We start from the raw sequence: 72,089 nt of genomic DNA on the forward strand, positions 1-72,089 counted from the left end.
TGTGTGCATGTACCTGCCTATCCCTGCCTGTGTGGGCATGTCTATGTCTATTACTGTCTGTGAGTGCATGTCTATGTCTATTACTGTCTGTGAGTGCATGTCTCTGTCTATTACTGACTGTGTGTGCATGTATCTGTCTATTCCTGCCTGTGTTTGCATGTCTCTGTCTATTACTCCCTGTGAGTGTGCATGTCTCTGCCTATTCCTGCATGTGTATGCATGTCTCTGTCTATTACTGCCTGTGTGTGCATGTATCTGCCTATTACTGCCTGTATGTGCATGTATCTGTCTATTACTGCCTGTGAGTGCATGTCGCTATCTAATACTGCCTGTGACTGCATGTCTCTGTTTATTACTGTCTGTGACTGCATGTCTCTGTCTATTACTGACTGTATGTGCATGTCTCTGTCTATTACTGCCTGTGAGTGCATGTCTCTGTTTGTTACTGCCTGTGTGTGCAAGTCTCTGTCTATTACTGCCTATGTGTGAATACCTTTGTCTATTACTGCCTATGTGTGAATACCTCTGTCTATTACTGTCTGTGTGTGAATATATCTGTCTATTATTGTCTGTGAGTACATGTCTCTGTCTATTACTGTCTGTGAGTGCATGTCTCAGTCTATTACTGTCTGTGAGTGCATGTCTCTGTCTATTACTGACCGTGTGTGCATGTATCTGACTATTCCTGCCTGTGTTTGCATGTCTCTGGCTATTACTCCCTGTGAGTGTGCATGTCTCTGTCTATTACTGTCTGTGTGTGTGCATGTCTCTGTCTATTACTGCATGTGTGTGTACATGTATCTGTCTAATACTACCTGTGTGTGTGCATGTATCTGCCTATTATTGCCTGTGTGTGCATGTCTCTGTCTATTACTGCCTATGTGTGAACACCTTTGTCTACTACTGCCTATGTGTGAATACCTCTGTCTATTAATGTCTGTGTGTGAATATCTCTGTCTATTACTGTCTGTGAGTGAATGTCTCTATCTATTGCTATCTGTGAGTGCATGTCTCTGTCAATTACTGACTGTGTGTGCATGTATCTGCCTATTCCTGCCTGTGTGTGCATGTATCTGCCTATTCCTGCCTGTGTGTGCATGTCTCTGTTTATTACTGCCTGTGTGTGCATGTCTCTGTCTATTACTGCCTGTGTGTGTGCATGTCTCTGTTTATTACTGCTTGTGTGTGTGCATGTATCTGTCTTTTATTGCCTGTGTGTGTGCATGCCTCTGTCTATTACCGCCTGTGTGTGTACGTGTCTGTCTAGTATTGCCTGTGTGTGCATGTATCTGTCTATTACTGTCTGTGTGTGCATGTCTCTGTCTAATACTACCTGTGTGTGCATGTATCTGCCTATTATTGCCTGTGTGTGCATGTATCTGTCTATTACTGCCTGTGAGTGCATGTATATGTCTATTACTGCCTGTGATTGCATGTCTCTGTCTGTTATTGCCTGTGTGTGCATGTCTCTGTCTATTACTTCCTATGTTTGAATGTCTCTGTCTATTACTGTCTGTGAGTGCATGTCTCTGTCTATTACTGTCTGTGAGTGCATGTCTCTGTCTATTACTGACTGTACGTGCATGTATCTGCCTATTCCTGCCTGTGTGTGCATGCCTCTGCTTATTACTGTCTGGGTGTGCATGTCTCTGTCTATTCCTGCCTGTGTGTGTGCATGTCTCTGTCTATTACTGCTTGTGTGTGTGCATGAATATATTATTACCTATTATTGCCTGTGTGTGCATGTATCTGTATATTACTGCCTGTGTGTGCATGTATCTGCCTATTCCTGCCTGTGTGTGCATATCTCTGTCTAATACTATCTGTGTGTGCATGTATATGCCTATTATTACCTGTGTGTGCATGTATCTGTCTATTACTGCCTGTGAGTGCATGTCTCTGTCTATTACTGCCTGTGATTGCATGTCTCTGTCTGTTACTACCTGTGTGTGCACGTCTCTGTATATTACTGCCTGTGTGTGCATGTCTCTGTCTATTACTGCTTGTGTGTGCATGTCTCTGCCTATTACTGCCTGTGTGTGCATGTCTCTGCCTATTACTGCCTGTGTGTGCATGTCTTTGTCTATTACTTCATGTGTGTGTGCATGTCTCTGCCTATTCCTGCCTGTGTGTGCATGTCTCTGTCTATTACTGCCTGTGTGTGCATGTATCTGCCTATTCCTGCCTGTGTGTGCATGTCTCTGTCTATTACTGTCTGTGAATGCCTGTCTCTGTCTATTACTGTCTGTGAATGCATGTCTCTGCCTATTATTGCCTGTGTGTGCGTCTCTGTATATTACTGCCTGTAAGTGCATGTCTCTGTCTGTTATTGCCTATGATTGCATGTCTCTGTCTATTACTGTCTGTGAGTGCATGTCTCTGTCTATTACTGTCTGTGAGTGCATGTCTCTGTCTATTACTGCCTGTGTGTAAACGTATCTGTCTATTACTGCCTGTGAGTGTGCATGTCTCTTTCTATTACTGCCTGTGTGTGTGTGCATGTCTCTGTCTATTACTGCCAGTGAGTGTGCATATCTCTGTATATTACTGCCTGTGTGTGTGCATGTCTCTGTCTATTATTGAGTGTGTGTGTGTGCATGTCTCTGTCTATTACAGACGTGTGTGTGTGTGCATGTCTCTGTCTACTACTGCCTGTGAGTGTGCATATCTCTGTCTATTACTGCCTGTGTGTGTGCTTGCCTCTGTCTATTACTGCCTTTGTGTGTGCATGTCTCTGTCTATGATTGCCTGTGTGTGTGCATGTCTCTGTTTATTACTGCCTGTGTGTGCATGTATCTGCCTATTCCTGTCTGAGTGTGCATGTCTCTATCTATAACTGCCTGTGTGGGCATGTATCTTCCTATTCCTGTGTGTGTGTGTGTGTGTGTGCATGTCTCTGTCTTTTACTGTCTGTGAGTGCATATCTCTAATACTACCTGTGTGTGCATGTATCTCCCTATTATTGCTTGTTTGTTGATGTCTCTGTCTATTATTGCCTGTGAGTGCATGTGTCTGTCTATTACTGCCTGTGTGTGTACGTCTCCATCTATTACTGTCTGTTTGTGAATGTCTCTGTCTATTACTGTCTGTGAGTGCATGTCTCTGTCTATTACTGTCTGTGAGTGCATGTCTCTGTCTATTACTGCCTGTGTGTAAATGTATCTGTCTATTACTGCCTGTGAGTGTGCATGTCTCTTTCTATTACTGCCTGTGTGTGTGTGCATGTCTCTGTCTATTACTGCCAGTGAGTGTGCATATCTCTGTATATTACTGCCTGTGTGTGTGCATGTCTCTGTCTATTATTGCCTGTGTGTGTACATGTCTCTGTCTATTACTGCCTGTGTGTAAATGTATCTGTCTATTACTGCCTGTGAGTGTGCATGTCTCTGTCTATTAGAGACGTGTGTGTGTGCATGTCTCTGTCTACTACTGCCTGTGAGTGTGCATATCTCTGTATATTACTGCCTGTGTGTGCATATCTCTGTATATTACTGCCTGTGTGTGTGCATATCTCTATCTATTATTGCCTGTGTGTGTGCATGTCTCTGTCTATTACTGCCTGTGTGTGTGCATGTTTCTCTCTATTATGGCCTGTGTGTGTGCTTGTCTCTGTCTATGATTGCCTGTGTGTGTGCATGTCTCTGTTTATTACTGCCTGTGTGTGCATGTATCTGCCTATTCCTGTCTGAGTGTGCATGTCTCTATCTATAACTGCCTGTGTGTGTGTGCATGTATCTTCCTATTCCTGTGTGTGTGTGCATGTCTCTGTCTTTTACTGTCTGTGAGTGCATGTCTCTATCTAATACTACCTGTGTGTGCATGTATCTCCCTATTATTGCCTTTTTGTTGATGTCTCTGTCTATTATTGCCTGTGAGTGCATGTCTCTGTCTATTACTGCCTGTGAGTGCTTGTCTCTGTCTGTTACTGCCTGTGTGTGTACGTCTCCGTCTATTACTGTCTGTTTGTGAATGTCTCTGTCTATTACTGTCTGTGAGTGCATGTCTCTGTCTATTACTGTCTGTGAGTGCATATCTCTGTCTATTACTGACTGTGTGTGCATGTATCTGCCTATTCCTGCCTGTTTGGACATGTGTCTGTCTATTACTGACTGTGTGTTCATGTATCTGCCTATTCCTGCCTGTGTGGGCATGTCTCTGTCTATTACTGCCTGTGTGTGCATGTCTCTGTCTATTACTGCCTGTGAGTGGGCATGTCTCTGTATATTGCTGCCTGTGTGAGTGCATGTCTCTGTCTATTATTGCCTGTGTCTGTGTATGTCTCTCTCTATTATTGCCTGTGTGTGTGTGTGCTTGTCTCTTTCTATTATTGCCTGTGTGTGTGTGCATGTCTCTGTCTATTACTGCCTGTGTGTGCATGCATCTGACGATTCCTGCCGGTGTGTGCATGTCTCTGTCTATTACTGTCTGTGAGTGCATGTCTTGTCTAATACTACCTGTGTGTGTATGTATCTGCCTAGTATTGCCTGTGTGTGCATGTCTCTGTCTATTACTGCCTGTGAGTGCATGTCTTGTCTAATACTACCTGTGTGTGTATGTATCTGCCTAGTATTGCCTGTGTGTGCATGTCTCTGTCTATTACTGCCTGTGAGTGCATGTCTTATCTAATACTACCTGTGTGTGTGTGTATGTATCTGCCTATTATTGCCTGTGTGTGCATGTCTCTGTCTATTACTGCCTGTGAGTGCATGTCTCTGTCTATTGCTGCCTGTGATTGCACGTCTCTGTCTATTACTGCCTGTGTGTGTGCATATCTCTGTCTATTACTGCCTGTGAGTGTGCATGTCTCTGTCTATTATTGCCTGTGTGTGTGCATATCTCTGTCTATTACTGCCTGTGAGTGTGCATGTCTCTGTCTATTATTGCCTGTGAGTGTACATGTCTCTGTCTATTACTGCCTGTGTGTGTGCATGTCTCTGTCTATTTTTTTCTGTGTGTGTGCATGTCTCTGTCTATTACTGCCTGTGAGTGCATGTCTCTGTCTGTTACTGCCTGTGTTTTCGCGTCTCTGTCTATTACTGCCTGTGTGTGACTGTCTCTGTCTATTATTGTCTGTGAGTGCATGTTTTGTCTTATACTACCTGTGTGTGTACGTATCTGCCTATTATTGCCCGTGTGTGCATGTCTCTGTCTATTACTGTCTGTGAGTGCATATCTCTGTCTAATACTGTATGTGTGTGCATATATCTGTCTATTACTGCCTGTGTGTATAGTACATTTGAAAAATAAACAGCTATCTCATAGACTTTAATAGTGAATATTGTAAAAAAAAATGTTTTTTAACTTTTCTAAATAATTTAATAGACCCCTAAATATGTTACAAATACACCCAGTGACATATTGCAATCCTTTAGAAAATCTTACCTGATGATTTTTCTGCAAAGTTCAACTTTAATGTCTATTGGAAGGTTTGTAGATACATTTTGGATAAGAATTTAAAGGGATTAAAAAGATCTAGCTCCCATAATCTCCTTGTATTATAAATTATAAGTAGCCAGCAGTCACTATATTTGCCTATGAAAAAAACCTTACAATCCAAGGGCTAGGTTAAGATTATCTAGGTTTTAATCATTTTAAGCTAGACTGTAAGGCTAAATAAATCTGTTAGTGCGGGAGGAGAGAAATTTAAACCCCAGTAAGCAACATTAAAAAAGAAGACTGGAGAGACAGAGCTACTCCAGACGACCCCTGACGCGCGTTTCACAAGAACGCTTCCTTAGAGGGGCTCTATTGTCTATTTTGCCTGTGTGTGTGCATGTCTCTGTCTATTACTGCCTGTGTATGTGCTTGTCTCTGTCTAATATTTCCTGTGTGTGTGCATGTCTCTGTCTATTACTGCCTGTGTATGTGTGCATGTATCTGTCTATTACTGCCTGTGTGTATAGTATATTTGAAAAATAAACAGCTATTACAGTTCTTTATCAAATTATTTATGTGCAAAAATCTCATAGACTTTAATAGTGAATTTTGTAAAAAAAAAAAAAAAAGGTTTTTAACTTTTCTAAATAATTGTAATAGACCCCTAAATATGTTACAGATACACCCAGTGACATATTGCAATCCTTTAGAAAATCTTACCTGATGATTTTTCTGCAAAGTTCAACTTTAAAGTCTATTGGAAGTTCTGTAGATACATTTTGGATAAGAATTTAAAGGGATTGATATGCATTAAACAAATAAATATGCATAGCTATAAGAAAAGTATAAATATAATGGCAATTAGTAAATGATATAAAGATATTTTTAGATAATATCAATATATTTGGAAAAAAAAACATTGTAGTAGAAAAAGGACATATTTAATGGGATAGGAAAGTCAAAATTAAACTTTAATAATCCAGGATACTAAACAGAAAGAGGAAAAGAGAAGCATAATATGGCACACTCTAGGGGGAGAGAGTCCACAGGATATTATGAGTGTGGGATGTAATGTTTAAAACAACTTTTATTAAGGTTCACTGTAATAAAAGGAAATGTGGGCTAAACCACCGCTAAAATTAGATGCTTAAAAAGGGTGAAAACCCCAATTGATTACACTGGCTCCTCGCGTAGAAACAATCGGTACAGTGATCAGTTTGTACCAGTTGAAGTCAAACTTGAACCAATTAAGCTGCTCTACTAAGCAAAAGTAAGGGGTATAGTTAACTGGGATGTACCAGTGTGAACCCAGCAAACACCCCCCCAGATTACTAAATCATAATTAGGTTATAACCATAAATAAATTGGGTAAGGTATGCAGGTATTGATAGACAAATATTAGGGGTAACACTATTGTAACTATTGTCCGCTATTGCCACAACAAAGGTTGGTGGATTGTCATGTAAATGTACATGCAGTGTGCTATTACTGTTAGTCCCCCTATTAACAGCACTTAAAACTTAAGAGGAACACAAGGTAAGGGGTCCCAGACTATAGGTGGGTAAGCCTGAGCAAGCCGCTAATTACCTGAATACCCAGTGACTAAATAGGGACTAACCAGTATAGGCGGTAAAGTAGCACAGTTAAAAAACCCATGTGTCTACGTCTGAGGTAAGGCGGAGCCAAAAAGGCCAACAATTAGAGTAAGCAACTATTTACTAGCGATCCTGGTCTAATACCATGGGATTAGACAAAAAGGATTATAAGATTTACACCCATGTTCCCGAATCTATAGGAGAGCAGTGCCTTAAGGGCCAACAATTTAAACTAGTTTGGAGCGAGAGCAGCAGTGCTTACTCTAATTGTTGGCCTTTTTGGCTCCGCCTTAACTCAGACATAGATACATGGGCACTGATGTTTTGAAACAGACTTTTAAATGACAGTGACATGCAAGGCATAGGAGGGGGACTTTAGAATCTGTGAGGGGGGCACATTTTGGAATTTTGCCCTGGGAGCCAGATTCTCTAGTAACGGCCCTGCCTGAGCCCATTATAGAGCCTCCCTGTTGTGGGAAGAGGGGAAGGAGAAGGAAGTAATTTTTTTCCCTTATTTTTGTAAAAAATTACAAATAAAAATTATTATTTATTTGTGATAATGTGGTATGCTTACACCTGTGGAGCATACTCTGCATTCAATAGGCTTCTATGGTACTGGGAACATGCAGGCAGAGTATGTTCTACAACTGTGATTCTGCCACATCATCACATGTTGCCCCTGTTGTTTTATTTTTATTTTTTGGTGATGTGATGTGCAGACTCTTGTTCTCCTAATCTAGTAATAGGGGCATTCAACTTGTACATTAGAATATATTATGTTTAAATAAAATTACATAGGATAAACTCCACTTTAAAATGTATGATTAATACAAATCTTATAGTTGAGTTTAATAGCTTGAATGAAATATGTGCTTTTATTCTATAGAAAAGATCCTACGTGAACAGAACAAGCATTACTTAAAGGGACAGTCTACACCTTGGTCATCTTAAAGTCATACCATAGATTAAGCTGCAAATAGCCTCCTGCACCTTTTCTATATCATGCAGCAGGAATGGTAAAATAGTTATTTTAAAATGAATATTGTACTGGCCACTTTGAAATAGCTGCCAAGCTCAGCCCACTGATGATATCATAATCTGTGCTGTATATAGAGTCCAATCACAAATGGCTCACTAGTTGGATTCAACATACAGTCAATGCTATTCAGCAGAGTGTCTAGAAGACTTTAAGATGACTAAGGTGTAGACTATGCCTTTAACTAATTTGAGCAATGTTGGTAACATTTATTAATGAAAATATAGTCACTTTTGTAAATGAAAATGAAACATTTTTACATTGTATTGTTTAATGAACATGATAATTCTAGTTTATTGTCCCTTTAATGAAATAATATATGCATAAATTTCTTACATACTTTGCATAGTTGTCAAAATGACACTTGACACTTGTACTTCATGACTACATTGTTTAAATTTACAGTTCTGAAGACATTTTTGCATTCTTGAATTTCTAACCAACATTATATTTTTATGTGAAACATACTGTACATGTTCATATATGTTAAAAAAAAATTAGCAATTTATTATAAATTCTTTTTAGGCATATTTAAACAAAAACATGTAAGATGAATTTAAAGGATATATTAGTTTTTGTATGTGAAAAATCATGTTTTGTCCATTATGCTTCAAGTCAAAATTCATTAAAATTAAAAGGACTAACTCATGCTTAAAGGGACACAACCCCATTTTTTTCTTTACCGATTCAGATAGAGCATGCAATTTTAAAGTGAAGGTAAACTTTGGTGAATGAAAGTCCGTTTTTTAAAAATTCTATTAAAAACATGGGCACTTTCATTCATCAAAGTTTGCAAAGCAGCCGTTTTGTTAAGAAAATTACCTTTTTTTCTTTTCACAGCTAGAGCAGCTTCCCCCACCTAGAGATCCTCTATTCACATGTCAGCAAAGACTAATCCTGCTTCCTCCAATCACAGCTTTCCCCCCCAGGGTAGTCATTGCCTGAGGCCATGCTGTGATTGGAGGAAGCAGGATTAGTCATTGCTGACGTGTGAATAGAGGATCTCTTGGTGGGGGAAGCTGCTCTAGCTGTGAAAAGAAAAAAAGGTAATTTTTTTAACAAAATGGCTGCTTTGTAAACTTTGATGAAGTTTAATAGTATTTTTAAAAAACAGGCTTTCATTCACCAAAGTTTACCTTCACTTTAAGCAACTTTCTAATTTATACATTTTATAATTTTTTCTTCGCTCTCTTGCTATCTTTATTTAAAAAGCAGGAATGTAAAGCTTAAGAAAGTTGCTTAAAATGCCATGCTCTATCTGAATCAGGAAAAAAAAATTGGGTTTAGTAACCCTTTAATTTCAGAAATATATTTAGAACCCTGTAATACCACAGTAGCATGTATTTAAGAATTCATATTACTTTATAGTTTATATTCACACAGGATCACATTGCAAATTTTGGAAAATATACAAAAGGTTTTTTTTTACACAAATGTATTTGATTAAAGACTTTTCTTCAGGTCAAATGCACATTTTTTGAAAATCATAATAAAGCTTAACTGACACTTTAATTGTGGATGTATTTTTAGGTGAGTTTTGAAGGAAACTTGTTGTGATTGCATTAATGAGAGATCAGATTTAAAGGTGTACACTATTTATATTTATAAATATAGCAGTGAAAAATGGGCATTTTGTCATTTTACTTTAAGTGCCTTTGAGAATTTAAGATCGAGTGAAAACTAAACAAGGTGTCTGCCATCTTGAAAACATCATCTTTTTGGTAACAGTGATCTCATAATATTGGCATTTCAATCATACATAACATAACTCAGAGACAATAATGATTTGATTTTACTGTGAAACATAGGTTCCATGCTTATCATTTTTAATTACATATTTGGTTTACTGTTTTAAAATACAATAAGGAAACCATATATTTAAAATGTAATAAAATTGAACCGTCATTGTACAATTAGTATCTACTACTTATCAACCATTGATACCACATGAAGGATATACACATTTAAAAATAAACTCTCTTGAATAACCTTGTTTCATTATTAAATAAATGCACACACAAATTATAAATAGAAAAAATAAATAAGCAAATTAGCCTCCTTAGAAAGAATAAAAAAGGAATGTGGCCAGTTTCCACTCAGAAGGTAATAGAGAGTCCAATGTAGAACAAGCACTACCAGAGCACCATTTTTTTTTTTTATCAGAGTACCATTTCAACAGGCAGTGCCAAATAGGGGCCAGTGTCTACTCAGAAGGCCAGAGAAAGAGAGTCAATTGTAGAACAAACACTACCAGATCACCATTTCAATAGGCAGATAGAATCCATTGTAGAACAAACACTACCAGAGCACCATTTCCACAGGTAGTTACAAAAGGGGGCAGTGTCCACTCAGAAGGCCAGACAGAGTCCATTTTAGAACAATCACTACCAGAGCACAATTTAAACAGGAAGGGAGAATCCATTGTAGAACAAACACTACCACAGCACCATTTCCATAGGCAGTGCCAAAAGGGGACCAGTGTCCACTCAGAAGGCCAGTGAGAGTCCATTGTAGAACAAGCACTACCAGAGCACCATATAAACAGGCGGCGAGAGTCCATTGCAGAACAAGCACTATCATAGCACCATTTCCACAGACAGTGCCAAAAGGGGACCAGTGTCCACTCAGAAGGCCAGAGAGGGGGGGCGGAGCCAACTGCAGAGCTGGTAGGACGTTTTCTGGTGCAGCTCCCGGGCCCAAGATCCTAATTTAGGGGTCTTTTCAAACTCTACAGCAACCTTTTTGTAACCAGAACCTATGTGGATAGACCTAAGAACTGGTATTTTATTCTTATGAATTTTTGGGGATCCGGAGAGACTGCACCAGCCCGCCATCACTGCCTTATACTATAGAGCTGGCAGAGAGAGCCGCCATCTTGGGGACACTACATTTTATTTGCAGGCCTCTAGCCATCTATTTAACTTAAAGGCAGCTGAAAACCTACTTCTCCTCAGGGAGCCTGCAATATGAAGACTTTGTCCTACTTTCTGGTGGAGATGAGGCACCTACTTGAAAACTATCATGCTAGTTTGGCTGACAAGCTGTACGCAGCTCCTAGCAGAAATAGCGGCAACCCGACCTCGCTGAGCCTATCTTACGCGAACGGGATGGGGGTGGTGCTGTAGGGCCCTGGCACTTACCCCCTGCCTGCAGTATATATATGGAAGGGCGGGATGCTGGCACAACGAAGAAGAACACCTGCAATAGTATGCCTACTAGCCAAGCCATACAACAAGGCGGAACACACCAGGAAGGAGAGCACTCACTAGACATATCCGTGGACAAGATTGACACCGAGGCAGCAGTAACACAGCAGGATGCAAAGCCAACTCAGCAAAGCCTTGTGCAAAGCTGGAGAGCAGTAACCCGACAGAACCTATACTCATATCCTCCTCCCGAAACATCCTCTGCTTGTGACTTCAGTGGTGGCCCGGGAGTAGATTCAGGATCTAAGCCGCAGACTGACATGCAGGTAATCTATTCAAATACCCGGGTGGAAACATCAGGTGAGCCCAAATATATCAGCAGCAATGTGAAACTCCGCTACTCACTTACACCGTCTCTATGCCCTAAAACTGACTTGATGGCCGACATCACAGCATCACCTGTCCGGCAGTGGAGCTCTCTTATACTTCGCTCTGCTACCAGGCCTGGGATTGGGTGACTGAGCTGATTGTTTTAAACTCATCTCAAAGGTCCCCTTTTGTGTATTCTATATGACCCACTAATGTTAATGATGACACTAACGTTTGATATGTTTTAGTGGGGAATTATAGCTTCTATTAGACTCTATGGACATTGCCTCTTTACAATACCTCCCTTGGGTCTAAGAGTTGGTAACACTACCCAGACATTAAAATTCCTTTGAGTCAGCGAGTACCCACAGCTCCTGGAATAGGTTAATGCTCCAGACTATCAATGAAGCCTTATAAAATGTACCTTTTTATGGAAGCAAGCTATCTGTGCATACCTGAAATTTTTCCATAAAAGGGATACCCGCCTATAATTTAAGATTTAACTGTTGGATACATATGAAGTGCATTCTGTTTCATACATGATGTTTTTCTTTTCTATTTGTGTTTTGATGTGCTAACATAGGTTTCACCATAGTGATCTACATGCACTCATTGGAGGAAACTAATGGCAGAATGCTTATGTTACAGCTGATGGATTTCCATTGTTTATATACTTATTTCTTGGTCCAATAGATGGGTATTGACCTCTATATACATATACTTGGAGTCTTGGTATAATTACTAGATATGACGCACTGCTGCCTGCGGCCGGGGCGGTGTGACGCTTATATATTTTACAAATGTATGGCTCAGTGGAAATGTATTGGCTGTAGCTTTACACAGTAATGCAAAACGGCTTGCGCAGGCAATATTTTTATTATATTCTATGGTAAAGCTTTAGGCGTACTACCAATATCATATTTATAACTGTTCCCGCATTTATAGAATCTTACAAATTTAAATCTGAGATTTCCCATCAAATTCTAGCTACAACCCTTCTATATATGTAGTTCCCTTTATCCTACCTTATCCTAATATGTATACTCACCCTACAGTTCACCCTTAACTGTATTACTCGCTCTTTTCAGTATCACTACAGGTAAAAATGTCTCTTTATTAATATTGGTTATTTATAAATGTTTTTATATGTGAAAAGTTATGTCGGGTGATTGCATGCTCATTACCCTGGTTCTGGATCGGAGATGTTGGGGCAACATATAATGAATATTTTGAGGCCAATGCACAGAATATTAGTAATATGGCTCCCTTAATATATTTAAATTACCACCTCCCCCCCCATGATAATGCACCCTCTATTTTAGAGGGACTCAATAGGCGGTTTGTCTTGTGTATACCACACTTTAACTACCATGTTCAACTACTTCCTACGTTTTAATTCCTACATAACATCAAAGAAATGGATCTGTAGGCCCATCCAGATCAGCAGGGCTGATCACTATTGCCTTTCATCTAAATATACACTCCTAACACAGCTTTTGGTTGCCTCTATTGAGGTGCTTGATTCAATATTCCATCTCAGATTCTATCTATCAAGGAAGTGAATATCATATTATATATTACATAGCATTTTATATATTTGTTATACTCTAAATACCTTATTTGTTTCAAGAAAGTTGCTATATGTTTGCCCATAGGTGTACGTTAAAAAGTATTTACTCAAGCAGGTCTCATAGTTTCCAATATATACATCTCACCATACTACCTATATAAAATTAAACTTGTCTCACTACAACACTCAACAAATATATAGAAACATAAAAGTTCTACACAGTTACCAGTTATATAATATCTCAGTTCTGAAGAAAAACACAAAATAGAGGTTCTTCAGTTAGGGTCCATGAGTGGCCCTTTCACATTAATGTTTACCCACGTCCAGTTTGGTTTATAGCAAATTTGTGGTCCTGGTGGGGCCGCTTAATTGTCATGGTGGGTAAACTATTTGAGCAATACTTACCACATGCAATGAGTGGATAACTTGTATATTATTTTTTTATCTACTACCTGCTCTGTAATAACTTATTTTATTTTGTATTACACGTTGACATTTATTGATTGTTTGTTTTGAAAAGAACCTCAATAAAAATATAAAAAAAAAAAAAAGAAGGCCAGAGAGAGTCCATTGTAGAACAAGCACTACAAGAGCACCATTTCAACAGGCAGTGCCAAAAGGGGGCCAGTGTTCACTCAGAATTCCAGAGAGCGTCCATTGTAGAACAAGCACTACAAGAGCACCATTTTCCCAGGCAGTACCAAAAGGGGGGCAGAGTCCACTCAGAAGGCCAGAGAGAGTCCGTTGTAGAACAATCACTACCACAGCACAATTTAAACAGACAGGGAGAGTCCATTGTAGAATAAGCACTACCAGAGCATCATTTAAACAGGCAGGGAGAGTCCATTGTAGAACAAACACTACCAGAGCACCATTTTCACAGGCAGTGCCAAAAGGGGGGCAGTGTCCACTTAGAACAGTCCAGAGAGAGTCCATTGTAGAACAAGCACTACCAGAGCACAATTTAAACAGGCAGGGAGAGTCCATTGTAGAACAAACACTACCAGAGCACCATTTCAACAGGCAGTGCCAAAAGGGGGCCAGTGTTCACTCAGAATTCCAGAGAGCGTCCATTGTAGAACAAGCACTACAAGAGCACCATTTTCCCAGGCACTACCAAAAGGGGGGCAGAGTCCACTCAGAAGGCCAGAGAGAGTCCGTTGTAGAACAATCACTACCACAGCACAATTTAAACAGACAGGGAGAGTCCATTGTAGAACAAACACTACCAGAGCACCATTTTCACAGGCAGTGCCAAAAGGGGGGCAGTGTCCACTTAGAACAGTCCAGAGAGAGTCCATTGTAGAACAAGCACTACCAGAGAACCAGTTAAACAGGCAGGGAGAGTCCATTGTAAAACAAACACTACCAGAACACCATTTATACAGGCAGTGCCAAAAGGGGCCAGTGTTCACTCAGAAGTCCAGAGAGCGTCCATTGTAGAACAAGCATATTGAATTGTAAAGCTATAACACTTCTGCAGTGTGTGTATGTGTATTTGTGTATATATATATATATATATATATATATATATATGACTAAACAGAAGAACAATTACAGCGCTAAGTCTAATAGATTGATCGTTATAGATCTCTATAATAATAAAGGATGTTGCGTGGTGCTGCTCAACAAAACCTGCAAAATCACCAATAGGGTCCCCACCGCTAAAGGTAATAAGTCAAAAAAGTGTATGGATAAAAAGATTGGTTTAAAGGCGCACAACTAGACTGGCCTTAGTTCTCAGTATATTTAGATAAAAGTTATCAACAGATTTCTTAACGATATCTAACCCTTTTTTTGCTATTATCATAGAGCTGATGGTAAGAGGGGAAGATAATATTAGTTTCATATACAAAAAGAATTTAAAAAAACACATATGTTTCTAATTCATAGTTACAACAGGCATATATAGATACATATATTATTATTATTTTTATCTTCTCATCAATGTAATAAGTCCATAAATAAATAGTGTTCCTTATCCAGAGAAAAAAGCAGTCCCAATAAGTGAATATAATTATTCTCAGAAAATTGGAGTGTAGATAGTGTAGATAGTTCAAATTCAAATGCCCAGGTAAAATTCCTATCAGACCGCTGATAATCCTTCGTTCCTTGTTCCCCCTCACACTTGTAATGGTCTCATCAAGTGTTAGTAATGTATAAGACAGAAAAAAGCAAAATAGTGCAATATTGTTTTCTTTTTTATGACACGATGAGTCCACGGATCATCTTAATTACTAATGGGATATTCACCTCCTGGTCAGCAGGAGGAGGCAAAGAGCACCACAGCAGAGCTGCTATATATAGCTCCTCCCTTCCCTTCCACTCCAGTCATTCTCTTTGCCTACGTTAGTGATAGGAAGAGGTAAAGTGAGGTATTAGTTTAGATTCTTCAATCAAGAGTTTATTATTTTTAAAGTAGTGCCAGAGAGTGCTGCTTTGTTCTAGGGTGTAGCCATAGTCCATATCAGTCTCTTCAGTAGAGCTTTTAGTGGCTTTAGAGCAATGGGAACTTGTGGGACATAATTCTCACTGCGCCTCTCATGTTCTGCTGCCCTTACCAAGAAAACCTGAGGGATTTTATTCAGGATTTTCGTTTATTTACAGGGCCATGGGAGGGAGAGGACCTCCTAAACCTGGGAACTGCCGTGCTGCCAGGCAGAAGATGAGGTAAGTGCTAACTTTTTTTCTGGGGAGAGTAAAGGATCTCAGAAAAAGTTTGGGCACTTCTTTATTTAGATCTCATTGAATTTGGGCTCAGTTTCTCCTTCGTCTATCAGGAGACTTTATGGCAGCTGGAACGCAAGCACTGTGTGACGTGGGTCTCATCTCCTGCAGTCTTATTTAATATTAGAGCTGACCGTGAGATTAAATTAAGTGTGTCAATATATGTGTTCTAGAGGATATAGACGGACTGAACAGCTGTTGAAGCTGAAGCTGTTCAGTCTGTTCTCTTGCTCCCGGTAAGGCTATTCTTAGAGATAGCAGACTGAGCAGTTTTATTTGCAGCTTAAAGATTTTATATTGTTACTCCCGGTGCCTTTACATAAACAATGGCGACCGGGAGATAGCTGGTGAAACGCCCACGAGGGGCGGAGTTTACAAAGGGCGCCAAAGACACTACTTCCTCCTTACACTTCTAAGACAATAGCGAGGAGCGGAGAATTTTAACTTTAGAGTTTGCGCCTTGCAGTGGGCACTTCTTTCATCTCACTTCCGGTTATCGGAAGAAACGGTGCAAATGTTTGTCGCAGTTCTTGCGCTTAAGATAGCGCTATGACAGGGGCAAGATTGGCTAGAAGGGCTGTCTGATGCCTCAGCTGGGAATGAGGGTCTCACCTACAGACTGTGGTGTAGAGAGAGTTAGACAATCACTAAATTCCTCTCATATTTATTCAATATTTTCTGCATAAAAATAAAGAACTGACTCTTGAAAATTTAAAGAGATAGTAACGCTTGCTATCTGTTGCCTTTTTTATTAAACAACAGGTTAAGCCTATCAATTATTCTGCCATATGTGGGTCAGATTTATTATGTAAGGGTAAATTACATTTGATAATACACATGCAGTGCTCTGCGGTTCCCCGCAAATTCCATCTGGAGTTGCGGCGCAAGATATTGTTTTATATTTGATTATTCTGCCATAGGTGAGGCAGATTGATTAAGGAAGTGTACATTAACCTTTCTTTCACACATACAGTGCCCTGCGGGTCCTTGCAATTTCCATCTGGGTTTGCTGCGCAAGATATCACTTTTTATATTAATTATTCTGTCATAGATAGAGGCAGATTGATTATGGAAGTGTACATTAAATTTTTCTATCTCACATGCAGTACCCTGTGGTTCCTTGCAATTTACATCTGGAATTGCTGCACAAGACATCACTTCTTTAATGTCATGGCGTTACATGTGAACAGAGAATTAATGTTTCTGATAAATTTTGCAATGTTTGCATGCTATTTTAGCTTACCTCTGCACACGGAAATAAAAAGTTGCTTTTAAAAAAAAATTAAAGACACAGTAAAGTTTTTTTATGTGCTAATTCTTTTAAAAAATTCAGCTGTTTATTTGTGTAATCCATCCTTTGAGATCAAGGTGGTCCAAGAGGCCTTGCTAGAGGTCTCTTGTTTTAGACTTGGATTCCAATGTGGTTCTACCAATCCGATTCTATTTCTCATTTATTGAGAAATAGTTAGTCGATGAGGATAGACTTGTCCCAAACCTTTTTTCCTCTGGGCACATTCTGCTTAAAAGCATAGTGACAATGATCAAAGGTTCGACAAATTTCTCATAAGGTGTTACAAAAGAAAAATTTATAGCCCAGGTGGAGTTGTCCTGCTTTAATACATTGTCGCTGTGAAAAAAGGGTGCAAGAGGTCTTCTTCACTCAGGATAGTCTGATTGATTCAGTGGGGGTTGTTTCGAATGTTCTTCCCTTCAGCTAAGGAGGAAGATATTTCGGTAATACCGGATAAGGATGAGGTAAATTCCTTTATTTGATCAAGAGCTTCTTGAGGAAGTTTTAGCTACTCTGGGTGGTTCCGACACCAGTAGGTTTTTCTAATATTACAATGGACCCGTCATGGTGGAAGTATTCCTGTACCAGATTGGGTTATATGTTTTTTTCTTCTCTTACAAAGTAACAAGAAGATAATAGAATCCCCTCGTTTGTTTAGAGGTTTTTAATTCGATGGATAGTAGTTCCTTCGGGGCTTTATACAGATGACGGACCCTATGATTATTAGGTAGAGGGTCTTCATTGTCAACCTGCGGTTGCTGTGACTACTGTTTCCAGTGCAGCGGCATACTGACCTGTTGTATTGTCTGTCTTCTATGGACAGACACCCCTCTCATAGGAATAGGAGAAGGGCCTTTCTGAGTAGGATCCTTCAATGTAATATAGTGAAATGGGAAATTATTTTATTCCTCTTTCCAAGCACGGAGACCCTATTGAATTTAGAATAGGGGAAATCAGTGTAAGCGGCTGCTGACACCACATGAGGAGCATGTATCCGACCCCTAAGGGGGCAGGTTCTTCTCAATCAAGTTGGGTTTTGTAGAACATTATCGGTTCGTGGTTCCCAAAGAGGAGGGAACCTTCAGAACAATTTTAGACCTCAAGAGTCTAAACCAAACTTCTCAGGGTTCCGTCTTTCAAGATGGAATATATTTGTACCATCCTTCCATTGATCCAGGAGGGTCTATTTATGATAACAGTGGATTTAAAGGACACATATCTACAGGTTCTTATCAACAGGCATCATCACAAGTTCTTGGGGTTTGCCCTTTTAGACAAACACTTCCAGTTTGTGGATCTTCCTTTTGGTCTAACCACGGCTCCCAGTATCTTCACAAAGGTTCTGGGGTCTCTTCTGGCTTTACTAAGGCCACGGGGCATTGAGGTGCCACCTTATTTGGATGATATTCTAGTCCAGGTGCCTTTTTTTCAACAAGCAGCATCCCTTACCGACATGGTGTTATCCTTCCTGAGAACTCATGTGTGGAAGGTAAATTTGGGATAGAGTTCCTTAGTCCCAGATTCAAGAGTGATTTTATTGGGAACCATAATATAATCCACATATATGTAGGATTTTTCTGACAGGAGTCAGGAAATCAAAGATGTCAATCCCTTCAGTCCACTCCTCGGCCATCAGTGGCCAGTGCATGGAGATAATCGGGCTGATGGTGGCAGCAATGGACATCATCCTGTTTGCTCGGTTCCACCTCAGGACTCTGCAGCTAAGCATGCTCGGGTGATGGAACGGAGATTATGCAGACTTGTTTCCTCGACTGGAGCAGGAGACGAGGGTCTTGTTTCAATGGTGGCTGTTTTTGGATCATCTCTCCCAGGGAACCTACTTCTGCAGACCGTTGTGATTGTGACAACATACGCCAGCCTTCTAGAGTGGGGAGCTGTCTGGGGTTCACTAAAGGCTCAGGGAGTTGGGTCTCAGTCGGAGTCTATTCTCTTATCAACATCCTGGAACTGAGAGCAATCTTCAATGCTCTTCTGGCCTGGCCTCAGTTAGCCTCGGCCCAGTTTATCAGGTTCCAGTCGAACAACATAACTTCAGTGGCTTTTATCAATCATCAGGGATGAACAAGGAGTTCCTTAGTGATGAATGAGGTAGCTCAGATAATTCAGTGGGCAAAAGCCCATTCTTGCTATCTGTCGGTGATCCACTTCACAGGGATGGACTACTGGGAGGTTGATTTTCTGAGCAGGCAGATCTTCATCCGGGGGAGTGGGTACTCCATCAGGAAGTGTTCTCCAGCCTGCCTATCAAATAGGGTCAGCCAGAGTTAGATCTCATGGTATCTCGACATTATGGCAAGCTCCCAAGATACGGGTTTATGTTCAGGGATTCCCAGGTGGAACTGAAGATGCTCTGGCGGTTCCATGGATCTTCAGTCTAGCATATCTATTTCCTCCGTTTGTGTTTCATCTTTGGGTCATTGCTGGAATTACACAGAAGAGGGCGTTGGTGATTCTTATTTCTCTGACTTGGCCTTGCAGGACTTGGCCTCACAGGACTTGGCCTCACAGGACTTGGTATGCAGATCTGGTGGACATGTCATCTCCGCTACCTTGGAGACTTCCGTTGAGGAAGGACCTTCTAATTCAAGGGCCCTTCCTTCACCCAAATCAAGTTTCTCTGAAACTGACTGCTTGGGGATTAAACACTTAATTCTGTCCAAGTGTTTTTTTTTTCTGTCTCGGTCATAGAGACCATGATTCAGGCTCATGAGCCTGTAACTTAAGGACTTTACCATGAAATATGGCGTAAATATCTTTATTGGTGTGAATCCAAGGGCTACTCATGGAGTAGAGTTAGGATTCTTAAAATTTTGTCTTTTCTCCAAGAGGTTTGGAGAAGGTTTATTGATGAGTTTCCTAATGGTCAACTCTCAGCCTTATCTATTTTGTCACACAAACGTCTGGTGGATGTCCCAGATGTACAATTCTTTTGTCAGGCCTTGTTCAGTATCAGGCCTGTGCTTAAACCAGTTACTTCTTCATGGAGTCTTAATTTAGCTCTTGAAATTTCTTCAAGGGGCTCCGTTTGAGCCTATGCTTTCCTTATTATCTTGGAAATTTTTGTTTCTTGGTGCGCTTTCTTCCACTCGGAGAGTGTAAGAGCTCTCGACATTTCAGTTTGAGTCTCCTTACCTTATGTTTTATCAGATAAGGTAGTTTTTCGTACTAACTTTGGATTTCTTCCTAAGAGTAGTTTCTGATTGGAACATTAATCAGGAGATGGTTGTTCCTTCTTTGTGTCCTAATTAGTGATGTCCCGAACTGTTCGCCCGCGAGCGGTTCACAGCGAACATAGCTTGTTCGCGTTCGCGTTTGCGGGCGAACACATGGCGATGTTCGATCTGCCCCTATGTGTCATCATTCAGGAAACTTTGACCCTGTATGTCACAGCCGTCTGACACATTAGAGCCAATCAACATCAGACACTCCCTCACAGACCCTCCCAGCTACTCGGAATCCGCTATTTTAGACTCATAACGACCTTGCTTTCTTAATGAGAGGACGTGTTGTGTTTTTGCTCCTGACATTAATAGGAAAAAACATAGCTAGGCTAGTGTATTTAGTGTCCACTACAGTCCAGAAGGACTCCACTCATCTCTGCTGCAAGCACAGCACCCCAAAAAGCCCTTTTTAGGGCTATATTTCGTGCTGTTTTTTTTGTATTTTTTTTATTAGCATTTGCCTGGCTTTCAGCCTGTGTGTTTAAGGCTCACAGCATATGCTGTGATTACTGCCACCACTGATATCTCCCTAACAACATTAGTTTAAATTTAACTAACCAAAAATTTTAATTATTTTGCTAGTGTAATTTTTTTTCATTTTCTATCAGGCCTGTGTCACACAGCATATACTCTGGTTCATTGCTCTGTGCCAGCCACCAGTGTTAATATCCGTTTATAACATTATTTAAAATTATTTTTTTTTTATTTAAATCATTTTTCTAGTGTAATCTAATTACATTTTCTATCAGGCCTGTGTCTGTCAGGCTCACTCAGCATTAATATACCTCATTTTTTTTTCAGTCTTTTGGTTAATTGGTCTGTGCCAGGCAGCCACCACTCATATATCTTATTCACCTTAATTTAAATATATAAAAAAAAAAGTTTAAATTTGTTTGATAGTGTAATCTAATATAATTTTCTATCAGGCCTGTGTGTTTTGCTGACATACAGAGCCTACTGTGTTTACTTGCTGCCCTCCCTAGTCTATGAGCCACGACTCATATGTGTTTAACCTTTTTTTAATGTTTCCCCCCAAAAAATAATTTAAATCATTTTTCTAGTGTAATCTAATAGTATTTTCTATCAGGCGTGTGTGTATCTGACTTACAGAGCCTACTGTTTTTAATAGCTGCCCTTCCAAGGCTATCAGCCACGACTCATATGTATGTGCTTAACCTTTTTCTTTAAATTCCCCCAAAAAAGTCTTTAAATCATTATGCTAGTGTAATCTAATTTTATTTTCTATCAGGCCTGTGTCTAACTGTCTATCTGACTTACACAGCATACTGTTGTTAATTGCTGCCCTACGTAGCAGCCAGCCAGTGCGACCACTCATATGTGCATTGCACTTCTTAACATAATTTTAATATTAAAATCTAAAATTTTAAAATATTTTGCTAGTGTAATGTAACTTAATTTTCTATCAGTCCTGTGTTTTTGTCACTTACACAGCATACTGTGTTAAATTGCTGCCCTACCTAGCATCCACGACTCATATCTGCCAGCCTGTGTGCCAGGCCCAACTAGCCAATTAGTGGCACCAATCATAATTCTTGTAACAGTATCAAAAAAATTAAAATTCATAATTTTTTGGACTGCAAATATTCAGTCTACTAGTGCCATTGAATTGCAGTTTCCTCCTGCCTGGCAGCCTGTGTGCCAGGCACAAACTAGCCAATTAGTGCCACCAATCCTAGTTGTTGTAAAAGTATTGTTAATCTTTAAAATTCCAAATTGATCGCTTGTGATTCCTTAGTTTGCTCGTGCCATTGAATTGCACTTTCCTCCTGCCTGCCAGCATGCTTTCCAGGCCCAACTAGCCAATTAGTGGAACCAATCATAATTCTTGTAACAGTATATAAAAAAATAAAAATCATAATTTTTTGGACTGCAAATATTCAGTCTCCATGTCAATGCCATTGAATTTCATTTACCTCCTGCCTGCCAGCCTGTGTGCCAGGCCGTCTTGCCAACTATTTACACCAATCATAATTGTTGTCACAGTATTGTTACTAATTAAAATTAAAAAAATTTTGATTGTTGATCTTAATCCTCAGTTTGCTCGTGCCATTGAATTGCACTTTTCTACTGCCTTCCAAGCCTGTGTGCCAGGCCTACTTTCAAAATATTTACACCAATCATATTTGTTGTCACAGTATTCTTAATAATTAAAAATAAAAATTTTTGGTAATAGTTGTTCTGAATCCTCAGTTTGCTCATGCCATTGAATTGCACTTTCCTCCTGCCTTGCAGCCTGCTGTGTGCCAGGCCCACCTAGCCAATTATTCCCAGCAATCATATTTCTTTTAACAGTATTGCAAAAATTGTCAATCATCACTGTAACCGTAACCCTTACACTACCTGATAGATACGACATCATAACTGATGTTTTAAAGCACGTTATTGCAAACAATTTGGGAATGTTAGTTGATTTAGGCCCTTTATGGGTTAAAAGCAGACTCTGCATAAACTATGTAATTTTCCATGGGAGTTTTGCCATGGATCCCCCTCCAGCATGCCACAGTCCAGGTGTTAGTACCCTTGAAACAACTTTTCCATCACTATTGTGGCCAGAAAGAGTCCTTGTAGGTTTTAAAGTTCGCCTGCCTATTGAAGTCAATGGCGGTTCGCGAACAATACCTGAAGTTCGAGTCCGCCGTTCGCGAACCAAAATTTTTAGGTTCTCGACATCACTAGTCCTAATCCTTTTTCTGTTCAATTTGGATGTGGTCTGTGTGTTTAACACTTTATCCTACTGGCGACTTAAGGCTTTTGTCAGTCTTCTTCTTTGTTTGTGGTTTTCTTGGGAAAACGTAAGGGACAGAAAGCTAAGGCTACTTCTCTTTCTTTTTGACTAAAGAGTATCATACATTTTACATATGAGACTACTTGAAACAGTCTCCGGAAAGAGTAACGACTCATTCTACGAGAGATATTGCTTCCTCATGGACATTCAAAGATGAGGATTCTGTGGCACAGATTTGCAAGGCTGCAAAATTGGTCTTCTCTTCACTCTTTTTCAAAGTTCTTCTAATTTGATAATTTTATTTCGGCTGAGGCCGCTTTTGGGAGAAAGGTTCTTCAAGCAGTGGTGCCTTCCGCTTAGGTTACCTGTCTTTTCCCTCCCATATCATCTGTGTAATCTAGCTTGGGTATTGAATCCCATTAGTAATTAAGATGATCCGTGGACTCATCGTGTCATAAAAAGAAAAGAAAATTTATGCTTACCTGATAAATGTATTTATTTTTTGACATGATGAGTCCACGGCCCGCCATGTTCTTATAAAACAGATTGTGGGTTATTGTAAACTTCAGACACCTCTGCACCTTGGCTTTTCCTTTCTCTTCCTAACTTCGGTTGAATGACTGGAGTGGGATGGAAGGGAGGAGCTATATATAGCAGCTCTGCTATGGTGCTCTTTGCCTCCTCCTGCTGACCAGGAGGTGAATATCCCATTAGTATTTAAGATGATCCGTGGACTCATCGTGTCAAAAAACAAATAAATTTATCAGGTAAGCATGAATTTTCTTTTTCGTAAAACACATTTACAGCTAGATTATGAGTTATTGTCGGTAATGGTGTGCGGTGCTAACGAGCCTTTTTTTCTCACTGCTCACTTAAGACAACGCTGGTATTACGAGTTTTCTGCAAGCCGGCGTTAGCCTCAGAAAAGTGAGCGTTGAGCAAAATTTAGCTCCACATCTCACCTCAATACCAGCATTGCTTAAGTCAGCAGTAAGCTGGCTGAACGTGCTCGTGCACGATTTCCCCATAGGAAACAATGGGGCTGAGCTGGCTGAAAAAAAAACTAACACCTGCAAAAAAGCAGCGTTCAGCTCCTAACGCAGCCCCATTGTTTCCTATGGGGAAATAAATGTAACACCCTAACATGAACCCGAGTCTAAACACAAAATATAAAAAAAATAACTCATCACTATATTTTGTGCGTAGTGGAGGATTTTAAACTCGCCTTTTATCTCCCCCTAATTTAAAATGTTGTTGTATTCTGCCCGGAATCAACTTCACCCAGCAGTGATTCTAACCTTCTCCCAGCTGATGAGTGGCAAAAACCACGAAACAGTCTGTCCTGGGATGGTTATGAATCACTGCACTAACCCTTGCTAAGTTTATAAGCTGTGTGAACAGCGATACTTTGGCGTAAAGGGAACCTGCTGAAAAGCAGACTGAAGTAAAAAGGTGTGTCATTGTGTACTTAATTTGCATATCTTACCCAGAATCCTTTGCTGCATTGGAAACAATGTAATTCAGAGGTTTTCTGTGGGAAAACAAGCCTCTGGGCCTGTCTAGATTTGTTAATGAACTACACAATGAGTTATTTTTTCTATATTTTGTGCGTAGTGGAGGATTTTAAACTCGCCTTTTATCTCCCCCTAATTTAAAATGTTGTTGTATTCTGCCCGGAATCAACTTCACCCAGCAGTGATTCTAACCTTCTCCCAGCTGATGAGTGGCAAAAACCATGAAACAGTCTGTCCTGGGATGGTTATGAATCACTGCACTAACCCTTGCTAAGTTTATAAGCTGTGTGAACAGCGATACTTTGGGGTAAAGGGAACCTGCTGAAAAGCAGACTGAACTAAAAAGGTGTGTCATTGTGTACTTAATTTGCATATCTTACCCAGAATCCTTTGCTGCATTTGAAACAATGTAATTCAGAGGTTTTCTGTGGGAAAACAAGCCTCTGGGCCTGTCTACATTTGTTAATGAACTACACAATGAGTTATTTTTTCTATATTTTGTGCATAGTGGAGGATTTTAAACTCGCCTTTTATCTCCCCCTAATTTAAAATGTTATTATACCTGTATGTATATATATATATATATATATATATATATATATATATATATATATATATATATATATATATATATATATATATATATATATATATATATATAGTGTATGTATATATATATATATATATATATATATATATATATAAATAAAATATTGCAAGTTGTCATGTTACATAAACATTTAAGGCTACTTTCTTATAAGCTTCCATATACAGGAATAAATCCTTGTATGCTTTTATAATATATGAGCATATTTAAGTTGTCTTGAATATATGCAAGTTGTGCTCTTACAAGTTATAAAACTATATGAGCACATGCAAACTGTCTTTTTGTAAGTTATCAGCAGATTCAAACCGTGTCTTTGCATATTTTTTATCCAATCTATACCAGTGGAAAGTTATTTTGCTGGATAAGCTTATAATTTTAAAGTTATATTATATAGCTTTGCTCTGAAACATTAAATACATAAACATATATTTTGGTTATTTTCTATTTGATAGTTTTTGTTCTTAAAGCCTCTGCAAATGGTAACTTTGTTCCTCTATGTCTGAGCACTAATTAAGATTGTGCAGGTACTGTAATTACCTGCTTTCAGTTGCAGGGTCACTTCCTAATAATTTTCGCCTATATTACAAGTTTTGCTCTATAGAGGATGCAAAACGAACGCAACAAAAGTTGCGTTATTTCACCCCCCCATAGCGCTGCCATTACGAGTTTTGAAAAAGCCGCCTTGTGCGTGCGATATGGTTGCGTTGAGCTCCATACCGCACAAAATACAAGCACAGCTTTGACGTGCTCGTGCAAGCTTTCCCCATAGACATCAATGGAGAGAGAGTGTTAGAGAAAAAACTCACACCTGCAATCGCGGAATGAAAAGTTCTGTAACGCAGCCCCATTGATGTCTATGGGAAAAAAAAGTTACGTTTAAACCTAACACCCTAACATAAACCCCACGTCTAAACACCCCTAATCTGCTGCCCCTGACATCGCCGACACCTACATAAACTTATTAACCCCTAATCTGCCGCCCTCAACATTGCCGCCATCGAAATAAATCTGTTAACCCTTAATCTGCCACTCCCAATATCATTGTCACTATAATAAAGTTATTAACCCCTATTCCCCCGCACCCCAACATCACCTACACTATAATAAAGATATTAACTCCTATTCCGCCGCTCCCCGAAATCGCCGCCACTAAATAAAGTTATTAACCCCTAAATAAAGTTATCAACCCCTAAACCTCTGGTCTCCCACATTGCTGCCACTAAATAAACCTATTAACCCCTAAACCACCAGCCCCCAACATCGCAACAACCTAAATTAAACTATATTAACCCCTAAAATAGACCTAAATTAAAGTTACAATTATTAACTAAATAATACCTATTTAAAATTAAATACAAACTTACCTGTAAAATAAAAATAAAACCTAAGCTAGCTACAATATAACTAATAGTTATATTGTAGCTAGCATACGGCTAGATTACTAGTTTTGCGTTATGAGCGGTGTGGTGCTAACTTGCAAGTTATTGTTACCGCTCACCTCCATTTAGCGCTGCTATTACAGGTTTACAAAAACACGGCGTAAGCAGGCAATATTGCAGCGTAAAGCAAAATTGAGCTCCCCACTGCACTCAAATAACAGCGCTGCTTTGAGCTGGTTTTACGTGCTTGTGCACGATTTCCCCATAGACATCAATGGGGAGAGCCGGCTGAAAAAAAGCCTAACACCTGCAATAAAGGAGCATAAAACTCTGTAATGCAGCCCCTTTGATTCCTATGGGGAGTTAAAAAGGTATGTTTACACCTAACACCCTAAAATAAACCCAGAGTCTAAGCCCCCTAATCTGCCGCCCCTGACATCGCCAACACCTACATTACACTTATTAACCCCTAATCTGCCACCCCCGACACCGCCAACACCTACATTACAGTTATTAACCCCTAATATGCCGCCCCCAATGTTGCCACCACCTACCTACACTTATTAACCCCTAATCTGCCACCCCCAACATCGCCGCCACTATACTAAAGTTATTAACCCCTAAACCTAACCCTAAGTCTAACCCTAACACCCACTAACTTTAATGTAATTAAAATAAATCTAAATAAAACTTACTATCATTAACTAAATTATTCCTATTTAAAACTAAATACTTACCTATAAAATAAACCCTAAGATAGCTACAATGTAACTAATAGTTACATTGTAGCTATCTTAGGTTTTATTTTTATTTTACAGGTAAGTTTGTATTTATTTTAACTAGGTAGATTAGTTAATAAATAGTTATTAACTATTTACTAGCTACTTAGTTAAAATAAATACAAATTTACCTGTAAAATAAAACCTAACCTGCTTTACACTAACACCTAACCTTACACTAAAATTAAATAAATTAGATTAATTAAATACAATTACAAAAAAAACCCACTAAATTACACAAACTAAAAAAGAAATGATCAAATATTTAAACTAATTACACCTAATCTAATAGCCCTATCAAAATAAAAAATCCCCCCCAAATAAAATAAAAACCTAGCCTAAACTAAACTGCCTTAAGGGCCTTTTGCTGGGCATTGCCCCAAAGAAATCAGCTCTTTTACCTGTAAAAGAAAATACAAACAACCCCCAACAGTAAAACCCACCACCCACACAACCAACCCCCCCAAATAACAACCTATCTAAAAAACCTAAGCTCCCCATTGCCCTGAAAAGGGCATTTGGATGGGTATTGCCCTTAAAAGGGCATTTAGCTCTTTTTCCGCCCAAGCCCTAATCTAAAAATAAAACTCACCCAATAAACCCTTAATAAAACCTAACACTAATCCCCGAAGATCAATTTACAGTTTTTGAAGACCCGACATCCATCCTCAACGAAGCGGCAGAAGTCTTCATCCAAGCTGCAAGAAGTCCTCAACAAAGTTGGGAGAAGTCTTCATCCAAGCGGGCCAAAGTCTTTATCCAAGCCGTCAGAAGTCTTCATCCAGACGGCATCTTCTATCTTCATCCATCCGGCACACAGTGGCTTCATCTTCAAGACATCTGGCGCAGAGCATCCTCTTCTTTCCACAGCAACTGAAGAATGAAGGTTCCTTTAATGGACGTTATCCAAGATTGCGTCCCTTGAATTCCGATTGGCTGAATTCTATCATCCAATCGGAATTAAAGGTGAGAAAATCCTATTGGCTGATGCAATCAGCCAATAAGATTGAGCTTCAATCCTATTGGCTGATCCAATCAGCCAATAGGATTGAGCTTGCATTCTATTGGCTGATTGGAACAGCTAATAGAATGCAAGCTCAATCCTATTGGCTGATTGGATCAGCCAATCGGAATTCAAGGGACGCCATCTTGTATGACGTCCCTTAAAAGAACCTTCATTCTTCAGTCGCCGTGGAAAGAAGAGGATGCTCCGTGCTGGATGTCTTGAAGATGGAGCTGCTCCGCGCCGGATAGATGAAGATAGAAGATGCCGTCTGGATGAAGACTTCTGCTGGCTTGGATGAAGACTTCGGCCCGCTTGGATGAAGACTTCTCACAGCTTTGTTGAGCACTTCTTGCCGCTTGGATGAAGACTTCTGCCGCTTCATTGAGAATGGATGTTGGGTCTTCAAAAACTGTAAGTGGATCTTCGGGGGTAAGTGTTAGGTTTTATTAAGGGTTTATTGGGTGGCTTTTATTTTTAGATTAGGGTTTGGGCAGAAAAAGAGCTAAATGCCCTTTTAAGGACAATGCCCATACAAATGCCCTCTTTACGGCAATGGGGAGCTTAGGTTTTTTAGATAGGTTTTTATTTGGGGGGTTTGGTTATGTGGGTGGTGGGTTTTACTGTTGGGGGTTGTTTGTATTTTTTTTTTACAGGTAAAAGAGCTGATTTCTTTGGGGCAATGCCCTGCAAAAGACCCTTCTAAGAGCTATTGGCAGTTTAGTTTAGGCTAGGTTTTTTTTTAATTTGGGGGGGCTTTTTTATTTTGATAGGGCTATTAGATTACCTATGTGAAGTTGGCACCCCATGTTTGTAAAAACTGAATTAAAATATACCATTCGTTTGTGCTACGTTTGTGCTGATTTGTGCCGCAAAAACCAACGTTTGTGCCGGTTTGGTTTCGGAGATATAGCGCATTATATTTGCTGAAACTCCGCCCACTTTGCACCCCATGTTATGCAATTTTAAAAACAAATATACCATTTGTTTGTGCTGCGTTTGTGCTGATTTGTGCTGCAAAAACGAACGTTTGTTCTGTTTTGGTTTCGGAGATATAGCGCATTATTTTTATGAAACCCCGCCCACTTTGCACCCCATGTTATGCAATTTTAAAAACAAATATACCATTCGTTTGTGCTGCGTTTGTGCTGATTTGTGCCGCAAAAACAAATGTTTGTGCCGGTTTGGTTTCGAAGATATAGCGCATTATATTTGCTGAAACTCCGCCCACTTTGCACCCCATGTTATGCAATTTTAAAAACAAATATACCATTTGTTTGTGCTGCGTTTGTGCTGATTTGTGCCGCAAAAACAAATGTTTGTGCCGGTTTGGTTTCCGAGATATAGCGCATTATATTTGCTGAAACTCCACCCACTTTGCACCCCATGTTATGCAATTTTAAAAACAAATATACCTATTGTTTGTGCTGCGTTTGTGCTGATTTGTGCTGCAAAAACAAATGTTTGTGCTGTTTTGGTTTCGGAGATATAGCACATTATTTTTATGAAACCCCGCCCACTTTGCACCCCATGTTATTCAATTTTAAAAACAAATATACCATTTGTTTGTGCTGTGTTTGTGCTGATTTGTGCCGCAAAAACAAATGTTTGTGCCGGTTTGGTTTCGGAGATATAGCGCATTATATTTGCTGAAACTCCGCCCACTTTGCACCCCATGTTATGCAATTTTAAAAACAAATATACCATTTGTTTGTGCTGCGTTTGTGCTGGTTTGTGCCGCAAAAACGAACATTTGTGCCGGTTTGGTTTCGGAGATATAGCGCATTATATTTGCTGAAACTCCGCCCACTTTGCACCCCATGTTATGCAATTTTAAAAACAAATATACCGATTGTGCTGTGTTTGTGCTGATTTGTGCCGCAAAAACGAATATAGAACACCAGTGATTAAAGGGACATTATACACTCATTTTTTCTTTGCATAAATGTTTTGTAGATGATCTATTTATATAGCCCATAAAGTTGTTGTTTTTTTTTAAAAAAAAAAAACTGATAGTTTTTGCTTATTCTTAAATAACATTGCTCTGATTTTGACACTCCTAACCAAGCCCCAAAGTTTTAGGGGAATACCGAAGTATACCTACTCCACCTTGCTTCTGTTTGTGTAAAGGGTCTTTTCATATGCAAAGGAAGGGGGAGGGGAGTGTCGGATATTTCCCACTTGCAATGGGTGCTCCAGTAACCTTTTAAACAGAGCTAAACTGGAAGCTTCTAAGTAAGTTTTTAAATGGTTTTATACCGGATTTTTATATCAGTATCTGTGCATATTATTCTTTATAATAGTGTCTATTACATGCAGTTATATGAAAATTGGTGTATACTGTCCCTTTAACACTGCACCAGAAAGTAAAATGTAAGAGGGTTAATATTGTGGCATGTGACAGACCCTTCTGTCAGGACTGAAAGAGTTAACTGTGTTTAGCTTTAAGAATCTAATTTCTAAAGACAGGTTTTCTGGCCTCCGCTATTGTGTGCTATAATTACATTTAAGTAATAAACAGGCCATTGTTTAATCACCCTCAGAGAACAGACACTAGGTGATAAGACAAGCCAAATGTGTTTAAGTTGTTATCTGCCTAAGTAAAGTATTTAAGTAATATAATTCTATTGTATCATGTCAAGGGCGCTTCTCCCTTTTATCTAATGTACAACATTCTTTCAACCCCCATCTGAGGGGGGGTCAAAAACCTGTATAAATCTGTGTGCTGCCTTCAAATAAAGTTGTCATTCTGTTTTAAACCTGAAACTGGCTGGGTTGTGAATTGCTGATTGTCTATGCAGGACATTGTTCATCTGGGGTTAACCCTTGGTACACAGTTGGTACCGTAACATTGGTGGCAAGCGACGGAATGAACCTTATCGCCCAGAAGAGCAACTACACAAGCCAGTAACCTCAGGAAGAGGGGGATTATTACAATACTGACTAAGATGGAAAGAGTACCAGGGACAGAAGGAACCAATGGGCCCAGCATATCAGACAGAACCCCTGAAGAAGCAAGCTTTGATCGGGCGGTTAAAATAAGACTGGCATATTATGGCCCCAACCCATCTGCCGAAATTATCGACCGGGTCATAGCAGCTGTGGAGGCCAACCTACTTCGCCAAAGCGGCGCTGCAGCAGCCCAAGTCACAGCAACCCCAGTGGAAAAGGGAAAAGTAAATTTTGCAGCTTTTAAAAACTTCCTGGAAACAGAAGGAGAGATTGATGGGTACCTTGCAGATTTTGAGAGGCAATGTGCACTACACAAGGTACCCGCAGAGGACTGGGTCACGATATTATCCGGAAAATTATCCGGCCGGGCCAGTGAGGCTTTTCGGGCCATTCCAGATGAGGAAGTCGGGGATTATAATACTGTAAAAGAGGCTCTGCTCTCCAGGTATGCGGTTACACCGGAGGCATACCGGAGGCGGTTCAGAGACACTGTTAAATTGGCTGGTGATTCCTACCTTGAGTGGGCATGTAAGGTGCACCGCACAGCAGCTCACTGGATAGCGGGGTGCCAAGCCGTATCTGGGGAAGAGGTGCTGCAGCTATTCCTGTTGGAACATTGCTTCGACAAGTTACCCGCAGGAGTTCGAGAGTGGGTTCGGGACCGTAAACCCTCCACCCTGCATGAAGCGGCTCGCTTGGCAGATGAGTATACGGATGCCCGCAAACTGGACACTGCTACCACTAAGCCCCCTGCCAGAGTGGAGTACAGACCCCCAGTCACCCCAGCACCTGCCAGTTACCAACCCCCAGCACACCGCTATACCACACGGTCTCGGGCCACGAACTACCCTCAGAGAGCCTGGTTCAATTCGCGGGGCTACTCACAACCTATTCGGTGCTTTGGATGTAAGCAACTAGGGCACAAAAGACCAGAGTGTCCCCTAAACGCAGCGAACCAAGCACAGTCCTGGAGAAGACCCGCTAGCGAAATCCCACGTAATCCTCAGCCTGCGGCCCGCTACGTAGAGGCGCAAGAATGCTGGGGCATCCTACATGAGGCAGACCTTGTGCAAGCTGCCCACCGGAATAACCGGCAACTGGTTAAAGTGAATGGGAAGGAGGTCAGTGGTCTACGGGATACTGGTGCTACCATGACCTTGCTTCGAAAGAACTTGGTGTCTGAGAAACAGCACACAGGAGACACTGTGGCTGTGAGGGTAGCAGGGGGCACTGTGTTCCGCCTGCCTGTTGCCAGGGTGCATTTGGATTGGGGAGGGGGCGCTAGACCTGTGAATGTGGGGGTCATGAAGGATTTACCAGCTGATGTTCTCCTTGGAAATACCTTGGTCCCCCTTGTTTCTGCCTATGCTCCCATGGGTCCCGCTGATGTTAACCCTGTGACTACCCGTGCTCAGATCCGTGCAGCAGAGACTGACCCCCCTGCTGCTAAGCCCCAGGACGCTGAGCTCAGTAAATCTCTATCCGCTATTGATATGTGGGAGTCACGTTACAATGCGCTGATGAAGGAGAAGAGTCACGTAGAGGATGAAATGGTCACGTTAAATAATCATGTAACAGTGCTAGCGGGAGAGAAGAGGAGTGCAGAGGAAAAAGCACGTTTAGAACAGGAATCTCTGCTAGACAAGCTGCACCGACAGACTGCAGAAAACACCAGCTTGAGAGTGAAACATGAAACATTAAAGACAAACTTAGTGACACTGGAGGAGAAGCTGACGCTGGCTCATAGGGAGGTGCAGCAACTCAAGGGCACCCTATGTCAGTATGAAGGGATTGTGGATACCTATAAAGAGCAGGTACAGAAAACTCGTAAAGAAGCTGATGAGATTTTGAAGGACTGTTTAGCCCTAGTCTGGGCACTGAGGAAGTTGAACCCTTGTTTGTATGGACAGGAATTCTCTCTCATAACGGGAATACAAATGGATTGTCCCAGCAAACTGACATGCCTACCACCCCTTAGTCCGGTCATCCCCAGGTTGACCCGCAAAAGGGTCAAGCCGGGTCTGCCGGAGTGTTCCACAAGGGGGGAGCTATGTGACAGACCCTTCTGTCAGGACTGAAAGAGTTAACTGTGTTTAGCTTTAAGAATCTAATTTCTAAAGACAGGTTTTCTGGCCTCCGCTATTGTGTGCTATAATTACATTTAAGTAATAAACAGGCCATTGTTTAATCACCCTCAGAGAACAGACACTAGGTGATAAGACAAGCCAAATGTGTTTAAGTTGTTATCTGCCTAAGTAAAGTATTTAAGTAATATAATTCTATTGTATCATGTCAAGGGCGCTTCTCCCTTTTATCTAATGTACAACATTCTTTCAACCCCCATCTGAGGGGGGGTCAAAAACCTGTATAAATCTGTGTGCTGCCTTCAAATAAAGTTGTCATTCTGTTTTAAACCTGAAACTGGCTGGGTTGTGAATTGCTGATTGTCTATGCAGGACATTGTTCATCTGGGGTTAACCCTTGGTACACAGTTGGTACCGTAACATGGCATTTACAGGGCCAGATTTGTAATGAGGCCGAGTAGGCATGTGCCCACAGGCGCCCTCCATAGAGGGGAGCCGTACCTAATTGCTGGTGTTCTGTCAATTAATTTGACAGAACAGCGGCAACAACAAGGAGGGTGTGCTCTATAAAGAACACTATTCAGAGCGCACCTCCTTCTTTTCCATGACCGGCGGCTTCCGTGGGGGCAGAGAGGAACCTCAGTGTAGGCTGCCTATTAAAAAGTCTGTCCAGCACAGGCAGGCGTTTCACTGTCACCACGGAAGCCGCCGGTAACAGAAAACAAGGGGGATGTTCTCTGTTTAGTGCACTCTGTGCCTATGGGCACCCGAAATGTAAATCCGGCCCTGGGCATTAAAGGATTAACATGCTAACATACTGGTTTATACGGCATACATGGGGTTATTGAAGAGTAATGGATTGGAAGAAGCCCAAACCAAAGCTTAAAGGGACACTGAACCCAATTTTTTTCTTTCGTGATTCAGATAGCGCATGCAATTTTAAGCAACTTTCTAATTTACTCCTATTATCAATTTTTATTTATTCTCTTGCTATTTTTATTTGAAAAAGAAAAGCACTCAAGCAAGTTTTCTTATATAAGTCAATTCTTTTATAGTCGCTTTTTTTTTTTTTTTTTTAAAAACATTTAGGGGGGCATTACATTCCTGGCGATGGGGAAAAAATTGTCTCACTAGTTTTCTATGCAGCATAACTAGACTGTTGCGCTGAGCAGCTACACTGTTGCGCTGCATAGAAAACTGAAACAGGTTTTTTTTCCAGTTGCCAGGGATGTAATCTCACCCATATATTCTTAAATATTTTTTTCTGGTGTGGAAGTCACATCTGTTCTTTTGTATACCCCAAAGTTTTATAATTCTATTTGTACTTACAAACATTGTAGTTGTGATAATACTTTTGAATCAAACAGTATATGTACACATAATGCACAATATCTCCGAAATCAAACCGGAACAAACATTCATTTTTGCGGCACAAATCAGCACAAACGCAGCACAAACAAATGGTATATTTGTTTTTAAAATTGCATAACATGGGGTGCAAAGTGGGCGGAGTTTCAGCAAATATAATGTGCTATATCTCGGAAACCAAACCGGAACAAACGTTCATTTTTGCGGCACAAATCAGCACAAACGCAGCACAAACAAATGGTATATTTGTTTTTAAAATTGCATAACATGGGGTGCAAAGTGGGCGGAGTTTCAGCAAATATAATGTGCTATATCTCGGAAACCAAACCGGCACAAACGTTCGTTTTTGCGGCACAAACCAGCACAAACGCAGCACAAACAAATGGTATATTTGTTTTTAAAATTGCATAACATGGGGTGCAAAGTGGGCGGAGTTTCAGCAAATATAATGTGCTATATCTCCGAAACCAAACCGGCACAAACGTTCGTTTTTGCGGCACAAACCAGCACAAACACAGCACAAACAAATGGTATATTTGTTTTTAAAATTGCATAACATTGGGTGCAAAGTGGGCGGGGTTTCATTAAAAAATAATGCACAATATCTCCTAAACCAGCACAAACGTTAGTTTTTGCGGCACAAATCAGCACAAACGCAGCACAAACGAATGGTATATTTGTTTTTAAAATTGCATAACATGGGGTGCAAAGTGGGCGGAGTTTCAGCAAATATAATGTGCTATATCTCCGAAACCAAACCGGCACAAACGTTCGTTTTTGCGGCACAAACCAGCACAAACGCAGCACAAACAAATGGTATATTTGTTTTTAAAATTGCATAACATGGGGTGCAAAGTGGGCGGAGTTTCAGCAAATATAATGCGCTATATCTCCGAAACCAAACCGGCACAAATGTTAATTTTTGCGGCACAAACCAGCACAAACGCAGCACAAACAAATGGTATATTTGTTTTTAAAATTGCATAACATGGGGTGCAAAGTGGGCAGAGTTTCAGCAAATATAATGTGCTATATCTTGGACACCAAACCGGCACAAACGTTCGTTTTTGCGGCACAAACCAGCACAAACGCAGCACAAACAAATGGTATATTTGTTTTTAAAATTGCATAACATGGGGTGCAAAGTGGGCGGAGTTTCAGCAAATATAATGCGCTATATCTCCGAAACCAAACCGGCACAAACGTTCGTTTTTGCGGCACAAACCAGCACAAACACAGCACAAACAAATGGTATATTTGTTTTTAAAATTGCATAACATGGGGTGCAAAGTGGGCGGGGTTTCATAAAAAAATAATGTGCAATATCTCCTAAACCAAACCGGCACAAACGTTGGTTTTTGCGGCACAAATCAGCACAAACGTAGCACAAACGAATGGTATATTTTAATTCAGTTTTTACAAACATGGGGTGCCAACTTCACATAGGTTATTAGATTAGGTGTAAGTAGTTTAAACATTTGAAAATTTCTTTTTTATTTTGTGTAATTTAGTGTTTTTTTTTTTGTTTTGTTATTTAGTTAATTGTATTTAATTAAAATAATTTATTTAATTGTAGTGTAAGGTTAGGTTTTAGTGTAAGACAGGTTAGGTTTAATTTTACAGGTAAATTTGTATTTATTTTAACTAGGTAGCTAGTAAATAGTTAATAACTATTTACTAACTATTCTACCTAGTTAAAATAAATACAAACTTACCTGTGAAATAAAAATAAAACCTAAGATAGATACAATGTAACTATTAGTTATATTGTAGCTAGCTTAGGGTTTATTTTACAGGTAAGTATTTAGTTTTAAATAGGAATTATTTAGTTAATGATAGTAATTTTTATTTAGATTTATTTTAATTATATTAAAGTTAGTGGGTGTTAGGGATAGGTTAATTACTTTAGTATAGTGGCGGCGATTTTGGGGGCAGCAGATTAGGTGTTAATAATATTTAAATAGTGTTTGCGATGCGGGAGTACGGCGGTTTAGGGGTTAATATGTTTATTATAGTGGCGGCGATGTCCGGAGCTGCAGATTAGGGGTTAATACATTTATTTTAGTGTTTGTAATGTGGGAGAGCCTCAGTTTAGGGGTTAATAGGTAGTTTATGGGTGTTAGTGTACTTTTTAGCACTTTAGTTATTAGTTTTATGTTACGGCTTTGTAGAGTCAAACTCATAACTACTGACTTTCAGGTGGTGGTACGAATCTTGTAGTTATGGGCTGTACCACTCACTTTTTGGCCTACCAGGCAAACTCATAATACCGGTGCTATGGAAGTCCCATTGAAAAAGGACTTTTTGAAAGCTGTGGTAGTTACGTTGTGTTACGGCTAAAAAAGTATGCGATACAGAAATACCTGCAAGACTCGTAATACCAGCGGTAGTGAAAAAGAGCCATAACGCTGCTTTTTCACCCATAACGCAAAACCCGTAATATAGCCGTATGGCTTTTATTTGACAGGTAAGTTTGTATTTATTTTAACTAGGTAGACTAGTTAGTAAATAGTTATTAACTATTTACTAACTACCTAGTTAAAATAAATACAACTTACCTGTGAAATAAACGTAAAACCTAAGCTGCCTTACACTAAAACCTAACATTACAAAAAAAAACCAACAACTAACATTACAAAAAAATAACAAAACAAAAAAAAACTACCATTACAAAAAATAACAAAATAATACCCTTTTAAAAAAAAAACAACAGAAAAACAAAATAAAAAACCTTAATCTATAAAAAAAACTACCAAGGGCCCTTTAAAGGGCCTTTTGTAGGGAATTGCCCTAAATAAATCAGCTTTTTTGCTACAAAAATAAAACAAACTCCCCCTAACAGTATGCAAACCCCCACACCCCAAACCCACAAAATAAAGATAAAGTTAAACCTAATCTACCCATTTGTATGGGCATTCAGCTCTTTTGCTGCCATAAAAACACCCCAAAAAGAAGAAAAAAAATTACACAAAATAACAAACAAATTATCAAAAATAATAAAAATGGTTCCTTTTCTAATACCCCGTTTTTATAAAAACACCCCAAAAAAAAGATCCCTAATCTATAATAAACTACCAATAGTACTTAAAAGGGCCTTTTGTAGGGCATTGCCCTAAATAAATCAGCTCTTTTTCTAAATAATAAAAACAAACCCCCCCTAACATTACAAACCCCCACCCCCCCAAAACCACAAAATAAAAAAACCTAACTAAAAAACCTAATCTACCCATTGCCTTGAAAAGGGCATTTGTATGGGCATTCAGCTCTTTTACTGCCCTTAAAAGGGCATTCAGGTCTTTTAGAATTGCCCAATAGCCCTAATCTAAAAAAAAAAACCATCCAAAAAATCCTTAAAAAACCTAACACTAACCTCTCTTTAGGTACTCACAGTTGCTGAAGTCCAGCTTGAATGATCTTCATCCCAGTGGCTCCATCTTCATCCAGGCAGATCCATCTTCATTCCTTGAGGGACCGGCATCTTCTTTATCCCTGCGGAGGCAGAGCGGAGAAGGAGGTCCAAGTGAAGGTCCAAGGCGGAGGTCCAAGGCGGAGATCCAGGTGGAGGTCCATCGATCCGACTGATCTGTTCAAATCAGCCAATAGGATTTAAGCAGCTCTCGATCCTATTGGCTGATTCGAATCACGCATCGACCGCTCCGCCTCCACAGGGATGAAGAAGATTTAGTCTAATACTTTTGTTTTTTTAGTGTTAGTGATGTGGGAGGCCAGAGGTTTAGGGGTTAATAACTTTTTTTTGTGGCGGCGATGTCGGAGAGCGGCGGAATAGGGGTTAATAGCTTTATTATAGTGTGGGCAATGTTGGGGTGCGGGGGAATAGGGGTTAATAACTTTATTATAGTGACAACGATATTGGGAGTGGCAGATTAGGGGTTAATAGATTTATTTTGATGGTGGCAATGTTGAGGGCAGATTAGGGGTTAATAAGTTTATGTAGGTGTCGACGATGTCGGGGGCAGCAGATTAGGGGTGTTTAGACGTGGGGTTATGTTAGGGTGTTAAGTTTAAACATAACTTTTTTTTCCCCATAGACATCAATGGGGCTGCGTTACAGACCTTTTCATTCCGCGATTGCAGGTGTGAGTTTTTTCTCTAACACTCTCTCCCCATTGATGTCTATGGGGAAAGCGTGCACGAGCACGTCAAAGCAGCGCTTGTATTTTGTGCAGTATGGAGCTCAACGCAACCATATCGCATGCACAAGGTGGCTTTTTCAAAACTTGTGGCGACGATGTTGGGGAGCGGCGAAATAGGGTTAATACATTTTATTAGTGGTAGCGATGTCGGGGGTGGCAGATTAGGGGTTAATAACTTTAATATCTTGTTTGCAATGCAGGAGGGCCTCGGTTTAGGGGTTAATAGGTAGTTTATGGGTGTTTTTGTACTTTGTAACACTTTAGTTATGAGTTTTGTGTAACAATTTTGTTGCGTAAAACTCATAACTACTGCTCTCAGATGGCGGTATGGATTGTGTAGGTATAGGGTGTAATGCAAGTTTTTTAGCCTCACCGCAAAACTCATAATGGCAGCGCTATGGGAATCCCATGAAAAAAAGTAATTTTTTTGAGTGCGGGACTGATGTTGTGTTACAGGCTAAAAGGCTTGCGGTAAAGCTTTACCGACAAGACTCGTGATGGCTGCGTTGCTGTTTTAATGCTGAAAAGGCCATTTTTTCGGAGTTAAAACGCGAATGAAAAACTCGTAATCTAGGGGATTGTTTCTTTTTCATTACTATTTGGTAAGTCTAAAGTTTTAAATAGCTGTTCAGAAAGATTTTTGTAACCTATTAACAAACACAAAGTCAATTATTCCTATTTATTTAACTTAATTATTTGTATAATCTTTAAAAAGCCATGGGCAAGATTACATATGCGGTGCAAGGTTCAGCGCAACTGCTGAAACCCGTGCCGCCCGTAATTTCACTTTGCACATCGGGGTATCACATAAACCCTGCCGGCAGTTCATAAAGTGACGTAAGTCGGATAAACTAGCGATGTCCAGAAATGAGCGTAAATACAAATTTCTGGAGTCGTCAGTGACTTACGGCACTTTAGAAACTGCCGGCGCCTAAGAAAATAAAAAAAATATATAACATTTCCTGTAAAAGTCTAACTCGCCTCCCAAAAATAAACGCGACATGTAAAACCCCTATATCTGGCATCAAACCCACATTGTAACTAATAATAAAAGTATTAACCTCTAAATATGTCTAATTAAACTGTTGACCCCTAATCCGCCATTCACCCACATTGCGATCTACCTAATAAAAATATTAATCCCTAAATCCGCCAACCCCAACATCGCAAACTACCTAATAAATGTATTAACCCCTAATGTGCCATTCACCCACATTGCAAAGTCCCTATTAAAACTATTAACCCCTTATCTGCCATTAACCCACATCGCAAAGTACCTATTAAAACTATTAACCCCTAATCCATCATTAACCCATATCACAACTATTAACCCCTAAACCACCAAACCCAAACAACGCAATAATCCTAATAAAACTATTAACCCCTAAATCGCCAAACCCCCACAATGCAAATAACTCATTAAATTACTAAGCCCCCTAACCTAACACCCCCTAAAGTAACCCCAATTATCTAAATTAAAAAACATTAAATTACAAATTATTAAAATAAAAAAGCTAACATTACTTAAAAATAAAAAAACTAACGCCTAGATTTAGAGTTCTGCATTAGCCGTCAAAAGCAGCGTTAAGGGGTCCTAACGCTGCTTTTTACCACCCGCTGGTATTTAGAGTCAGTAAGGAAAGGGTCTAACGCTCACTTTCCAGCCGCGACTTTTTCATACCGCAGATCCCCTTACGCCAATTGCGTATCCTATCTTTTCAATGGGATCTTCCTAATGCCGGTATTTACAGTCTTGGCTGAAGTGAGCGGTAGAGCCTCTACCGACAAGACTCCAGCCGCAAAAAAAAGTCAGGAGTTAAGAGCTTTATGGGCTAACGCCGGTTCATAAAGCTCTTAACTACTGTGCTCTAAAGTACACTAACACCCATAAACTACCTATGTACCCCTAAACCGAGGCCCCCCACATCGCCGCCACTCTAATAAAAAATTTTAACCCCTAATCTGCCGACCGCACACTGCCGCCACCTACATTATCCCTATGTACCCCTAATCTGCTGCCCCTAACATCGCCGACACCTACATAATATTTATTAACCCCTAATCTGCCCCCCCCAACATCGCCGCTACCTTACCTACACTTATTAACCCCTAATCTTCTGACTGGACCTCGCTGCCACTATAATAAATGTATTAACCCCTAAACCGCCACACTCCCGCCTAAAAAACCATATAATAAATAGTATTAACCCCTAGTCTGCCCTCCCTAACATCGCCGACACCTAACTTCAAGTATTAACCCCTAATCTGCCGACCGGACCTCGCCGCTACTCTAATAAATGTATTAACCCCTAAAGCTAAGTCTAACCCTAACACCCCCCTAAGTTAAATATAATTTTTATCTAACAAAATAAATTAAACATTATTAACTAAAGTCTTCCTATTTAAAGCTAAATACTTACCTGTAAAAAAAACCCTAATATAGCTACAATATAATGAATAATTATATTGTAGCTATTTTAGGATTTATATTTATTTTACAGGCAACTTTGTATTTATTTTAACTAGGTGCAATAGCTATTAAATAGTTATTAACTATTTAATAGCTGCCTAGTTAAAATAATTACAAAATTACCTGTAAAATAAATCCTAACCTAAGTTACAATTAAACCTAACACTACACTATCAATAAATAAATTAAATCAATTAACTACAAGTACCTACAATTAAATAAACTAAACTAAATTACAAAAAACCCCCACTAAATTACAAAAAATAAAAAAAGATTACAAGAATTTTAAGCTAATTACACCTACTCTAAGCTCCCTAATAAAATAACAAAGCCCCCCAAAATAAAAAAAATTCCCTACCCAAATCTAAATTAAAATAGTTAACAGCTCTATTACCTTACCAGCCCTTAAAAGGGCTTTTTGCGGGGCATGCCCCAAAGAAATCAGCTCTTTTGCCTGTAAAAAAAACACAATACCACCCCCCAACATTACAACCCACCACCCACATACCCCTACTCTAACCCAAACCCCCCTTAAATAAACCTAACACTACCCCCCCTGAAGATCTCCCTACCTTGAGTTGTCTTCACTCAGCCGAGCAGCGATGGACCAAAAGAAGACATCTGGAGCGGCAGAAGTCTTCATCCTATCCGGGCAGAAGAGGACATCCGGACCGGCAAACATCTTCATCCAAGCGGCATCTTCTATCTTCATCCATCCGACGAGGAGCGGCTCCATCTTCAAGACCTCCGGCGCGGAACATCCTCTTCTCCCGACGACTAGACGACGAATGAAGGTTCCTTTAAGTGACGTCATCCAATTAAGGTAGGACAAATCTGATTGGCTGATTGAATCAGCCAATCAGATTCAAGTTCAATCCGATTGGCTGATCCAATCAGCCAATCAGATTGAGCTTGCATCCTATCAGCCAATCGGAATTCGAGGGACGCCATCTTGAATGTAATTTTGTAATTTAGTTTAGTTTATTTAATTGTAGGTACTTGTAGTTAATTGATTTAATTTATTTATTGATAGTGTAGGGTTAGGTTTAATTGTAACTTAGGTTAGGATTTATTTTACAGGTAATTTTGTAATTATTTTAACTAGGTAGCTATTAAATAGTAAATAACTATTTAATAGCTATTGTACCTAGTTAAAATAAATACAAAGTTGCCTGTAAAATAAATATAAATCCTAAAATAGCTACAATATAATTATTCGTTATATTGTAGCTATATTAGGGTTTATTTTACAGGTAAGTATTTAGCTTTAAATAGGAATACTTTATTTAATAAGAGTTAATTTATTTCGTAAGAATAAAATTATATTTAACTTAGGGGGGTGTTAGGGTTAGGATTAGACTTAGCTTTAGGGGTTAATCCATTTATCAGAGTAGCGGCGAGGTCCGGTCGGCAGATTAGGGGTTAATACTTGAATTTAGGTGTCGGCGATGTTAGGGGGGCAGATTAGGGGTTAATACTATTTATTATAGGGTTTGCGAGGCGGGAGTGCGGCGGTTTAGGGGTTAATACATTTATTATAGTGGCTGCGAGGTCCGGTCGGCAGATTAGGGGTTAATAAGTGTAGGTAAAGTAGCGGCGACGTTTGGGGGGGCAGATTAGGAGTTAATAAATATAATATAGGGGTCGGCGGTGTTAGGGGCAGCAGATTAGGGGTTCATAGGGATAATGTAGGTTGCGGCGGTGTCCGGAGCGGCAGATTAGGGGTTAATAATAAAATGCAGGTGTCAGTGATAGTGGGGGCAGCAGATTAGGGGTTAATAAGTTTAAGGTTAGGGGTGTTTAGACTCGGGGTTCATGTTAGGGTGTTAGGTGCAGACTTAGAAAGTGTTTCCCCATAGGAAACAATGGGGCTGCGTTGGGAGCTTAACGCTGCTTTTTTGCAAGTGTTAGGTTTTTTTTCAGCCCAAACTGCCCCATTGTTTCCTATGGGGGAATCGTGCACGAGCACGTTTTTCCAGCTAGCCGCTACCGTAAGCAACGCTGGTATTGAGAGTTGAAGTGGCGGTAAATATGCCTGTACGCTCCCTTTTTGGAGCCTAACGCAGCCCTTCAGAGAACTCTCAATACCAGCGTTATTTAAAAGGTGCAGGGAAAAAAAAACACGCGTAGCTAACGCACCCCTTTGGCCGCAAAACTCTAAATCTAGGCGTTAGATTAAATTAATCTAAGAATACAAAAAATAAAAAATTATAACATTATATAAAATAATAAACCAAATTATCAAAAATAAAAAAATTAAACCTAATCCCTATCGGCTAGATTTAGAGTTTTGTCGGTAAGGACCCGCGTAGCTAACGCTGGCTTTTTTCTGGCTGCACCATAAACATAACTCTGGTATTGAGAGTCCACATAAAGGCTGCGTTAGGCTCCAAAAAAGGAGCGTAGAGCATATTTAACGCAGCTTCAACCCTCGATACCAGCGTTGCTTACGGACGCGGCCAGCCTCAAAAACGTGCTCGTGCACGATTCCCCCATAGGAAACAATGGGGCTGTTTGAGCTGAAAAAAAAAACCTAACACCTGCAAAAAAGCCGCGTTCAGCTCCTAACGCAGCCCCATTGTTTGCTATGGGGAAACACTTCCTACGTCTGCACCTAACACCCTAACATGTACCCCGAGTCTAAACACCCTTAGCCTTACAATTATTAACCCCTAATCTGCCGCCCCCGCTATCGCTGACCCCTGCATATTATTTTTAACCCCTAATCTGCTGCTCCGTAAACCGCCGCTACTTACATTATCCTTATGTACCCCTAATCTGCTGCCCCTAACACCGCCGACCCCTATATTATATTTATTAATCCCTAAGCTGCCCCCCCCAACGTTGCCTCCACCTGCCTACACTTATTAACCCCTAATCTGCTGAGCGGACCGCACCGCTATCATAATAAAGTTATTAACCCCTAATCCGCCTCACTAACCCTATAATAAATAGTATTAACCCCTAATCTGCCCTCCCTAACATCGCCGACACCTAACTTCAATTATTAACCCCTAATCTGCCGACCGGAGCTCACCGCTATTCTAATAAATGTATTAACCCCTAAAGCTAAGTCTAACCCTAACACTAACACCCCCCTAACTTAAATATAATTTAAATCTAACGAAATTAATTAACTCTTATTAAATAAATTATTCCTATTTAAAGCTAAATATTTACCTGTAAAATAAATCCTAATATAGCTACAATATAAATTATAATTATACTATAGCTATTTTAGGATTAATATTTATTTTACAGGTAACTTTGTATTTATTTTAACCAGGTACAATAGCTATTAAATAGTTAAGAACTATTTAATAGCTAAAATAGTTAAAATAATTACAAAATTACCTGTAAAATAAATCCTAACCTAAGTTACAATTAAACCTAACACTATACTATCATTAAATTAATTAAATAAAATACCTACAATTACCAACAATTAAACCTAACACTACAATATCAATACATTGATTAAATGCAATACCTACAAATAACTACAATGAAATAAACTAACTAAAGTACAAAAAATAAAAAAGAACTAAGTTACAAAAAATAAAAAAATATTTACAAACATAAGAAAAATATTACAACAATTTTAAACTAATTACACCTACTCTAAGACCCCTAATAAAATAACAAAGACCCCCAAAATAAAAAATGCCCTACCCTATTCTAAATTACTAAAGTTCAAAGCTCTTTTACCTTACCAGCCCTGAACAGGGCCCTTTGCGGGGCATGCCCCAAGAAGTTCAGCTCTTTTGCCTGTAAAAAAAAACATACAATACCCCCCCCCCAACATTACAACCCACCACCCACATACCCCTAATCTAACCCAAACCCCACTTAAATAAACCTAACACTAAGCCCCTGAAGATCTTCCTACCTTATCTTCACCTCACCGGGTATCACCGATCGGTCCTGGCTCCAAAGTCTTCATCCAAGCCCAAGCGGGGGCTGGCGATCTATCATCCGGTGGCTGAAGAGGTCCAGAAGAGGCTCCAAAGTCTTCATCCTATCTGGGAAGAAGAGTAGACCCGGACCGGCAACCATCATCTTCCAAGCGGCATCTTCTATCTTCATCCGATGAGGACCGGCTCCATCCTGAAGACCTCCACCGCGGACCCATCTTCATCCGGCGACGTCCAACTGAAGAATGACGGTTCCTTTAAGGGACGTCATCCAAGATGACGTCCCTCGAATTCCGATTGACTGATAGGATTCTATCAGCCAATCGGAATTAAGGTAGGAATATTCTGATTGGCTGATGGAATCAGCCAATCAGAATCAAGATCAATCCGATTGGCTGATCCAATCAGCCAATCAGATTGAGCTTGCATTCTATTGGCTGATCGTAACAGCCAATAGAATGCAAGCTCAATCTGATTGGCTGATTGGATCAGCCAATCGGATTGAACTTGATTCTGATTTGCTGATTCCATCAGCCAATCAGAATATTCCTACCTTAATTCCGATTGGCTGATAGAATCCTATCAGCCAATCGGAATTCGAGGGACGCCATCTTGGATGACGTCCCTTAAAGGAACCGTCATTCTTCAGTTGGACGTCGCCGGATGAAGATGGGTCCGCGGTGGAGGTCTTCAGGATGGAGCCGGTCCTCATCGGATGAAGATAGAAGATGCCGCTTGGAAGATGATGGTTGCCGGTCCGGATCTACTCTTCTTCCCGGATAGGATGAAGACTTTGGAGCCTCTTCTGGACCTCTTCAGCCACCGGATGATGGATCGCCAGCCCCAGCTTGGGTTGGATGAAGATTTTGGAGCCAGGACCGATCGGTGATACCCGGTGAGGTGAAGATAAGGTAGGAAGATCTTCAGGGGCTTAGTGTTAGGTTTATTTAAGGGGGGTTTGGGTTAGATTAGGGGTATGTGGGTGGTGGGTTGTAATGTTGGGGGGGGGGTATTGTATGTTTTTTTTTTACAGGCAAAAGAGCTGAACTTCTTGGGGCATGCCCCGCAAAGGGCCCTGTTCAGGGCTGGTAAGGTAAAAGAGCTTTGAACTTTAGTAATTTAGAATAGGGTAGGGCATTTTTTATTTTGGGGGTCTTTGTTATTTTATTAGGGGGCTTAGAGTAGGTGTAATTAGTTTAAAATTGTAATATTTTTCTTATGTTTGTAAATATTTTTTTATTTTTTGTAACTTAGTTCTTTTTTATTTTTTGTACTTTAGTTAGTTTATTTCATTGTAGTTATTTGTAGATATTGTATTTAATTAATGTATTGATAGTGTAGTGTTAGGTTTAATTGTAGGTAATTGTACGTATTTTATTTAATTAATTTAATGATAGTATAGTGTTAGGTTTAATTGTAACTTAGGTTAGGATTTATTTTACAGGTAATTTTGTAATTATTTTAACTATTTTAGCTATTAAATAGTTCTTAACTATTTAATAGCTATTGTATCTTGTTAAAATAAATACAAAGTTACCTGTAAAATAAATATTAATCCTAAAATAGCTATAATATAATTATAATTTATATTGTAGCTATATTAGGATTTATTTTACAGGTATGTATTTAGCTTTAAATAGGAATAATTTATTTAATAAGAGTTAATTAATTTCGTTAGATTTAAATTATATTTAAGTTAGGGGGGTGTTAGTGTTAGGGTTAGACTTAGCTTTTGGGGTTAATACATTTATTAGAATAGCGGTGAGCTCCGGTCGGCAGATTAGGGGTTAATAATTGAAGTTAGGTGTCGGCGATGTTAGGGAGGGCAGATTAGGGGTCAATACTATTTATTATAGGGTTAGTGAGGCGGATTAGGGGTTAATAACTTTATTATAGTAGCGGTGCGGTCCGCTCGGCAGATTAGGGGTTAATAAGTGTAGGCAGGTGGAGGCGACGTTGAGGGGGGCAGATTAGGGGTTAATAAATATAATATAGGGGTCGGCGGTGTTAGGGGCAGCAGATTAGGGGTACATAAGGATAACTTAAGTAGCGGCGCTTTGCGGTCCGCAGATTAGGGGTTAATTATTGTAGGTAGCTGGCTGCGATGTTGTGGGGGGCAGGTTAGGGGTTAATAAATATAATATAGGGGTCGGCGGTGTTAGGGGCAGCAGATTAGGGGTACATAAGGATAACGTAGGTGGCGGTCGGCAGATTAGGGGTTAAAAAAATTTAATCGAGTGGCGACGATGTGGGGGGCCTCGGTTTAGGGGTACATAGGTAGTTTATGGGTGTTAGTGTACTTTAGAGTACAGTAGTTAAGAGCTTTATTAACCGGCATTAGCCCCGAAAGCTCTTAACTACTGACTTTTTTCTGCGGCTGGAGTTTTGTCGTTAGAATTCTAACGCTCACTTCAGACACGACTCTAAATACCGGAGTTAGAAAAATCCCATTGAAAAGATAGGATACGCAATTGACGTAAGGGGATCTGCGGTATGGATAAGTCGCGGCTGAAAAGTGAGCGTTAGACCCTTTTTTGAGTGACTCCAAATACCGGAGGTAGCCTAAAACCAGCGTTAGGAGCCTCTAACGCTGGTTTAAACGGCTACCGCCAAACTCCAAATCTAGGCCTTAGAAAATAAAGACACCCCCTATTCTAATGCTAAACTACCAATAGGCCTTAAAAGGGCCTTTTTTAGGGCATTGCCCTAAGTTAAACATCTCTTTTACCTTAAAAAATAAGGTACCCCATATTTAAACACGTACCTTGAATTTAATCCTCAGTGTGCGGCGGTGATCATGCGAAGAGGATCTCCAAACTCCATGGCTCCACGGTTGCTGGTCTCCAGGTCCGCGGTTGCCGGTCTTCCATCCAGTGGTCACCGGTCTTCAGTCCCGCACTCCCCTCCACGCCTGGCTTGTTCCTGCTGCTTAGAAGAAGACTTTTCCGCCGGACTTCAGGAACCTATCTGGGGGTTAGGCTTAGGCTTTTTTTTATTTTTTGGGGTTTTGTTTTTTTTAGATTAGGGATTTAATGGGCCTTTGAAAATGCGCTAAATGCTCTTTTAAGGGCAGTAAAAGAGGTGAATGCCTGTTTAAGGGAAATGCCCATACAAATGCCCGTTTATGGGCAATGGATAGTTTAGGATTTCTTAGTGTTAGTTTTTTTTTTATTTTGGTGGGTTTGGTGGGTGGGGGGGTTACTGTTAGAGGGGGGACTTAGTATTTTTTAAGGTAAAATTGCTGTTTAACTTAGGGCAATGCCCTACAAAAGGCCCTTTTTAAGGGCTATTGGGAGTTTAGATTAGAGGGTGTTTTTATTTTGTGGGGGCTATTTTATTTTCATAGGGATTAGGTTTAATTTTTTTTATTTTTGATAATTTGGTTTATTATTTTATGTAATGTTATAATTTTTTATTTTTGTCATCTTGGATTAATTTAGCCACAACCAAAAACAAGCTGCGCTAACTGACAATTACTCTGATAGGCTTAAAATGTGTACAATGTCTAAGACACCCTTTTAATTACAGTGCACTGTATTAAAAACACAAATTATATCAAAACTATAGTCTTAATACAGAGATTGAAAATGTAACCGCCTTGAGTATAAAATATAACTTGTTATATAAAAGTAAATGTTTCACACCTCTATCTGGTCAATATGGATACTATTAGAGGGGATTTATCCCTGCTTTATACTGACCGTAATTCGCCTTTGTGACTCAGGGAGTATGATAGATCTTTTTCAAGAAACCCTTTGTTTCTGCTGGATACGAAAGCTCTCCCGTTGTATTATGTTCGTGGTGCAGCTTCCCAATTCACTGAACACTAAGGAGTGTTCAGCGAACAAGACACTGGAAACAGAAGAACAGAAAGAGCGCAACCACGAATCAAGGTGAAAGGTATAATATTTTACTGTGAGCATATAATAAGTTGCACTTACAAAAAAGTATGAATAAAAACAACACACAATCAGTTTGTTCTGGTCTCTGGATAGCTGCTCCTGCTTCCACCTCTGTAAACCTTTATCTCTGTGTGTGAAGTCTGTCGGCAGCAATATCGAAGTAAGTCTCCTTTTCCTGAAGTAGCAGTAATTTCTGTAGACTTGTCCTTGTCTACGCATTTCGTCTGACTTCTGCGGACTTTGTCAAGACTCTGGACGCAGAAGTCGGACGAAACGCATAGACAAGGACAAGTCTACAGACATTACTGCTACTTTTTTATTTGGGGGGGGGGGTAAATGTTTGGTTTTTCTCCCGGCTTGTTATTCTGCTACTTTCAAATGCTTTTCTTTATGGTCTAAAAAAATATGGGTTGTTTTCTCTGTCACACTAGACGTGACAAAATATAGTGTAGTTTTCTTTTTATTTCAGTTATTTTACTTTGCTTAGTACTAGAACTGGTTAAGTGCAAGGTATAGTCTGTTATTTAAAAAAATAATAATTAATATATATATATATATATATATATATTCATTAAAATTATGGTGGAGATAAAAAACTGAGATTAAAATCCTCCATGTCTCAAAATTAAATCAATACAAATATTTGCATAGGAAATTAGCACATCTAGGCAAGATTCCCTTGTTTGCTTTTCCCCATAAATACTCCATCAACAATGTTACCAAAGCACAAGAAAATTCTGGGTAAGATATGCAGTTTTTTTGCTTCAAATACTGTTTTAACACAGCGATCTTATTGCTGCAATAATCCTGTTAAAAGGATTGCTGTGTTAAAACAGTATTTGAAGCAAAAAAACTGTGAATTTGCATATCTGGGGTGTGATCCGATAAAGATCGTAGTTTGCTGCGCAAGCGAGGGAACCCCCGCCGCCCGCAGTTTCAGCTCGCAACTCAAGCTATCCTATATACGGTGCCGTCAGAGACTAAAGTGCCATAAGTCTCACAAACCAGCGATTTCTGGAGTCGCCAGTGACTTACGGCACTTTAGAAACTGTCGGCGCCTACAAAACCTGACTAAAGTTATTAAATCTCCCGTACTGTCTAACACGCCTCCCAAACATAGCCCGACACGTCTAACCCTCTATCCGCTATCCCCCCTCACTATCCTAACAATAAAAAATGTATTAACCCCTAAACCACCGCTCCCGGACCCTGCCGCCACCTAATAAAGTTATTAACCCCTAAACCGCCGCTCCCGGACCCCGCCGCCAGCTATATTAAATCTATAACCCCCTAATGTGAGCCCCTACCCTGCCGCCATCTACCTTACCTACCCCCTAAAGTGAGCTCCTACCCCGCCGCCATCTACCTTACCTACCCCCTAAAGTGAGCCCCTACCCCGCCGCCATCCATTTAAAAAATATTAACCCCTAATTTAATCCCCCTACACTGCCGCCACCTATATTAAACACATTAACCCCTAATCTAATCCCCCTACACCACCGCCAGCTATATTAACTATATTAACCCTAATTATATTAGGGTTAATATAGCTAATATAGTTATTATATTATATATATTAACTATATTAACCCTAATTATATTAGGGTTAATATAGTTAATATCATTATTATATTATATATATATATTAAGTATAATAACCCTATCTAACTCTAACATCCCTAACTAAATTCTTATTAAAATAGATCTAATTAATATTAATATTATTAATTAAAATATTCCTATTTAAATCTAAATACTTACCTATAAAATAAACCCTAAGATAGCTACAATGTAATTAATAATTACATTGTAGCTATTTTAGGGTTTATATTTATTTTACAGGTAACTTGGCATTTATTTTAACTAGGTACAATAACTATTAAATAGTTAATAACTATTTAATAGCTACCTAGTTAAAATAATTACCAATTTACCTGTAAAATAAATCCTAACCTAAGTTACAAATACACCTACACTATCAATAAATTAAATAAACTACAAATATCTAAACTAAAATACAATAAAATAAATTAAACTAAATTACAAAAAAAACCCCACTAAATTACAAAAAATAATAAAAAATTACAAGATTTTTAAGCTAATTACACCTATTCTAAGCCCCCTAATAAAATAATAAAGCCCCCCAAAATAAAAAAAATGTCCCTACCCTATTCTAAATTTAAAAAGTTCACAGCTCTTTTACCTTACCAGCCCTTAAAAGGGCCTTTTGTGGGGCATGCCCCAAAGAATTCAGCTCTTTTGCATTTAAATAAACATACAATACCCCCCTGACATTACAACCCATCACCCACATACCCCTATTCTAAACCCACCCAAACCCCCCTTAAAAAAAACTAACACTACACCCCTGAAGATCTCCCTACCTTGTATTCACCCAGCCGGGCAGAACTCTTCATCCGATCCGGGCGATGTCCAATCAAGCGGCAGAGAAGTCTTCTTCCATCCGGGCGATGTCTTCAATCAAGCGGCAGTGAAGTCTTCTTCCATCCGGCGATGTCTTCAATCAAGCGGCAGTGAAGTCTTCTTCCATCCGGCGATGTCTTCAAGCAAAGCGGCATCTTCAATCTTCTTTCTTCGCTCCTCCGCCACGGAGCATCCATCCTGCACGAAGACTGAACGAGGAATGAGGTACCTTTAAATGACGTCATCCAAGATGGCGTCCATCGAATTCCGATTGGCTGATAGGATTCTATCAGCCAATCGGAATTAAGGTAGAAAAATCTGATTGGCTGATTGAATCAGCCAATCAGATTCAAGTTCAATCCGATTGTTTTTTTACAATGTTTTGACTTTTTTGACCTTTTCTGCAAATTGTAAAAAACTCACCCTGTTCAGTTGTTTATTAAGATAGACTGTGTCCACATTCTACACCAATTTAAAGTTTTTTTGTGATCACACTGTTCTTCTATTATCGTTTTTTATCATTGTTTTTTCACCATTGTTTTTTATTATTTTTTTCACAATTGTAACACCAGGTTTGCAGGTTTGTTTTGATTGTTCACTGCATCGAAAGTATTTGTGATTTTATTAGTACACTTTTAGAGTCCTGTACGGTCAACTCAGATTGCAAAAATATTGTTGATTATCCGTCTATTCACTTTAATGGTCTATCTCACATAGGGACCTCCAGGCTACTTATTTTGTACATCTCACACCATTTATACATAAGGCTAATTTCACGTTAACTTTTTTATCACACAGTAGAGGGACTAATCCTACCGTGAAATCCAACTTTAGGAAAATTCACCTACTAGTAATCCAATTTTAGGATTATTCACATACCAGACATCAACCAGACACCTAATATTTTTAATATTTTAGATACTTGATATCTGACACGTTGTGAACTACCCAATTAGTTTTTGGGTTTTTATTCATTGTAAAATCGTGGATCCATAATTATCTGTTTTTATTTGTAATATTGATTTGCAATATAAATTTGTTTGTGGAGAATTTACCCATTGTTTGCATTTGAACGAATAAACTGTTTTTAATATATGGTTTCATTTTGACCCTGCCATCATTAGTTGGCGCTCTGATATTCATATTTCTGATTTTCCACTTGTGTGTGACCGCTAGGGGTCATTTTATTAGAGCTAAGGGTCCCCCAAGCAGTAGGCGCTAAGTGTATTTTAGATTTAGACCAGCAATCAGAAATATATCTGCTAGTGAAGAGTTCTAAAAAGAACAAAACAGGCTGTCTATCAGTGATTTCTGTATTTGCTGCAACCACCATATTAAGGGATTGCTGTATTAAAACAGTATTTGAGGCAACAAGTCTGAGATTTTGCATATCTAATTTGCTTATGTTACCCAGAATTCTCTTGTGCATTGTTCACAATGCATATGGAGTTTTAATGGGGAAAAGCAAGTGGGGATACTTGCCTAGAAGATGTGCTAATTTCCTATGCAATGTATTTTATTGATTTAGTTTTGAGACATGGAGGATTTTAATCTCAAACTTTTTTGTGTAAATGATTTTTATTAACAAAAGGTGCATTGAAATATACACGGTAAAGGCACATTTCTTACATCATCGTTAAAGTGACAATTCGTTAGAACAGCAACTTTCAATAATCAATGACCAAATTTTTTTTATAAGAAAAAGTTTTGGGGATTAGATAAGGGAAGAGGTGAATCACACCAGGGAAGACCTGGGTGAGGGTTTTCATGAAGAGGAGTATGATGAGGTGGGGGATGGGGAGTGGGGTAGGGTTTAGGGAGAAAGGTTTAAAAGAGAAGGATACAGAATTTTATCCCATCTGGTTTAATGCAAAATTTGAGTTTGAAGATTATAATTATGTCATGAAGGTTTCACATACGGGGTGATATATGATTGTTACCGCTAGGTAAAAGTTGTGGAAGAAGCCTAATAATTATGATCTTGGGGGCCCTGCTCCCATATAAACTGAATGTTAGTTATCGTGTCTTGCTTGCCTAGATAACAATGATGCATCTTTTCTAATGTGAGAATATGGCTGACTTCACATTGCCATTGAGCAACCGTAGGTATCTCTTGTGTTTTCCACAATCGAGGAATTAATCTTTTAGCACACGATAGCATTAATAAAAGTAGCTTTCTGCGATAAATACATGTGAGTTTAGGGATGTGGCTGAGGAGAATGATTTGTGGAGATAGCTTAATGTTAGTGCCCAGGATATTAGATATGTGTCTCTCTATTTGATTCCAGAAGTTATTTAGGAGGGGGCAGGACCACCAAATATGGATGATGTTACCCTCTTCTCCACATCTCCTCCAGCAACTGGAGGAGGCGGTAGGGTATATAACTTTCAAACGTTGTGGGGTTAAATACCAACGAGCTAAAATTTTGTAATTGAGTTCAGAAATGGTCAAGGACATGGAAGAGGAATGTGTATAGCGGAAGCATCGCCTCCAAGTTTCAGCGTCTAGGTCAATGAGGAGCTCGTCTGTCCATCTCTTTAAGTATGTTGGTTTTTTCTCAGGGAATGAGCCTCTGAGGATTTTGTACATCAAGGATAGATGCGCCTTACTTATTTTTGGGTTGACACATAGCTGTTCGAAAGCAGTTAAGGGTCTCAGAATCATATCTTTATGTGGACTATGTGTGATGGCGTGTCTAATCTGTAAGTAAGAGTACCAACAATGAAAGGGTGATCCTAGCTCTTCATTAAGTGTGATTCTGTCTTTCACATCTGAAGGGGTGGTTATTAAGTAGATAGGTAAAGCCGTAAGGATTTTGTTAGCAGGGGTATGTGTAAAGCGGCTATGTTTGAGAAATAAGTGGTATTGAAGTAGAGGGGTTAAGGGGGATATAATTGTGGATACACCTTTTGTATGTGTGAGTATATCGTCCCATATAGCCAAAGTGGTTTTAATGTAATCATTGAGTTGTATGATATGCGGTCTGGAGTCTTTGGGTATCCAAGGCAAGTCTCTCATATGGTCAACTCGTGATAAATAGCTTTCTATTTGTATCCAGATCTTTGAGGGGTTGGCATGATGCCATGCCACAACTCTGGCCAGATGTGCAGCTTTGTAATAGTTAAGTAAATTAGGTACACCCAACCCTCCATCTTCCTTGCTCAGATATATAGTGTGTTGGGCTATTCTAGGTCGTTTGTATGACCAAATAAAGGAATTAATCAATTGTTGCTGTTTACGGAGAAAGGGTTTCGGTATGGCCATGGGCAGGGTTTGAAAAAGATACAAATATTTAGGTAGTATCATCATTTTCACTGTGTTTATCCGTCCAAGCCAAGATAGATGTCCTTGTCTATGCCAGTTTTCTAGTAAGGTTTTAATGTTGTTCTGAAGGTTTATGAAATTGTCAGGAAATAGATTATTTATATCTTTGGGAATCGTTAAGCCTAGGTATTTGAGTTTGTCGACTAATAGAAATTTTGTGTGTTGTGTTATACTGAGGATATCTTGAGGCGTCAGATTAAGTAGCATTATGCCCGACTTCTCCATATTAATGGTGAAGTTGGAAATTTGTTTGTAGTCGTCTAGTATTCGTATGAGGGCCGGTAAAGAAGTAGTTGGGGACGTCAATGTAAAGATCACGTCATCCGCAAACAAGAGGCATTTTTGGGTTATGTCTCCGAACTTGAGGCCCTGAATTTGATGGCAATTTCTGATTTGTAGTGCTAATACTTCGACTGTGAGGGCAAATAATAGGGGTGAAAGTGGGCAGCCCTGACGGGTTCCGTTGGAAATGGGGAAAGATTGAGAGATAGTGCTATTTACTTTAACTTTTGCACTCGGATTGCGGTAGAGTGCCTGTATTCTATTGACGAACAACTCGGAGAAGCCGAATTTTGACAGTGTGGACCACATAAATTGCCAGTCCACCCTGTCAAATGCTTTCTCAGCATCTGTGGATAGTAGGGTAAGTGGTGAACGATCATTATGTGCGCATTGCAGTGAGTGGAGCAGTCTGGTTGTATTGTCCCTGGCTTCCCTTCCTTTAATGAAGCCCACCTGGTCAGGGTGGATAATATCAGGTAATATCAGATTCAAGCGATTGGCTAAAATTTTAGCGTATATTTTCATGTCTATATTTATAAGTGAGATAGGTCTATAATTGCTAACCGAATCTGTCGGTTTGCCTGGCTTAGGAATAACTGTGATCATAGCTTCTAAAAGGGAGCCAGGGAAAATGACACCCTGATCAATATCAGTATAGAGCGATAAAAGATGTGGGTTAAGCTGTTGTTGTAAAAGTTGGTAAAATTTCGTCGTGAAACCGTCAGGGCCTGGGGCTTTTCCGCTCGGTAATGATTTTATGACCGTACTAATGTCCTGAAGGGTGATAGGGGAATCTAGAAATTGCCTGTTTTCTTCTGTGATAGTAGGTGTATCGATAGTAGCTAGGTACGAATTTAAAAGTTCTTTCTTATTGTGGGATGGGTTATCTGCAATATTGTATAGCTTCCTATAATAAGAAACAAATGAGTTAACAATGCCTTCATTAGCATGAATGGTTTCACCGGTAGGTCGTCGAATTGTTCTAATGAAATTGGAGAGTCTCTGTTTTTTAAGAGATCTAGCAAGTAGACGTCCAGCTTTGTTGCTTTCTACAAAAAATTTAGATTTTGTGGTCAGTGCTCTCATATGGGCTTTTTGAACTAGAAATCTATTAAGGGCCTCTCTTGCTGCAGTCAAATTATCGAGTTTAGAAGAAGAAGATGGGTCTAGTTTAAGTGCGGCTTCACAGGTCGTCAGATCATTAGTTAAGGAGGTGAATTGAGCAGTATGTAATTTGCGCTGAGTTGCGTTATGTTTTATTATGACCCCCCTTATGTAACATTTGTAGGCTTCCCAATTATTTGCGGATGACGTGTCTTCTGGTCTATTAAGGGCAAAGAATTCATCTGAGAATTTTTTAAGGTCGTCAACTATAGCTTGGTCAGTTAGAAGTTGGTCATTGAGTTTCCAGTTGTATGTAGTGTTAGGTTTACTAGCCCACTTAAAGCAAGTAGAAACCATACTGTGGTCGGACCAAGAGGTATGGGTTATTTTTGAGCTAACTAGGCCTGAGAGGAGAGTTTGATCACATAAAATGTAATCAAGCCTGGAGTATGTGTGCTGTGGGTGTGAAAAGAAAGTGTAATCCTGCATATCAGTGTGTACTATTCTCCAAGTATCGAACAAATTAATAGCTCGTAGGGCCATGCAGTTGGATTTGAGGGTATTATTACGTAAGTATGATTTCCCACTTGATGTGTCTAGAGCTGGATTCATAGGGAAATTAAAATCTCCACCAACTATAATCGGGCCTTTGGCTGTATCTAGTATTAAGTTGGTTAGATGTTTAAAGAAGTGGGGGGTGGGTCTATTTGGGGCATAAATATTTACCAGGGTAATAGGAGCGCCATAACACAATCCAATCAGAATTAAGATTCTACCCTCATTGTCTGAATGTTTTTGTATTAACTCGAAGGGGAGGTTGCGTCTAAATGAAATACTAACTCCATTTTTTCTATGTGTACCCGAGCTACAGAAATGTTGGTCGAAATATCTCTTGGATAGGATTGGCTCGTGATTTTTCTTAAAATGTGTCTCTTGGGTCATTATGATGTCAATTTTACGTGTATGAAAATCGTGGAACGCAATAGAGCGTTTTTCTGCTGATAAGAAACCTTTAACATTTTGTGTGGCTATGCGTAGAGACTCTGCTCTATGGCTTGGACGAAGAGTTGTCATAGTAACTGGTGTATGTGGTTTTGGAACAAATCTAAAAAGAGAAACCAGATGGGATGTTGGGGGAAGGGGTTAGTTGAGGGAACCTGTTGAGGTGGGACGAGAGGGTTGGTATTGGTGGAGTGAGTAATCAGGAGGGAACAAATATAGCAGGAAGGGATGAAAAGGGGGTAATGGTAATAAAAACAATGTGACAGCAAATAACAGTGATCAGAATAACAATAATTCTGTTAGCAATAAAATAGAATATTATTCCTGAGAGATCGTAGATATGAATGTAAAGTGGAGTTGTGATTTAAAATTTCGTTTTGGGAGCTATTGTTACAGGCCGGGTGTCAGTGCAATCAAAGGTAACATAATTATTATTTAGCGAGATGTAGTACTTCTTCAGCTATGAGGAATATCTGGGTTGTGGAGATTGTCTGATTCGAGATCTGCTATTAGTTTTTAGGGTGTTATACCTAATGTTGATAAGGTGGCACTAGGAGTGTCGTATGGTAATGACTAAGCGGCTGTATAATATGTGATTATGTTTTGTAATATAGTTTGGAGATTCGGGTCTTATTGGGCAATCATTAAAGGCCATAACTACAAAGTGGATAGTGTGATAAAGATCTTAACTACATCAGGTTGTGCCGCCTCTTTTGTCTATAGGTCTGTATTTATAGCTATAGGGAATTTGTATATGGTATGTGCAATCTGTATGTTGTGCAATATTGTCAAAGCAAAATCAACTATAAACAACAGCAATGAGTGAAACTCAATATAGAATCTAACAAAACATTAAATAAAAGGAATATAACGTCCTCATAACATGTCTGGGATATAGACTCCATCATATATAGCCCAGTGCCTTTTTCCATCCCCCTTGAGCATATATAAAAGGTGGATAGATGTCCTGGGTTCAGGCACAGGTATTTCTTGTATACTTGGGAGAATGTGGGGAACATTTCAACAGTGAGAAAATAACATATACATAAAACCTGTGAAAAGAACATATGGTTATCTACAGATCTATAACTGAAGAACATCACAAAAAGGATATTGAGAGGTTCATCTTCAACATTCAGGATCAGCTATAAAGGACAAGCAAGGGAAATAAGCAAGTATTGTTAGAACAATATGATAAGGTTACTCATCTGACAGAGTCCGTGTCCATGATATCAGTAATGTCCATGTTAGTGGAGGAGATTTGCCTTCTTTTATTCTGACTGGGGATGGAATCTGGACCTGGTCTTCTTTGAGACAAAGAATTGGGAAGTCTGTTCTGTAGCTTGTGAGGGGAGTGAGGAATGTTCTCATCCGGTGTGGAGATATTCAGGATGTTGCAGAATCTACCGATATCAGAAGGCGAAGAGCACTCTGTTTTTTTCCCATTTTTCATGACGATAACAGATGTAGGAAAGCCCCATCTATAAGGGATGTGAAGTGAACGAAGATGTGATGTCAAGGGCTGGAAATCTCGTCTCTTTTGTAGTGTCCTGAGGGATAAATCTTGGTAAATTTGTACTTTATGGTCCTGAAAGTGAATAACTTGTCTTTTCCTGGCAGCATTATATATCTCCTCTTTTTGTCTATAGTTCTGAAAATGTACTATAATGTCTCTTGGAGGAGAGTCTTCAGGGGGTTTTGGTCGGAGTGCCCTGTGAGCTCTATCCAGAGGGATTTCTGAATGCTCCAGAAGGTTATCTCCTAATATGACAGTAAATAGAGCCTGAAGGTATTCTCGGATATTGTTGGTTGAGACTGATTCTGGTATCCCCCTAAAACGGAGATTCCCTCTCCTGGTACGATTTTCCAAATCGTCAATTTTGTCTTCTAATTCTGTGATGTGTTGGATTTGTCGTATCTGGTTAGTTGAGAGATTTGCCAATTTTTGTGCTACCACATACTCATGCTCTTCTAGGGTGTCAACCCTGTGGTTAAGATCGTTAATTTCTTTTTTCAAGTCAGCAAATTCGTTTTTGATACATGTTTTGACCTGTTCGATTAGGGCAGCTATGGCTTTGTAGGTTATTGGTGTGTCGTCATCTTGAGTCAGATTTGTGGTTGTAGTGTCATTAGTTATAGATGATCCATTATCTTGATCTTCTTCAATGGGAGCCATCTGGGGTTCCAATGATTTAGCTGTGGGTACTTGGTCTGTTTGTTTAAAAAAAGCGTGTACTGCGCCCTGATTAGTTTGTGATGATTTTTGTGGTTTATCTTGGCGGGTGTTCTTTCTTTGTGACATGGTATTGGAGGTTGGTGGTAGACTTTTACAATCTTCCTTAAAAAAAGAAAAAGAAAAAGAAAAATCCCAATGCACAGTATCTCCCAGGGAATGTACCCACACAGGGTGTTAGCGATAAAAAGGGAGCTGGTTATGACCTGTCACAATTGCGTTTGGTGGGAAACGGAGCAGGGGTATGTGCTGCAACTTGCTGTTAGAGATGTAATAATCCTGGTATTTGGTGACAGCAGTGATTTTTTATGTAGCCTCTGTGAGAGGATGTGTATACTCAGCTTTTAAAGCGCTCTGCGTAATCCTTTTTATTTTCTATGATCTGGGTAGAGAGTCCGTGTAGGCCGGGGTAAAGCAGCTAGTAAATTTCAAGTAAATTGCAAAATCATGCAAGCGGTTTCACAATTAAAGATTCCCTTGCTTGGATGTGCCTGTTACAGGGATAATAGTAGCATGGATTAAGTTGAGCTGATGAGCGGACAGGGTTTGGTAGTGGGTCTGTACTTCAGCAGTTGGTACAATATTGCCCTCTGTAGCTTGAGCACGCAGAAAAGAAATTTACATATATATTAAAAGTGCGTCATTGAATTTTGTCTTGTAATCCAGATATAGATCTAACTCTTTTTGGTCCTATATATATATAGGGAGGCCATTAATAAAGGGTAACCACAGCTTTCAAGGGTCCTTTCAACTTAATAAAATTAGTAATATCCCAAAGTACAGAGGTAATGAGTGCTTGATATAGAAGTGCGTTGTATGAGCGGTTCCTAGTTTATCTGCGGTGGCATGTGAGCAGATGGATTAGGCCCTATTCAGCAGTGGTGTGGGTCTGGCGGTGGGATAAACCGCTGAGTTGTCTGTGCATACATTTGTAATAATGAGTGCCCGTCTGGGGCGGTAATAGGCCCGGGTCAGTGTGTATAGCGATAACGCCTTACCGGCTAATGTTAAGCTGGATCCGGTCTTGACAGATTGCGTAGGCAGTGATGTTGATATAGCCGGTGTCTTTAGGCATCTTTGTCTTAAGCGCCTTCTTTATCAGCTGCGTGTAGGGCTCCTGCACTTGCAGAGTTCCGCATTAAAACCCCATGAGTAGTAGTGCCGCGGTGTTTGCTGCAGTGATGGCCGTAGGCCATTCGAGATTCTCCGGCCTCGTGCTAGATTGAGAGCTGATTTTTCAAGGATGGCTTCTTGGTTACTTATCACATCTGTATATCATTAAAGGATCACCATAAGTGCGGATATGATCGCTTTTTTAGTGAAAACACCCGGCCCGTGCACAGAGCTTCACTGAAGTGCGGCCATCATGGTCGGCTGCTCGCTCCGCCCCCCTTTAATCTCAAACTTTTATCTCCCCCATAATTTTAATGGAGTTTTGCATGTAAATGTGTCAGAATTGGCTTTTTTTTCTCCACTTTTTTTTGTCATACCAATACAAACAAAAGAAATAAACATTAGAATGCCTAAACATTTGTAATTACAAAAATTGGCAAAGTGTATTCAGGCAGGTAGGGGTTAACCAATAGAGTAGTCAAGCAAGCAAGGTCTGGCAACGTGTATTCAGGCAGGATTGATACAAACAATAATGTAGCAGATGATAGGTAACAAGTATCAGGCAGAAAGTATAACACTTATCTTCAGGCTTGGAAAGATTGAGCAGAGAGGTTGTCAGACAGGCAAAAGTTTGATAACAGGTAATCCAGAAAGAATGTACTCACAACAGCCACAGCAGGAAAAACAAACGGGCACCAGAGGAGTAGAGACGCCGGAAGAAGAACCCGGCCTGACGTCAGCAGAGTGGGACGGCTTCAGTGAGGTAAGATGTCGCTAGGCAACGCAGCATAGCGCAAAAGCGCAGAAGACGGCAGAGAATAGCTGAGTGGAGTGTGATCAGCTGAGTGGAGCGTGACAAATACATTAATGTGGTTGCAATATCTGAAGTCCAAATCTTTGCATGAGTCTGGCTTTGCTCACGCATTAACTTTTTACTTTTAGATTGAAATATGCTCGCTAATCCGTCTGTGTTAAAAGTTTACTTTGAGCGTAGCTAGGATGTGGGGAAAAAAAAAACATAGCAAGCCACTTGTGATCTGGCCCTTTGTAGGTATCCTTTGTTAACAGAGCAGCAATGCTCTGCTTAGAGCTAGCTGTACACACCAGGTGAGCAATGACAAGAATCAAACAGTGTTCCCTCTATGGCCAGATTTGTGAACAGCCCAGTAGTGAAACAGTTAATCAAATCAATTAGCAAACACTACACAATGCAGACTGCAAGGTGTGGTTCCCTTATTAACTGTTTCACTGCTGGGTTGCTCACAAAACTGGCCTTAGATGGAACCCTGGAGAAAATGTATGTACAGCCACCAATCATCAACTAGCTCCCAGCAGTGCAGTGCTGCTCCTGAGCCTACCTAGGTAAAGAATAAATTGGGTTTCATATCCCTTTAACTTTTTGTTTCAGAACAAGTTAACTTGTCATATATGACATAAGAATCATATCCCCTATTTCAGGGATATGCCTATATTAAGTTGTTTTTTGTATACTCCATTACTGATAGTACTCCACATATATGTAATACAAGTCACAAAACAAGCCAATCAATTTTTTGCATGTGTTATAAAATAATAATTTTACTTTCACACATGAACAGAACATATGTAAGATTTAATTTAAAAAAAATTTTAGGCTGCCTACAGATAATTTTTTATGAAGCTTTATATGGTACCTTGCTTTGTATGTGTATCAGAAATACTCACTGATAACATAAGTTTCAGGTGCATTCAAGTCTGAAAGCCAATCAGGATCCAAGAGGGACTTTAAAAGAAGGGGGATGGTTATGTATTGTATCCTTGACAAAGCCGAAAGGCAAAAAAAAATGTCAGACTTTCTATGCCATTACATCACTAGAAGGGGGGGACTCTTTTGCAAAAGGATACTACTGTTTAGCTGAGCTGATACATTGCTAAGGAACATTTGCTTAATGCATGTTTAGCTGTAAACGGTATACAATGCCTGTCTCAAGAGTAAACCTGACCCCGGAGTGATTGTGATTGAAACACATTTGTGGCAATAAAGTGAAAACATTTTATTATACCTGGGCTTTCATCGGTATTGAGCACAATGCTCAGAGCTAACGTACCATTCGCTGGTTATTTGTGTATTTAATTGCTACACTATGGAAGCTTCTTTCTCTCTCTATTTGAGGATTTTGGAAACGAGAAGATTCTCTGTATTAGTGACTGCTTATCCTTAGTGGGATTTTCCATCAGGTTTTATACTTGTCATTAATTTGATTTTGGTGCACAGTGTTACTTTTTCTTTATTAGTATTTATTGTTATTTTTGACACAGTGCACATAGGTTTTATAATACGTGTGTGTGTGTGTGTGTGTGTGTGTGGGGGGGGGGGGGGGTTACTGTTAGCAAGTAAAGTTACTTACTAAAACAACAACAAAAAAAGTTCAGAATGCAAAAATTAAACTCTAAGAAAATACCACTACTCAAACGTACTAAAACTAAACTGAAACTTAAACTAAATGTTAAAAAAAACTAACAAAAGAAAAATGAATTGAAAAATATAAAACTATTATAAACCTGTACCAATCTTACCTGATATAGGGACCAAATTGTATTCATTAGAATATCTGATAAGATCATATAAAGTCATTCAAAGTGATTTGTATGGGTCTTCACTGTGTTGTCACTCAACAGACTAATTTTGTTAATTAGAACTTACATTTTGAGCAGATTTTTAAACAATTTATAGATTTTCTGCTTTCTTGATTCACATGCTTATGAGCAAAAGTGGTTCCTTGTTTAAAAGTATAGGGCCCAATTTGTCAAGCTGTAAAATCAGCTTTGGGGCCCCAGCATTTCAGGCTTGCAGGGATGAGACTTAGACATCAGTTAAAGATCAGTGGTCTTAAGACCGCTGCTGTCTAACTTTTCGTCCAACTAAAATGTGGCGGAGTGAAATCATCCTGATCGAAATTGGGATGATTGACAGTCCCTGCTCTCACATGATTGGCTGCATGCTAACAGGGGAGCAACACTGTACAAACATTTGCTTGTGCAATATTAAATGCTGCCTGCTCAGAGAAAGGCCTGATAGACAGGTTAAAGATTGTCTATTCAGCCATTAATTAATGGAGCACATAGCTCAAATTGCACATTTGAACTAGCCACTAATAAAATAAGTTCAATTATTTCATACTTTAATGAATTGCAATGGGGGCCTTAGTATTTTATTTTGGAATATTGAAAGTTATCTGTTAGGTTAATGCAGTAAGTTAACACAGATTTGAGAAGAAAAGTCACTGTGTTTTTTTAGATAGAATATGATTGTGAAGGAAACCCTGGTGCTTCCACATACTATTTAAATGTGAGGGCAATGATGACTATAATTTAATATGCAGGAATAGATCTAAAGGAAACTATAAGTCTTTTACAAGGCTTTGCTAAAGCAAGATAAACAAAAAACTAAGAATGAATCAATATCAAGTGTAAAACAAGAGCAGAGTCCAGAAACAGGCCAAATGTCAGGTATCAATGCCATCAGTCCAGCAACTAGGTACCAAGGGGCAAACAAAAGCAGAGTCTAGGAACAGGCAAAAGGTAAGGTATCGTGAGATCAGTCTAGCAACTTGGTACCAAGGGGCAAACAAGTGCAAAGTCCAGAAAGTATAGATAGACAGGCTGGCAAGGAATACCAGATAGATACAGAAGTAAAAACAGAATTCAGGTAAACTTCCACTTGTATAGAAAGCACAGGAGACTCAGCAGGCACAGGATACCCAGCGGGTACTGTTGGTTGGTAAGGCTATCACAGGATACCAGGTACAGAAGGATAGAGGAGACTAAGCAGGCACAGGATACCCAGCGGGTGCTTTTGATGAAGCTGTCACAGAATACAGGTAAGTGAATCAGGTACAGCGGGATACAGGTAAGCTACCACTGGTTCAGTAGGGTATAGGAGACTCAACTGGCATAGGATACCCAGCGGGTACTGTTGGTGAGGCTGCCATGGGATACCAGCTAGATACAGCAGGTAATGTGATATTCAGGTATGCTGCCACAGATACAGAAGGATATAGAAGACTCTGCAGGTTGTCACAGGATGCCAGTTGAGTGCAGCAGGTACAGTTAAGCTGCAACTGGTACAGCAGGATATAGGAGACTCAGCAGGCACAGGATATCCAGCTAGTACTGTTGGTGAAGCTGTTGCAGGATACCAGATGAGTGCGGTGGGTACAGCGCACTCAGTTGAAATCTATGGGGAGAAAAAGTTAGTGTGGTTACAATATATGAAGTCCTGAAGTTAGCGCGTGTCAGGTTTCTCTCTCATGCAAAACTTTTACTTTCAACTTGTAATATGCGCGGTAAGCCACACATGCATAAAGATTGCTTCTAGCGGTGTTTCTACTCAATCGGATCGCTAAATACCACTCCGCTAGTAATCTAGTCCTGTGTGCTCTAAAATGTAAATTGTAGTCTATAATACCTCTCTGATTACATTACTGTACTATATTTCTGAATGTACTATGAATATAAAAGAATTACAACTTATATAAAACCATCTTTAGGTTGCATGTATAATCTGTATTATGAGATGTGAATATTGCCTAAATCAGTGTTTTTCAACCAGTGTGCCGTGGCACACTAGTGTGCCGTGAGAGATCCTCAGGTGTGCCGCGGCAGACTGACCACAATGTGACATATTTTTTAAACTTTGCTTGTTTTTTACTCCCAGTGCAGGGGTAGTTTGTAGGAGGCATGGCATAACAGCACAATACATACAGTATGTGTGTGTTTGTGTGTATGGATGTGTGTATATATATATATATATATTAGGCTACAATGTGTGATTTTTTTAAAATTTTGGGATGGTGGTGTGCCACAGGATTTTGTAATGTAAAAAAGTGTGCCACGGCAAAAAAAAAGGTTAAAAATCACTGGCCTAAATGACATAATTACTGTTATTTACAATTAGTTTATTTATTATATTATACATGTGTTTTGTTATGTATATATTCCAGCCCAAATATTTACTTCAGGTCTCCATACGTACTACATTTTTCAATGCTATTATATGTTTTGCTTGAGAGCAACACATAACTCACCACTTGCAATATGAGTAATGCTAGTGTGCCATGTACTATCCATTGAAAGTATAGGACATGCTAAAAGAATTTCAGCCACTCTATGATCCTCTGGAAAAACTATTTTACCAGTAACTTGTAATACAAGATTTGTGCCCTTATCAGTGTAGGCCATGATGTGGATAGCGCACCCTGCTCTATCAATATCAGTCCACTTGCACTCTAGGCCATAATGTTCACAAATACATTAGGTTATAGTATTTGATCTAGAAGCACCCACATTATTATTTATGTATTCATGGGCAACCTACAGTTTTTCATTAACTCTGTTGTGTCAGTCAAATTATATTGTACTTGATTATGGGCGTCTATACTTTTTCAACCTGTTGGACTACTCCCCGCATCCCAGCCTCTGGCATGTCCTTCAGTTGCATTCAATATGTTGCATTTAATATATTCTTAACAAGAGTGCTGATTTATTTTTCTAGATTAAGAACATTGAATAGGATCCATTAATATTTATTAATAAAAAATAAATGCAACTGCATGCTTAAATTTATTCATGGATGAGTTGATACGAGAAGTTGTCAAACTGTAATTTTTTTAAGGTGTAAAATCTTTGCTATACGGTCATTGTATATATTAGATATACCATCCCTTTAAATAAAAAATAAAACTTACACATTAAAAAATATGTATGTATGTGTATATATATATATAAAATAGCTAAAAGCCTTTAAAAGGGTTTATTTTTCACCTACAAAACCTGCTTCCTATAAATCACACAGAAACAATTTCAGCATTTTTTACAATCTAAGTGTTGCTTTGACCTTATGTCCTAGAAGCTGTTGACAGATTAGATTTAAAAGGTATTTGTAGTGGAGTGTACGGAATGTTATAAAATGTAGTAAAGTCAAGAGTAGAAGAATATGCTAACATATGGGTTTGGTGTTAGATCATAACAGCTGTAAACTGTGATGGAGCCTAAGGGGCCTATTTATTAATATGCGGGTGGACATGATACGATGTAGTGTATCATGTCCGCAGCACATTGATAAATGCCGTCAACATACACTGTCAGCGTTTATCATTGCGCCAACAGTTCTTGTGAACTGCTGGTGCAATGCCGCCCCCTGCAGATTCGCTGACAATCGGCCGCTAGCAGGGGGTGTCAATCAACCCGATCGTATTCGGTTGGGTGGATTTCTGTCTGCAGCCTCAGAGCAGGCGGAGAGGCTGTTTCCGGCGAGCCTGCATCTTGCATGGAAACAGGGGCATCAAGCTCCAAACAGAGCTTGATACATTGGCCCCTAAGCGTAGGTTCTTAATTATGCAAGAAACAAACATTATAAAAAAGGTATATTTTTCATATGTATGTACAGTATCTTTTACCTTTATACGTTTAAAAACAATGGGCTAGATTACAAGTGGTGCACTAATTTATTGCATAGCCGTAAACGGGCAAATTAACCCGTTTACGGGCATGCGATAAATAACCAGCTCATGAGCGGTAGCAATAATGTCCCCTAATTGCCCCAAAATTTAATGTAGTGTGCTTTATAAAAAAATAATAAATGTAGCATATTTTTATTTTTTTATTAATAATTGCAGGAAGCAGTTTTAAGGGGTTCATATACTTTTATATTTTCTGCCCATTGATGCGCGACTTGCCACCTTTGCTGCGCTATCTCTCATGCCGTGTCTCACTGCATGAGAATGAGTCTTCCATTGGAACCTATGGAAGCTTGCTCCGTGAGCACAATGCTTCTGTGTAAGGCGAAAGCAAGGTCATGTGGAATTGCACCTCATTTGTAATACCAGCGCATATTTGAGTGCACTGGTATTACTAAGTCGAGCGCAAGTATCATTTTCGCTGAAGTAATATTTTGCGCTCAACTTGTTATTTGGCCCAATAAAGGCCAGATTACAATTGGAACGGTATTTAATGATCTAGCTCAAGCGTTAACTCCACTAGAAGTAAGCTTTTTGAGTGTGTCGGGTAGCGATCATATTACAAGTTGAAAGTAAAAAATATTTTGCTTGCACGCTAACCCAATGCGTGTAAAAGCTGAATTGAGAATATTGTGTGCGTGATTCCCCCATAGAAGTCAATAGAGTAAAAAAAGTGGGGGGAAGTGGGATTAATGACCCCAAAACGTCACAGTTCTAATAAAAGAAGTTTGTGCTATTCATAATGGAGAGTGCAGGACCTGTTTTTTTAGCTATCTACATTTACTACACAGAGAACCCCAGAAGTTGTCTGTTATAGCGTGTGCAGATCGTCTGCTTGAAGGAACTATATATTTATGCACCTATTGGTGATGGGGAAAACCAGACGTGGACTCCTTGCCCAGTGTGCTTAGAGGAATGTGGCTGCACCTCACTGACAAGGCCCATAGGAGGCTGAAACGATTATCTGGGGGTTTGTCATGTTCCTTGTTCAGAGGAGAATTGCCTGGTATTTCGGGGCTGCACTGACCTTACTTGGCGGGATCAGACTGATATACTTCAGGAAAGTTTTCCTCTGTGAAAAGCACACTGGTCTAAAAGAGGCTGCTTCCGGATGGTAAATCGTCATAGAACTAGCTGATGAGCTGTTGCTCGTTCCTGGTGGAGTGATTCTCTCTTCGTATGCAAATAAATATAACCCTTGGTAAGTCTCCCTATGGGTGATGGGGAAAACCAGACGTGGACTCCTTGCCCAGTGTGCTTAGAGGAATGTGGCTGCACCTCACTGACGAGGCCCATAGGAGACCGAAACGATCATCTGGGGTTGTCATGTTCCTTGTTCAGAGGAGAATTGCCTGGTATTTCGGGGTTGGACTGACCTTGCTTACTTACTCAGACTGACATACTTCAGGAAAGTTTTCCTCTGTAAAAAGCACACTGGTCTAAAAGAGGCTGCTACCAGGTGGTGAATCGCCATAGAACTAGCTGATGAGCTTTTGTTCATTCCTGGTAGAGCGCTTCTCTCTTTGCATGCATATATTTACTGTATGTATATAAATATATATATATATATATATATATATATATATATATATATATATATATATATATATATATATATATATATATATATATATATATTATATACTAATATTTATGGCCCTGGGACAGAATCCTTTACATTATTCCCCTCAGCTTTTTTTGAGCACTTAGTTTTTAATCTTAGCTGAGAGCTTGTAAGCGAGTGCTGGACTTTCTCTGTGTGTTGTATTAATTTATTTTGTAATTTTCCCTATGGGTCTTGCACCCAGTCTTGTCTGTGGTTAACAGCCTGTGACTCTGGAGACAGCACAGCTTCCTGAGAGTGCTATAGCACCCAGGGCTAAGCATGTCGCAGGGTCATGGGATGTGTACCCAATCCAGTCTGAGAGTGCAGTCTTCTTCCATGTTTTGTATATGTCTAGGGTGATTACATAAGTCTGTGAACCCTGACTTGTTCCCCCCTGACTTGTTCCCAGTTTGTTTGATTGAGAACATTTGTATGACTGTATTAGGGACCCACGTTTAGGAAGAGTCCTTGACGTGGTACCTGGGCTTGTCCCATTTGGCCAGATGCGGTAACTAACTCTTCCAGTTTTGCTTTTAATCTTAGCTGAGAGCTTGTAAGCGACTGCTGGACTTTCTCTGTGTGTAGTATTAATTTATTTTGTCATTTTCCCTATGGGCCTTGCACCCAGACTTGTCTGGGGTTAACTGTTTGTGACTCTGGAGACAACACAGCTTCCTAAAAGAGTGCTATAGCACCCAAGGCTGAGCATGTTGCAGGGTCAAGGGATGTGTACTCAGTCCAGTCTGAGAGTGCAGTCCCCATCCGTGATATGGGGACTGCACTCTCAGACTAGAGTGCTTCTCTCTTCGCATGCATATATTTACTGTATGTATATAAATATATATATATATATATATATATATATATATATATATATATATATATATATATATATATACTATTATTTATGGCCTTGGGACAGAATCCTTTACATTATTCCTCTCAGCTTTCTTTGAGCACTTAGTTTGAATTTCGCATGTAGGCCTTTGGGTCTACGCATGTCGGCTTAACAATTGTTGGATTAGCGCATGTCCCTTTAGTTTTATTAAAATTACATTTGCGCTTTGTCTGGTTTACGCATGCCGTGTTAGTGCATGTTTGTCCTCGGCTATGCGCACGTCTGGTTTTGACGCAATAACAACTTTATAGATGCTAGTTTATTTTGTGCTTGTTTTTTCATTCTGGTTAGTGTTATCTGACCATCAGATGTGATGTTAATGTCTCCTGCTTTGTTTTGAAGTTCGGCTTAGCGTGCATTGTACCTGTGAGTTTTTTTTTTTTTTAAAGCTACTTAGGAGGAGGTAAGTGATTGTTAAGCTTTTTAAGGGGTTTTTAGTGTTTATTGCATTGCTTTGCCATATGCTATAATGGAGATGTAATTATTATTCTGTCCCTAAATCTACACTAGAAAGTCATAAATAAATAAAAAAACTTAGCTCAGGACAAATGTGAGGTTAAAGATAACAGGTATGAATAAATACCGGTGCTGAGATTTTAATATATAAATATGAACAACTATGAAAGAAAAAAGAGATCTTACAATAACACTGTTATCTTGTGTAAACTGATTTAATCACTAGAGGAAAAATGGACCTCTCAGAAGTGAACACAATGCACCGTCAAATGAAAAAAATATTTACAATCAAAAGTGTACATTCTGTATACAAAATAACATTAATATATGGATAAACCATATCATATGTAGAAAAACAACAAATCCTGCTACTAAAAGCAAATAAATAAGAACCACTGTAAAGCAATCATGTGTATAGTATGTGAAATGTATAGATTACTTATCTCAATAGATAGATCACAAACACAGAGGGCAACAAAATATCATCTTGGAACGAGTCCTATGAAAGTCCTCCAGAAGTTGCTTGTAGACAAATCCTCTCTAGTGATTGTGAAATAGTTTCAGAAATATAACACACTAATGGTTGCTATTCGTGATTCCAAAAGTAGCAGACAGGATTACAATTAGCCCTAGGGGAGTGACTATGGGGAAGATTTATAAAAGTGCAAGCGGACATGATACGATGTAGCCGCACATCGATAAATGCAGACAGCATATGCTGTCAGCATGTATCATTGCACATGCAGTTTTTGTAAACTGCTTGTGCATTGCCACCCCCTGCAGATTCACTGCCAATCGGCCGCTAGCAGGGGTTGTCAATCAGCCCGATCGTATAGGATTGGGCAGATTGATGTCCGCAGCCTCAGAGCAGGCGGGCCAGTTATGAAGCAGGGGTCTTTCCTGGTGAACCTGAAGGCTCGCGCGGAAACAGGGGCATCAATCTCCATTCTGTGCTTGATAATTCGGCCCCTATGAGGCCTATTTATCATATGTCAGTCAGACCTGATCTGACAGTGCGGATCAGGTCCAACAGACATCGCTTAATGCGGATGTCTCTTGTGAGCTGCTGGTGCAACGCTGCCCCCTGAAGACTCGTGGCCTATCGGCCGCCAGCAGGAAGTGACAATCAACCTGATCGTACTCAATCGGGTTGAATTCCGGCGATTCCTTTCTGCCTCATCAGAGCAGGCGGACAGGGTTATGGAGCAGTGGTCTTTAGACCCCTGCTTCATAACTGGTGTTTCTGGCGAGCCTGCAGGCTCACCAGAAACACGGGCCTCAAGCTCTGTACGGAGCTTGATAGATAGGCCCCTATATCTCAAACGTGGTTGTTAGCTGCTATGATACAACAAATCCTAGCCACGGAGATGCCGGTTAGGTAAAACCGGCGCTTTTTCCCACAATGGGCTAATTATAACTAATAAGGAGCGACAGAGTTTATAAGGTGAGAACCGCTAGGTTTGAAAATACTGGAGTTTGTTGAATATTAAATGTAGCTTATATCTGAGTCGCCTCTGTCAGAAAGAGATACAGAGATGTCGGGTAATAAAACCAAATGCCGTCTTCCTTATATCAGCCTAAGTGCGGTTAACTACCTCACACGGCATAAATAATGCCAAAACATGCCTCCTATGTTGAACGCTGAAATAATCCACGGTGTAGTGAGCTTGTCTATGATTGTTTCACCTTTTCCAAGGCTTCTTTCAGGACTAGAAAGTCCCCTGAACACCTTTCTACCATTATTAGAGAATCCTGTTAAAGCAGAATAAAGAGGCACTCAATAGGGTAATATTGTCTACAATAAACAAACGATGCACAAAAAGAATGCATCCCCCCCTTGAGGGTGGCTACTCACAAAGGTGGCAGCATGACTGAAGTGCCAAGCTGGACGGTACGGGACCAACAGAGTCGCCCGATAGACTCAC

Source organism: Bombina bombina, chromosome 4 (genome assembly GCF_027579735.1).
Source record: "Bombina bombina isolate aBomBom1 chromosome 4, aBomBom1.pri, whole genome shotgun sequence".
Classification (NCBI taxonomy): domain Eukaryota; kingdom Metazoa; phylum Chordata; class Amphibia; order Anura; family Bombinatoridae; genus Bombina; species Bombina bombina.